Here is a 60,948-nt window from a genome sequence, read left to right as displayed (position 1 = left end):
ACCAACCTCTTGCGCTTGCGATGGGCTCATCCAGTGCCCTGCCCTGTCTTTCTCACAGGGACGTTGGGAGGAACCCGCGTGGAAGGGACAAACCACCGCAGAACGGCACGGAAAGGCAGTGCTCAGCATTCACCTTTTAAAAAATCCATTTGGCCTCCACCGGAGAGCTACTGAGGGCAAAGATTTTGGCGACACTGATAGGTTTGCACCATCGACTTAGTAGCTGCGTGGCTGAGCCGTTTCTTCCTGAGCCCGCTTCCTTCTTCGTAAAATGAAGGTATCGTCTCCTGCCTGACTGGTTGTTAGGACGAAATAAGCAGCGTTTGTGAAGGAAAGCACTCGGTAAACTAAGAAGCCGTATTACTACTATCTGGTGAACTCACCTCCGGGAGTCCGCCAAACCCAGCTCGCTTTTGGACCCGGAGAGAGCCGGCCGCGGTGGGAGTCGAGAGGGTGGTTCTTTTTTCGGGACGACTGTGCCTCGGAGGAAAATGGAGGAAGAAGGGCTTGCTCGCCCCCTCTGTCTTCCTATCCCCCAGCTGAGGGGGAAGGGGCGGGGGAGCTGGCATAACCTTTTTCTTTGGTGAGTCAGCCAAGAAGGCATTTCTAGAGCTCCAGTGATGTGTAAGTGGTGGTTTGGGTTTGGAGTTTTGAAAGCGGCTCCCTCCCTTTTAAGCAGCTTTAAGACACACACAAGCACACGCAACTGGGAAGCAAATGGGGGAAATGACAGAGGGCCAGCTGACTAGTATGAACTTGAGGCAATCAGCTTCCCGGGGCCTGTTTTCTCTTCTGTAAGGTGGGGACGATGCTACCTCCCTCGCAGGGTCATTGCATTCACGGTGTGTGGAAGTGCTGGGTTCAGCGCCCTGTCCCTGTCCGTTTCCTTTCGTTTCCTTTCCCTTCCTCGAGGACTGACTGTAATCACTGAGCCTAGAGCGAAAGCACTTGCCCTTCAGCTGCTCCAGGCTCTTCTCATGGCTGCCACTATTGAACAACCCCCTGCTACAGCCCATCCCTAGACAGGGAGGCAACAGGAGCAGTCCCGAGAAATCGTATCGCCCAAGATCACACCGCTTGCAATTTGTAAAAGCCGGGATCGAAACCCACCTCCTCTAGGTTACCTCTTAGGTATCAGAATGTGTGAGGAGGCTTCATGGAGCTGGGTCTTCTGGAAGGCCCATCTTTAAATAGACTCAGGCCAAGGGGGTAACCCCAACCTGGCCCATTTTGAGAAGGAACTCAGGGTGGAGTTTCGAGGGCAGGAAATAGGTCATCACTACAGGAAACCGGGCAGTAATTGGAAGAGAGCTAAAAATGAATGTTTGCTTCCCAAATCCTTGGGGAAACTTAATCTGTGCTCTAGCAGTTTCAGGAGCTTATGTTGTGAGGGTGAGGGGAGTCCTTCATGAAACGGTATACAAACAGAGTACTGGTGGTCTTCTGTCCTCTCTGACTGAACACGACCTCTTACTCATCGCCTGACAGCCCTCCACTCACCACCCCGTAAACAACGGGGACTTGAGTCTCCTGTTCAAACCTAAGCCAGACTGCAGAGGCTAGAATGGGAAGGCTGAGTCATCTTCCTCTTAAAGGAAAACCTAAGGGACGCCTGGGTGGCTCAGCCGGCTGGGCGTCTGCCTTTGGCTCAGGTCATGATCTCGCGGTCCTGGGATCGAGCCCCGCAACGGGGAGTCTGCTTGTCCCTCTCCCGCTGCCCCTCCCCCCTGCTTGTTCTCTCTCTCTCTAATAAAATCTTACAACAAAACCAAAAACCTAAGCATGCCTAAGCCACATAGAACAAAAGTGAGTTTTCTACACAGATCACGTTTCAACACATGGCTGCTTTTTTAGGGTATCAACCCAAGAGCTGAGGACTTCTACAGCAGAAAGTAGGTAGCCCTCCACGTCATCCGCGCCATCCTCCTCCCTCCACACCCAGCTATCCGGCATGGCTGCGAGCACCTTCCTAAGCGGCAAAATGACTGCCGTGGCCCAGCTCCCACTGCAGACCGTGCTGGGCCAGGATGGTCTTCCAATAGCCCACGTGGGAGCTGGGCTACAGCCTGAGCTGCTCTTCCCCCTAAGGGTTATGGCAAATAGTTCTGTGAGAGCCAAGGTCCCAGCCCCAGCGGCACACACAAGGGCGACTCTCACGGCACCTTATCTGTTTCTCTCCTTTTTCTCCTGGCCGAGGCAGACTAGGGAGAGGAGTGCTTTGGTTCATCTGTTTACAGCTCCAGTTGCTGAGAACAGTGCTGTGCGGCAGGGAGAAGTCCTGGCCTTCGCACTTGCCCCTGTAAGGCAGAGTGTTGGGCCATCGCACAGCTGCTCGTTCCGAGGGCGTGAAGGAGAAAGCAAAGCTCCAGCTCCTCTGGGCAGCTCTGATGGTAGAAAATGCACTGCCCACACCAAAGGGTCTCCCCATAAGCTCCCGGGTGCCCAGAGCTGACCCCCTCCCCCTCAAAAAAAAGCAGCTGATACCCAAATTCTTGCACAGGCTCATGTAACAGAACGGACTTTTATTATTACTATTTTTTTTTAAGAGAATTCATACAGCCACTGATTATACAGAGCCACTTCCCAGTACTTTTTTCTTTCCACTTAAGAAACTGGAATACACCACGAGGAGGAGGAGAATGCCAAAACAAGATTACCTGGGGTACAAATACACGCTTAACTGTTTGACACTTTATTGAATGCAAAGCAAGATTGAGCATCTTTGCCTTCGTTGCACACAGCTGAAGCAGCTCAGGGAGGGGAAGACGGCACCGCTTTCCTCAGCAGGGAAGATGTGACCCCTGTAGTCCCGTCTTGTTGTGGGAAGACTAACCCATGTTCTGTCGGTTGCCATAGCCCCTAGGATGGGTGTCCTTCCAGTCATCCCACTCCCGAGCTCTGCGCAGTGTTTGTTCATCATCCTCATCCTCCTCCTTTTGTTCCTGATCTTCCTGTTGCTGAGTACTTCTTTTGAGCTCTGCTGCAGTGGAAAAATGAGAAAGCAGGGGTGAGAAACTGAGGGAATGTCAGAGGCCTTGGCTCCACTCTGAACACAACCGCATACAATGAGAACAAGCAAGGCAGCTAGCTGCCTGCCCCGGAGCCAGCAGAGTTGCCGAGAATACTGCTGTTACTTAATACAGGACCTGTTAAATAATGGTTAAGGAACGATGATGCTCCGAGTGATCTTCACAAGAAAGCAAAAACAAACAAGCTGAATTCGCAGAATGAATTCCATTTTGGGAAAGAGGTCTTGCTAAAAAGGCCAAACACCGCCCCTTCCCCCCCACCCCGCCCCCGCCATCCACACACAACAAAAACACCAACTGCCCAACAGAACCCCAGCAAGCCAAAAAGACTCAAAAAATATTTATGATTTAATGATTTGTGGTATGTCAGGAAGGAGGGACTGCAGCTGACTTTCCCCCTCCATCCAGTTCCTTTATTACAGCTATACATTTCTGTGCGTGCGTGTGTGTGTGTGTGTGAGAGAGAGAGAGAGAGAGAGAGAGAAATTGTAAATCACCGGGCAGTTGAACCTACTAGAAAAGAGTATCTGTGCTATTTGACACTTGTTTGGAACAGGTCTGAAGTCCAAATGGTGCTTGTTATGCGGTGTACACCCAAAAGAAATTCAACCATTTGTCACCTCCCTCTTTTGCATTAATTTTGTTTTCCTTTTGTGACGTAAAGGAGCATTTCCTGGCTACCCTGAGTTTGCCCATGAGAAAGAGACTCATTACTATGATAAAAAATGAAACAAATGGGGATCTGATCTCTTCCAACAGCTTACAAGCTTTGTGTTTTTTTTTTTTTTAACAATTTTTATTGTAAAACAAAGGATACTGGAAACCACACACACACACACAAATATATATGTATAATTTTTAAGTTTTTATAAGGAAGCTAGACATTTGTAGTCTCCATCTGGGCCAAGAAATAGAGCTTTTGTACCCATCCCAAAGGCTTCTCCAGGAGCATCTTCCAAATGAGAACTGCTCCCCTTCTCCTCCCAAAACGTAACCACTATACCAACTTTTATAGTAGTAACTTCCTGAAGTTTATTATAGCTTTATGACCCAAGAGTGCATCCCTAGATGCCAGAGATGTCCGTTTGTACCTTTTTTTACTCAATGATTTTTTATTACAGAGTTGTGAAACCATCACCAATGAAAAACAATTTCCATTACCCCCAAAAGCTCCCTTGTGCCCACGTACTGTTGATTCCCATTTCTTCCCTCTCCCTAGCCCCTGGCTGCCAGCAAGCTACCTTCTGTCTCTTACAGATGTGCCTATTCTGGAAATTTCCTATTAATGGGATCAAACAATATATGGTCTTTGGCTCTGACTTTTTTCACTTAGCATAACGTTTTTAAGGTTAGTCTTGCTCATTTACAAATATTTTGATATCTTTTCTTTAAAGATCTTATTTATTTATTTGTCAGAGAGAGAGAGAGCACATAAGCAGGGGGAGCGGGAGAGGGAGAAGCAGATTCCCCGCTGAGCAGGGAGCCCGATACAGGACTCCAGCCCAGGACCCCGGGATCATGGCCTGAGCCAAAGGCAGACGCTTAACCCACTGAGCCACCCAGGCATCCCATTTTGATATCTTCTTAATCTACAGGCTCCAATCCCATCCCTTTCTTTCCTTACAAGTTATCTATCGAAGAAAACTGGAGCATTTGACCTGTTGAGTTTCCCCAAATCTGGATCTTGCTGACCGCATAGTCGTGCTGCAGTCCGACAGGGTCTTCTGTATTTCTGCCAACTGGCAAGTAGATACAGAGGCCTGATGTGACTCAGGGTTGATCCCTTCGGCATGACTCTAGCAGGGGCCGTGTTCCCTCATCAGGTGGCGCGTAACACCTGTGTCTCACGTGGTGCGATGTTAGCAGCTGATGATGCTTGATGCCTGGATTCACTGATTTTCTGGGGGTTTCAAAAAGTTGATACTCCTAATTTTAACGTTTCTTTTTTTATTAACTAAAATGCTTTTCCAAAGAGAGGCTTCCCCTCATCTACTACTATGTAGTTACCCAGGGGAAAAAAAAAGACAATATCGACACTTGATTCTTTCACTTTACCACTTGTCAAGGTAATCAATGGGTTCCTTATCCTCTGAAACTGAACAATTTTTGTTTTTAAATATAATTATGACTCATGGATTTGATGGGTTTTAACCAACTGCAATGATTTCTAAAAAATATGTTTAAAATAAGCTTTTAAATTTTAGAATAGTTTTAAATTTATAGAAAAATTGAGTAGTATGGAGTTCCTTTCTGTCTGTACCCTGTTTCCCCTATTATTAGCATCTTATACTACTTTTTCCCTGAGGTTTTACCTAATATCCTTTTTGGTTCCAGGATCCCATCCAGAATGGGACATTCTGGTCCTCTGTCTCTTTAGTCTCCTCTTGGCTGTGACAATTTCTCAGATATTCCTTGTTTTTGAGGACCTGGGCAGTCTGGGTGAGTACTCAGCAGGTATTGTGCAGAATGTCCCTTGATTTAGGGCTGCCTGATGTTTTTCTCATAATTAGACCCGGGGTTATGGGTTTTGGAAGAGTATCATAAAGGTTGAAGTGCCTTTCTTATCACATCAAATTAAGGCTACACACCGTCAACATCACTTCTCACTGCTGAGGTTAACCTAGATCATCCGACTAAGGCAGTGTTTGTGAGATTCCCAACTGTGAACTCCCCCCCCCCACCCACTTCCAAACTGTCATCTTTGGAAGCAAGTCACTAAACAGCCCACACTTAAGGAGGAGTTATGCTCCACGTCCTTGAGACGGGAATACATACACAAATTATTTAGAATTTTTCTGTAGGGGAGCTTGGTCTCTTCTCCATTTATTTCTTTGATCATTTCTTTCTTTCACTATAGACCCATGGAGATTTATTTGATTTTTTGTATTGTAATCCAATACTGTTATTTTCCTGCTAGAATTCTTCCAATTTGGGCCAGCAAGAGTTCTTTCAGCTGGGCTGTGTCCCCATTAACAGATTTTTTTTTTTTTTTAGTGCTTGTTTTCTAGTACTAAAAAATGCTTCAGGCTCATCTTGTATATTCTCTGCCCCAGCCTAGAAGCAGCCATTTCCCTAAGGGACCCCGTTTTGTTTTGTTTAAGTTAGAGAATGGTATTAGAAACCCAGATGTGGGCTCTGGAAGTGCTTGTTGCTACTGACAATCACCCTTTTTGAAGCCAAACTGTCTCTGGCCAGTGGAAACATTTTCAAATTGGCTTCCGAGTCCTACTGCTATGACCCTAGTTATCTTTGAAAATTTCTTCCCTGTCTTTATAACAAGATGTTCCCAGCTCATCTTGTCTTATTTCCTGCCCTGGACTTAGAATTAGCTATTTCTCTAAGACATCCTGGTTTCTTCTAATGGGAATGGTATTTCAAGACCACAAGCTGTGTGTGTGTGTGTGTGTGTGTGTGTTTACTTTTCAATACAATTTCTCATGAGTTCCTATTCAGCACTACAGGTGTTTTATTTCTAACTTAAACTTTTTTCATCTGTATTTTTCCACACTAAAAGTCTTACTTCTCAAGGACAGAGGATGATAGAATTAGAGTATCTCCTAACTGCTCACTTATATTATCTCACATTACACACTAACATTTCCACCAATATAATTACTGAAAACAGTTCTTTTTTTCTTGCATATGCTTTCCCCAATTCTCCATTTTTAAAAATAGTTGTACTGTATCTACATTACCTGAGCACTGAGCAGATAAACACTACATACGCTACTCTCTCCCCTTTTAGCCCCCCATTTAGTCTTAGTTCTGCAAGTGACTAGTGCTCGCCACCAGTCCTTAGTTGATGCCTTTCTCATCATTTTGGTTGTCTGAAGCTCATTCTCTAGCAAATTTCTTAGGAAGGGATCATGAGAACATTTCCTGAGCTCCTGTATGTTGATAAATGTCTGTACTTTTTATACTTAACAGTTTTACCAGGTATCATGTCCTTCGCTCCCATTCCTCCCCTTGAGTATCTTAAATATATGTTACTCCGTTTTATTCTGGCATAAAGCACTGGTGTCACAAAAGTTGGAGGGTGATCTAGTTTTCTTTCCTTTATAAATCATCTGCTGTTTATGCTGAAATGTCTGAGACATTTTTTTTTTCTTCTTTAAAGTCTAGTAATTTTACGACAGTGTGTCTTGTGGGTTGGTCTCCGGTACATGGTATGCTTTATCAAAGTAAACCTTTTTTTTTTTTTTTAATTCCAGGAAAGTTTCCTTAACATTAGTTTTTAGCATTTATTCTTTTTCCTTGCTTTGGTTTTCTTCTGTAGATAATCCTATTATCCAAAAGTCAGATCTTCTTTGCTATCTTTAATACTTGCCACTTTTTCTCAAGTTGTGTTTATCTTTACTGCTTTTTTATTTAAAACATTTTCCCTTTTCCCTTAGCCAGGCATTATCTGTAATGTTTACCCATTCTTGTTTTCTTCTGGTTTAGCTTTCACTTCCGAAATAATTCTTCTATCTCCCAAGTTGTCACCACATTTCTGTGTTTTATGAATCCTGCTTTATATTGTTTGTCCCTGTCTTACACAGTTTTCTTAATGCCTACCAATTAATTTTTAAACAGCATGTAGTTTTTAGCAGTAAACATATTAACTTCATCCAATTTTTAAAAAGAGTATCTATTGTATGGTGACTAACATAATAAAATAAAATAAAAAATACAAACAGTATATATTTTAGATTTGTTGTTTTTTGAGTGTGTCCTTCTGGAATGCTTTCGATTCCCCCTTCCCCCCCACCCCTTCATAATGATTTTGTGTGGGATGTGACCTTGATAATTTTGTGTTCAATTTTTCCACAGCATTATTGAGACATACTTCACAAACCATAAGATTCACCCATTTAAAGTGTACAGTTCAGCGGTTTTAGTATATTCAGAGCTGTGCAACCAGCACCACCATCTGTTGTTCATTCTTACGTGTAATAAGTTCTCCTGAACTTTTAGAAAGTATGGTTCAGGGCGGCTTTTCTAACTTCAGAGGCTCCCCTTCTGCTGTTTTTATGTCTGTTAAAGAAGTATGATGACTTGCTTCACTGGAGTTCTTGGCTCTGGTCCTCTTGTCCACTTTTATCTGAACCTCCCCTTTCCTCCTTCTTTATGGTCCCTGTTCTACTCAATGTCAATTCTATCCTTAGCAATTTCTCTTCAGTGTGGGACCCTGTTCCTGGAAGCAAGATCTGGTGGGTCTTTTTCAAGAGTTCATTAAAGATTGGACTTCTCCGTCTCTTTCGGACTCTGACCACAGGTCCCTTCTACTCACCTGGTTTTTATTGCAGGGCAAAACCCCTCCCATTTCAACTGCTGTCCTTACACTGGACTGCCACACGGTGGAGGGAATGCCTGTTTGCTGTTTTGGAATTCTGCTGTTTGTCAGGTCTTGCAGGTGGGTCTGTCAACGCTTTCTGCTTTCTCCTACACCTATGCCAACCACTTGTTGACCTTGTGGCTATGAGTGACTTGCCCTTATCTGTTTTTATTTTGAAGTTCATGGGGATACGCTGTCACCTACTTTGTTGAAAATGTTGCCCAGGAGGGGCGCCCGGGTGGCTCAGTCAGTTAAGCGTCTGCCTTCGGCTCAGGTCATGATCCCGGGGTTCCGTGATCCAGCCCCGAGTTGGGCTCCTTGCTCAGCAGGGAGCCTGCTTCTCCCCCTGCCTCTCCCCCTGCTGTGCTCTCTCTCTCAAATAAATAAATAAAAATCTTTAAAAAAAAGAAAAAAAGAAAACGTTGTCTATGAGTTTCTTTTTGTGTTATTACTGAAATATCCATGTAGACATATACACAAACGTAGCACAGCTCGATGAATTTCCGCATCTGAGCACAGCTATGTAATCAGTACTCAGATCAGACGCAAAACACTAACTCCACACAAGTCCCCCTCAGGTCCAATTCCATTCATGATGCCCCACTAAGGGTGAACACTATACTGGCCTTTAAGCAGCCGGTACAAGTTCCGCCCGTCTGCGCACTTTATACGAATGGAATCATATAGTATATATTCTTTTGTGTCTGGCTTTTCTCACTCATAATTACGTCTGCAAAATTTCTGCTCTATGTGCCACAGATAGCTCAAGAACCAGAGGTAGTTTAACCTTATTGCTAAATAGTATTTTTTTTTTTAAGATTTTTATTTATTTATTTGAGAGAGAGAATGAGAGAGAGCACATGAGAGGGGGGAGGGTCAGAGGGAGAAGCCGACTCCCCGCCGAGCAGGGAGCCCGATGCGGGACTCGATCCCGGGACTCCAGGATCATGACCTGAGCCGAAGGCAGTCGCTCAACCAACTGAGCCACCCAGGCGCCCGCTAAATAGTATTTTATTATGTGAACACACCCAGACTTCTTCATTCATTCTATTATGTACAGGCATTTGAGTAGGGTCCAGCTTGGGGTATTACACATGCTGCTGCCATGGACATTCTTGTACAAGCCTTCTGTGGATGTATGTTCTCATTACGCTTAGATATAAACCTAGGAGCACAGCTGCCAGGCCCCAAGGGCGCACCTAGGTGCGACCTGCGTGCATCACTACCCCCGACACCCCTAGAGTCTCTACACCTTTTATTGTTTCCCTTCTTCGCTTTACTTTGGGTTTATTCTGTTTTTGTTTTCCCCAACTTCTTAAGCTAGAACCTTAGGTAATTAACTCTACCTTTCTCTTTTTTCCTAAGATTAAGGACTGAAAGGTACACATTTCCCTGTCAGCACGGCTTCAGTTGTACGCCCCAAATTTTAATCTATTTTCATTGTCATTCAGTTAAAAATATTTTCTCATTTTCTTTGTGATGTCTTTTTTGACCAGTGAGTTGTTTAGAAGTATGTTGTTTAATTTAAAAATATTTTGGGAACAAGACGAAGACGGAACTGAAGCCGGGCACAGGCCGTGGACGCAGTCCCGCCGAGAGCTGAAGATGGCAGTGAACGTATATTCAACATCAGTCACCAGTGATAACCTAAGTCGACATGACATGCTGGCCTGGATCAATGAGTCTCTGCAGCTGACTCTGACGAAGATCGAACAGTTGTGCTCAGGGGCTGCCTACTGTCAGTTTATGGACATGCTGTTCCCTGGCTCCATTGCCTTGAAGAAAGTGAAATTCCAGGCTAAGCTAGAACATGAATACATCCAGAACTTCAAAATACTACAAGCAGGTTTTAAGAGAATGGGTGTTGACAAAATAATTCCTGTGGACAAATTAGTAAAAGGAAAGTTTCAGGACAATTTTGAATTTGTTCAGTGGTTCAAGAAGTTTTTTGATGCAAACTATGATGGAAAAGACTATGACCCCGTAGCTGCCAGACAAGGTCAAGAAACTGCAGCGGCTCCCTCCCTTGTTGCTCCAGCTCTGAACAAACCGAAGAAACCTCTCCGCTCTAGCAGTGCAGCTCCACAGAGGCCCATTGCAACACACAGAACTACTGCAACCCCTAAGGCTGGCCCGGGTGTGGTGCGAAAGAATCCTGGTGTGGGCAACGGGGATGACGAAGCAGCTGAATTGATGCAGCAGGTCAATGTATTGAAACTTACCGTCGAAGACTTGGAGAAAGAAAGAGATTTCTACTTTGGAAAGCTAAGGAACACGGAATTGATTTGCCAGGAGAACGAAGGGGAAAACAACCCAGTATTGCAGAGGATCGTGGACATTCTATATGCCACAGATGAAGGCCTTGTGATACCTAATGAAGGGGGCCCACAGGAGGAACAAGAAGTAGTATTAATGGCCTGGACCAGCAGAGCAACATCCGAATTCTTCACTCCAAATCATGTGCTTAACTGTAAAATACCCCCTTTTATTATTCTTAGAGGACTCACTGGTTTCTTTTCATGAGCAAACAGTACCTCTTCTTAAAGTGCACTTTGCAGAAGTTTCATCCCTTTTCCAATGAGTTTGAGTTAGGAGCTTTTACCCTGTAGCAGAGCAGTATTAACATCTAGTTGGGTCACCTAGGGAACAAAGAGGCTGACCATGGGGCTCACCGTGTGGACGCTGGTAACACTGATTGCTGGAGAAGGTGTTTTTATGTGATACTCTGAAGTGGAAACCTCAGTAGAGAAATGTAAAGACTGATTTGAATTTTAAGCTAATGTGAAATCTTGGCAGAGAACGTTTTAATAAATAAATGCCTTAAGAGTAAAAAAAAAAAAATATTTTGAAGACTTCCTAGGTATGTCGTTACTGATTGCTAATTTAAGTCCATTGGGGTCAGAGAACATATTTAGTGTGATTTCAACCTCTGAAACTTTCTGAGACTTCTTTGATGGCCCAGAATATCTGGTGAATGTGCCATGTGCATATGAAAAAAGGTGTATTTTGCGGTTGTCGGATATATTGTCCCATACATGTAGAACAGGTTAAGGTGGCTGCTGCTAGTGTTGTCCAGATCATCTACGTCCTCACTGATTTTCTGTCTAGTAATTCTTTCCATTAGAGCAAGAGAAGTATTACACTCTCCAACTATGACTGTAGATTTGCCTGTTTCTCCACTTACGTCTGTCACTTTTTAATTCATGTAATTTAAAAAAGCTTATTAGACACAAACATGTTTCTCACTGCTAGCTCTTCCAGATAAACTGCTCCTTTTATTGGTATGAAATGCCCTTGTTTATATCCAGTAACACCTTCTGTCTTGAAGTCTATCTGATGTTCCTCTGGCTACTACAGCTTTCTTATGCTGTCAGCTTGGTATATCCTTTTTCATCTTTTCACTTTCAACCAATCTGTGCCTTTATAATTAAAATGCATCTCTTGCAGACAGCATGCAGCTGAGCCTGACATCAATCTCTGATTTCTAATTTGGAGGTTTATTCCATTTACATTTAGGATAATTACTGATATGACTGGAATGGGATCTGCCATGCTGCTATTGGTTTTCTGTTCACCTCATCTGTTTTGTTTTGTTTTGTTTGCCTCTCTATTCATTCTTGCTTGCTTTCTTCTTTTATTTTCTCTATTGACTTTATAAGCTTTGTCTCTTTGCCTTACTTTTTAAAGTGGACTTTACTTTTTAAGAGTAGTTTTAGGTTCACAGTAAGACTGAATGGAATATACACAGTGTTGCCATATACTCCCTGCCCTCACAGAGGCATAGCTTCCCCCACTTCCAACATCCTGTACCAGAGTGGTACATTTGTTACAATCAATGAACCCACACTGACACATCAGTATTGTCCCAAGTCCACAGTAATTTACAACAGGGTTCTTTCTTGGTGGTGTACATCCTGTGGGTTTGGAAAAATGTATATAATGACATATATCTGCTGTTATATCATCATACAGAATAGTTTCACTGCCCTAAAAATCCTCTGTGCTCCACCTATTTGTCCCTCCTCCTCCTCTAAACCCCTGGCAGTCGCTGATCCATTTACTGTCTCTCCAAGTTTGCCGTTTCCAGAAAGTCCTATAGTTGGAATCATGTAGCATGTAGCTTCTCAGATCAGCTTCTTTCACTTAGTAATCTGTATTTAAGGTTTTTCCATGTCTTTTTATTCCGTGTCTTTTTATGGCTTGATAGCTTTTTTTTTTTTTTTTTTTTTTTAGCATTGAATACTATTCTATTGTCTGGACGTACCACACTTTATCCATTCAACCTACTGAGGGCATCTTGGTTGCTTCAAGTTTTGGCAATTATGAATAAAGCTGCCATAACCACCTGTGTGCAGGATTTTGTGTAGACCTCAGTTTTCAACTCATTTGGGTAAACATCAAGGAGCAGGACTGCTGGATTGTATGGTAAGAGAATGTTTAGTTTTGTAAGAAACTGTCTTCCAAAGTGGCTGTATCACTTGGCATCGCGATCAGCAGTGAATCAGAGTCCCTGTTGCTCCATTTCCATACCAGCATTTGGTGGTGTTGGCGTTTGGTATTCTGGCCATTCTTACATGGGCGTAGTGGTATCACTGTTGTTTTAATTTGCAATTCCCTAATGACATGTGATGTTGAGCTTCTTTTCATATGCTTATTTGCCCTCTGTAGATCTTCTCTGGATGAGGTGTCTATTCAGGTCTTCTGCCTATTTTTTAATTGCGGCTGTCTGTTTCCTTATTGTTGAGTTTTAAGAATTCTTTGTATGTTTTGGATAAGAGTCTTTTATCAGATGTGTCTTTGGTAAATATTTTCTGCCTGTCTGTGGCTTGTCTTCTTATTCTCTTGATGCATTATTTTTAAAAAAGATTTTATTTATTTATTTATTTATTGGGGGGGAGGGAGTGTGAGCAGGGGGAGGGGCAGAGGGAGAGGGAGGACCCCAAGCAGAGGGCATGAGCCTGACACAGGCCTTGATCTCATGATCCTGAAATCATGACCTGAGCAGAAATCAAGAGTTGGACACTCAACCGACTGAGCCACCCAGGCACCCCTTGAGGCATTATTTTTTAAGTGGTTGCTCTAGGTAATACAATATTCCTTCCTAACTTTCCAGTCTACTTAGAGTTAATATTGAACCATGTGGGAGGCAGCCTCAAAGATGGACCCCAACTATCTCAGCCTCCTGGTAGTCATGCTTTTATGGAGTCCCCTCCCATACTATGTGACCAACAGAATATGGCAGAAGTCAGGATGTTACTTCCAATGTTAGATTATAAGATACTGGGGCTTCTATCCTGATCATTCTCACTCAGATCATTCACTCTGGGTGAAAGGAAGCTCCTAGCTGTGAGCGACCCCATTGAGGGATCCACAAGGGGAGGCCTCTGCCAATAGCCACATGAATGAGCCAATGAGCTGGAAGCAGATCCTCCAGCCTCAGTCAAACTGTCAGAAGACTGCTGCCCCAGCTGACAGCTTGACTGCGACCTTAAGAGCTCCTAAGCCAGAATCACCCAGTGAAGTTGATCCTGGATTCCTCACCCTCAGAAAATATGTGACAATAAATGTTTATTAAGTTGCAACATCTTGCAGTAATTTGTTACACAGCAATAGATATTATGTACCACTTTCCATAAAACAAGAGAAGCTCCCCAAAAATGGTTCCATCTAGTCCATCGTTTTGGCTATGGCTGTCATATGTATTACATCTACATACAGTATAATCCCCATGGGACGATATTATAATTTTTGCCTGAAGAAGCTATACGTAGTTCATTCCCTTCAGCCTAAGGAACTTCCTTCAGAATTTCTTGTAACGCCAGTTTCCTGGTGAAGAATTCCTTCAGCTTTATCTGAAAATGTCTTAATTATGCCTTCATTTTTTTTTATGGATATTTTCACTGGGTATAAAAGTCTGGGGTGACAGGTCTTCTCCCCTCCCCCAACACTTATGAGATGTTGTTCCACTGTCTCTGGCTCCCACTGATTCTAATGGGAAGTCAGAAACAACTCATATCACTGTTCTTCTAAGTGTAATGTGTACTTTATCCCTGGCTGCTTTCAAGATTTTCTTCTTCTTTGGTTTTCAGCAGTTTGACTATGATGTGCCTATGCGTGGTTTTCTTTGCATTTAACTTGCTTGGGGCTTGATTATTCTGAATCTGCAAATTTGTGTTTCACTGATTTAGGGAACATTTCAGCCATCATTTCTTCAATTTTTTTTCCTGGCCCCTTCTCTTTCTCTCTCTCTTTTCCTACTGGTATTTCAATTGTACATATGATAGAACTTCTTACCTTATTCCACAGGTCACAGAGGCTCTGTTTCACTGTTTTCCAATTTTTTGTTTTTCAGACTGTCTAACTGGTACTGGTCTTTGAGTTAAATGACACTTTCTTCTGCCACTGCCAACTTGCTATTAAGCTCATCTAATGGGTTTCCAAACTTGAGATACTGTATTTTTCAGTTTCAGAATTTTTTATGTATAGTTCCTACTTTGCTGCTGCTATTCCTCTTTTTTCCTTGTTTCTTTTTTTGAGCAAGAAAATAAAATCTTTATTTTCAGTTATTACCCACCAATAAGACAAAGTTAGGTTCACAGTTCTAGCTCCTGACTCAAAGTGAACTAGGAGGCAAATTTACATCCATCAGATACAACTTTTTGAAGTTCAGGCTCTCTTGAGAGCTCGTAACATACCAGATATTGCTGGATTCTCTAGTGACAGACTGCCAGCAATGGCTGACACTAAGTAGAACTTGTGAAGTGTTTTTCATAGGAGGTGTTTTCTAATTGTTGCTAAAAATTAAGAGGTTTATAAACACGTTACATGTCCAGAAACAAGTTAAGATACTTGTAAGTCTACCCACAATGATTTAGGAATGTGTATGTTGTAATCTCAAGAGGGGTCAACAGTCCACATGGACTAAAATAATACTTGCCTCGGGGTAGCAGGTATGTTTGTAAATATAAAATTATATTACACACTACCTCCTGAGATTTCTTTGCATTCATTACAGGCATATTTTCCCCTCTACCCTTGAATATGCAAATAAGCTGCTTTAAAGTCCTTGTCTGCGAATTTCAACATCTGCATCATCTAGTGTTGGTCTCCATTGACTGCTTTTCCTCGTGAGTGTAAGTCACGTTTTCCTATTTTTCTTTCCCCCATATGTATAGTGGTTTCGGATTAAACCCCAGACTTTGTGAATTTTATGTTGTAGAGACTCTGAATTCTGTTTCTTTCCTCTAAAGAGTACTGATTTTTCATTTTAGCAGGCAGTTCATTTGTCTAGAACCAAAATTCCAAATTCTCTTTCCTCTGCATTGGGCAGCAGCTGAATCCTCCATTCAGTTATTTTAGCCCTAGCTAGGATGCTTGGAGTCCATCCCGGGCACACACAGCTTAGGTGTCAGCCTGAGATTTAGGTGAGGTGTATATAGAGAATCAGGGCTCCTCTTCCGTGGTTCTCTCCTTTATGGGATATCGTCTCATTTCTCTCATTTCTTAACCAGTAAGACTGTATGTTTCTAAGTTTCACCTACCCCCACATCACCATGACTGCAGATTCCCAATGGGTGAGAAGCTGTAAGAAATAGGCAACCCTTCCAAATGACCACTCTTCTCTTCTCTGTGCTAGAGTGGAAATAGCCCTGAATTGGGAATTTTAAGACCCGAATTCAAATCCTAGCCTGGCCACTTTCTAGCTTTGTTGACTTTGTGTAAGTCAGTTCTCAGACACCATTTCCTCATCCTAATACGGGGATAAGAATGCTTGCTTCACAGGGCTGTTAAGAGGATCAAATGCGATAATACACAAGATAAGGAAACAGAGGCTCAGAGGGGCTAGATGATGTCCTATCTGTTAAGTGGCAGGAATAATTGCTTACCCCAGGTTTGTCTGTCCTTTTTCTAATATACCATATTGCTTCCATCTTCATAATGGCCACCCTCTCCACCTTTTCCTTCCAAAGATGCCTCCAAGTATATACCATGATCTAATTGCCAAGTTGGGCACCAAGAATACAGTTAAGTCAAAGACCCTGCCCTCAAGAAATTCCAACCATTCCCTTCTTCTAAGTGTTGACTGCCCTCCAGCCTGTGTCTGCTCTTGGTCATTCTCTAGTTCCTTTGGGTAGTTGTTTTTTTTTTTTTTAAAGATTTTATTTATTTATTCATGAGAGACAGAGAGAGAGAGAGAGAGAGGCAGAGGGAGAAGCAGGCTCCCCGTGGAGCAGGGAGCCCAATGCGGGGCTCGATCCCAGGACCCTGGGATCATGACCTGAGCCGAAGGCAGACGCTTAACCGACTGAGCCACCCAGGCGCCCCTGGGTAGTTGTTTTAATTTCTTCAGTTTGTACCTGTTATCTGTGGGAGGGATTGGCCTTGGTACAACCTACTCTGCCATTACCAGAAGTGGAACTGCCCTCCATGGGACTTTGGCTTTTTGTAACTAGCTGCTTAGTCTGCTAAGCAGGACATCTGGAAGGATTCCAAAATCATGCAGCCGCTGCTTCCATCCTCCCAGAATCATCTGCTATTTATCTTAACAATAAATAAAACAAGAAATACCGGCTAGGGCGCCTGGGTGGCTCAGATGGTTAAGTGTCTGCCTTCGGCTCAGGTCATGATCCCAGGGTCCTGGGATCGAGTGCCGCATCAGGCTCCCTGCTCAGCGGGGAGCCTGCTTCTCCCTCTGCCTCTCTCTCTGTCTCTTATGAATAAATAAATAAAATCTTAAAAAAAAAAAAAGGGAATACCGCCTAGAATCTTTGTCCAGATTACTTCTGCTCCTAAAGGGCAACAGTACTTGGTCGGAATTTAATGCTAGTGAGCAAGGAACCAAGAATATAACTACTTTCCTCCTACCCCTTCATACCTGGTGGTGTCTTGGCTATGCCCTGATCTGGTAATGCTCCGTATTTCCGATGCTGATCGTACCAGTCATTCACCGTCATAGATGCCAGACTTGGATAACCAGCTCCAAATACTCTGCAAGAATCACATTACATTTAGAACACTAAACATAAATAGCACTACTAAAAAGCCTCTTCTCTTTAGTGACAAAACCTGTGTCTGTTTCATCCTTGTTCCCCTGCCCAGGTATCTTCTGAGGAGTTGTATAAACTCCTGTGAGGATATGTAAAAACAGGCATCCAGGAAGGTGCATTAAAGCCAAGAGCTTTCATGAGAAGATAAATAGCTCAGGATCATTGCCCAGAAGGCAATCCCAGAGGCCAATGTCCCACAAAGCAGTGATGACAACGTGGAAGGGGTCTTTATAGTTGGTGGGTCTAAAAAGTACACATAGGAAGGAGACTTTCCTGTCACCCTATGGAAAAGTATCTCAAGAACTCAGAATTAAATCCTAAGTAGGCAAATAATGTCCTTCTGAGAATTGTTGCTGAAGGCAATAATGGGAAACAATTGAAGTAGGCAATTCTCCAATAGATTCCTTTCCTCTTTCTGATTTATTTATTTTTGTTGGTTTTCTTTTGGGCCTATTCTTAAGCTTGAGTTTGTGAGAGAAATGTCTGATGGAGAGAGACATATAGAAAGTATTAGAGATAACATCCCTCTGATGAAAGAACAGCCACCACAGGAGAGGACGTGGCCTTTTAACAATGCCCATTCTGTCCATTACTCATGCACTGCAATTGAGCCATAAAAGCAGGGGGCCTACAAAGGCAACCCACTTTTTAGTACTACCTACTTGGCTTGGGCCACATTCCGAGTGAGTACGAAGGGTTTCATTGGAGGCCTGTCCTGACGAGGTGAACGAGAAGTTGATGCCTGGAAAGGAAATTAAGTTATCAGAAGTGCATTTTTGCCATTCTGCCTACCCCATTATGCAGGCTCTTAAGTTTTCAGGTGCTTGAAAAGCCCTGGATTCAAACTTTGCCTGCTCCCTATCTCTCAGTCTCTCAGAGATAGCAGCAGAATACTAATGGCAGAGGCTGTTGAGCTCTCCTGAGGAGGCCAGAGTACCCTGCTGAATGAAAAGGAGGAGAAAGCTCTCCCAGAAATCATCTCACCAAAAGTAAAAAATTTCCTTGGCTTTATAATCTTCCCCTCCAAAGAAGGAGATTCCAAAGGCTTTTTCCATGGTCCAGCTAAATCCCTTGAGCTGAATCTGAAGTCCCTTTCCTCAGCCTGGCCTTGAGTGCTAAAGCAGAATCATTAAGACCCTTCTTCTAAAACCCCCTTCCGATGTAACTATGCAATTAATTGTCAAGAACCCATCCAGGTTTTTAGAAGAGGGTGTTCCTAAAGGCAAGGGGGAAAGAATGTGTTGGTAGTTTTCATATAGTGGCGTATAGAAATGTTTGAAGGAACCCTGGCTATCCAGGGGCATGAGGAAACAAAAGTATGATCAGAGAAAAGGTGTTCACTTGGTTGTAGCTTCATCACTTCCAGAGCCAATCCCCATACCAAATAAGAGAACATTAAACAACAACAACAACGAACAGGGCAGGGGAGGACCCAGAAGAGTCCAGCCTCAAAATGTCCAAAAGCCATTCACCTAGATATGCTCTAGGGGCCTTATGGCCTTAGAATACTAATTGCTTATTCTTGGATCCTTTAACAGGAGGAGCAAGGTTGATGTTACCAGGAGGCCTAAGCTCCTGGGCTAATTAGTACAAATCAAATTAGGAAGAGGTCTCTCTGAGGACTTAAATAAATGCCTGTGGAGAGCTGATAAATTCAACTCAATCCATGTTTGTATCCTGAACCAAAAAGTAAGTGGCAGCAGAGCCCAATCTTCTGAAGCAGCAGCTCCAAAACAGGGTGATGATTTTCAAAGACAGCCAAAGCTGTGTCACACCAGGTTTTCTTTATCAGTATACCCAACATTTTGTGTATGGAAAAGTCCTTCTGTGTCTCATACTTGGGGGATCTAAGGGTGTGAGAGTGCATCACTGTGTAAGGTTAAATTCGGATTCCTCCTCCCAACCTAAATATATTCCCGATCGTTCCTTTTATCTTCTTCCTTCTACTCTGTTCTCTCCCTCCTCCAGTGCCACTTTCTCTCTCTGTTCCCATCCCTTTCCTCTTTCTCCTTTGGTTATTATAGTCAAGCACAGATTTTAAAGGCCCACCTTCCTATGCATTCCTTCAGCACTCAGGACGTCTCACAGCCCAAACCAATTTAGGTCACAAAATTACACATGGCTAGAAGTGTGTTACAGGTCAGAGAGCACTGGGGAACACTACTGCAAGCTAGAGAGAAGGCTACCCTGGTGAACCTTCAGCCTTCCTCCACTAAGCTTAATGAGGACAATGATTTTAGGGAGACTTAAAACTTAAAAAGGATTTTAGTTTGATCGTTCTCCTGTAGAACATTCCAATCTCTTGACAGTAGCTTCTTGAGCTATATGATAGGCAGCGACCAGGCTTACCTCTGTTGAGGAGTCTTTTTCTCTCAGGATCTTCATCTCCTGGTCAATGCTCTCAATCTCTTCCAAGCTGATACCAATCCACCTTCGAAGGTGAAGGAGGTAATATTCACGAACACGCTCATCATCTGCTTGACCACTTTCCACAGCAGATTTCAGTGCAGACAACCTATGCTCCAATTCCTTCTTCCGCTTGTATCTGTTCCACAGAAAAGCATTGCCCATGAAGTTAAAAATAAAGAGGTATTCCTTCAAAGAAGGCCACAATAAGAGTTTACCTTTGCCAAGTGACCAGGCGGTAAGTATGCCGGTTTCCATTTTGGCAAAAATACAGATTCTATACTCCTGAACTCATCACCAAGGCTGCAAGTCCTCAAGAGTGCCAAGGCAAGGAAGGGATCAGCTGGGGCTGCGAAAAACCTTCTGAAGCCAGAAAAATACAGAAGTAACCTGATCTGAGCAACTCCTCCCATCATCTTTAGAGATGGGAGTCCTGCAATAATTTTAGTATGTCAACCCTTACTAAGTTGGATACTTAGTATCAATGTCCATTGGGGAACTGCCACTTCAAAGAGTCACAGAATCTTAGGGGTTGTTTACCTGCCACCGACACAGGGATTCCTTGGGAAATAGCCTAAAAAAAAGTGGTCATCTCTTCTTCCTCTTCTGGGCAAAACAATCTTAGCTCTTCTGGCTCATCCTTTTACTAAGGGAATCATATTGTTTGAACCAAGGAAACACTCTCTTTTATCGTATTTTTCTCAAGGACAAGGTGCTATATACTATGTGCTTTTATTTGTACGATCATATTTTTTTTAAAGTAAGCTTTACACCCAACATGGGGCTTGAACTCATGACCCTGAGATCAAGAGTCACATGCTCTACTGACCGAGCCAGCCAGGTGTCCCCTGGCTCATCCCAATATAAAGACTCACAACCATCCTGCCTGCCTTTTCCAGGATGCATTCATTCATCTGAAAAGTATTTACTAAGTACCTATTATGGGACAGGCACTGTTCTCAGTGCTGGACACAAAGCGGTGTAGACAAGAAAGTCCTTGCTCTCCTGAAGCTCTCGTTCTAGTGGAAACCAACAAAAAGAGACGATGAATCGGGTGGTGGTAAGCCATGAAGAAGCAAAAAGCAAGGTAAAGTGGACAGAATGATGGCACAGAAGCAGAAGTGCTATTATATACAAGGTGATCAGGAGGAGGCGACGTTGGAGCAAAGACTTCAATCAGGAAGCAAGCCATGCCAATATCTGAAAGAGGGTTCTCAGGGGGAAAAAAAGAAATGTGATGGTCCTGGAGTGGGAGAGAGCTTGGCTTGAAGTGTTTGAGAAATAGAAAGTAGGCCAGTGTGGCTGGCATGGAGCAAAGAAGAATGACAGTAAATGAGGTAAGAGAGGTAGCCAGGGATACAATTTGTAGAACCCTGTAGGCTGTAAGACCCCAAATATCAAATACCATGATATTTTGAGACAGGAAAGCCACTGGAAGCTTTTGAATAGAATACTTGATATGAATAGAGTGACATGAAAACTTTTTTTATATGGGCCACTCTGGCTGTTGTGTGGAGTGCAGACTGGGGGGGAGGGGAGGCAAGGATGGAAGCAGAGAAATCAATTAAGAGGGTATTGCTACAATCTAGATGAGAGACAGTGACTTGAAATAGGGAGGTGGTGAGATGTGGATGTATTTAAAATATAAAACAGATGTATTGGATGTAAGGGCTTGAGAGAGAGAGAGAGAGGAGGAGAGAGAGAGAGGAGTCAAGGAAAAGTTCCACAATTTCCAAGAGAAGTCTTTTGAAATACCTATGACTGGAACCCCACTCTAGATCTCCAGAATCAGATGCTCCTCTGCAGGTGTTCACTAGAATCTGGAGTTCTTTTTTTTTTTTTTTTTTTTTAAGATTTTATTTATTTATTTGACAGAGAGAGAGCACAAGCAGGGGGAGCTGCAGGCAGAGGGAGAGGGAGAGGCAGACTCCCCGCCGAGCAGGAAGCCCGACGCGATGCTCGAACCCAGAACCCCGGGATCATGACCTGAGCTGAAGGCAGACGCTTACCCGGCTGAGCCACCCAGGCGCCCTCGAATCTGGAGTTCTTAACCTGAGGTCCACGGACAGAGTCTGGGGGGAGGGGGACCTTGAATTCCCTGAAATTTTATGCAGAATTCGACTTTTTTTTTGGCCTGGGAGAGGTCTGTAGTTTTTATCAGATTACCAGCAAGGTCTATGACCCATGAAAAGTCAAGAACCACTGCTCTGGAGACATTCTTTATTATACCAACTTTTTAGGCTCTTCTGATCCTTTGACCCAACACGTGAAACAGTTTATATGGTGTTACAAATAACCGTCACAACACCATCATCAGTAGTCTCTGAGCAAAACACCACAAAGATAAACTCCTAGCTCACAGATGCTATTATAGATATCACTTGAGAATGTTTAATTCTGGTCCCACTCCTACCCCAGCCCTCTTTCCTGGCTGTACCTACAGCAGGAAAGAAACCCTACCAGGGCCTTAGACTGTATAAAATCCAAGGTAAATTCTGGGTCAGTCTACCGGTCCTTTGAATAAGGTCCTTGTGCTTCCTTTCCCATTCTCTGCACGCTCGCGGTCTAACCCCATTCATGGACTGCTTCTTCACTTCCTCGCTCCTGTCATCTTTGAAACTTTAGCTCCTCCACTCCTGCTTTTTTTTAGGCCAGTGTTTTTTAAACCTTTTGGTCTTAGCCGAGGAACCCTTTCTTCTTAATGAGAACTTATTTGGAACTCCAATAAGTAATAAACAGATCAAAATCCACCTTGGTTAAATCAGAGGAGGGCTCCCAACATCGCTCCTACCCAGGCATTGGGGTGGATTCTTAGAGCTCCAAGGAACAGATTGAAAACCACTGTCCTAGACCTTTCATTACTGTTCTCGATTTCCCATGGTGAGCCATTACATGAAAACACTCCCTACCACCTTAGAATCGCCAACGCCTGTCACCCTTCTGACTCTGGACAACTTGACCCATTCCCTTTTTCTGTTCTCAAGCTGCTGCAGAGAGCTAACGAATTATAAATTTGTGTCAAATGAGTCAACAACAGATTCAAATGGTCAAACTTTGGCCGAGCAGTCGGGTCACTCATGCTCAGCTCTCCTTCTCTTCATCTTTTGTGGATTCCACGCCACCATCACACTCACCAGATGGCCAACCGACAAGAGAATTCAATGTCCCTCTTTACCTTAAAATCTCTGTAGTTTCACCCTTCCTCATCTTTAAGGAGCTAACGCTGTCTTTACCAGGGCAAGGTCTTTACCATTCCACTTTTGCTATCGATCCTGTCCCTACCCACATCTTGCCAGGCCTCACTCTGTCAATCAGCGGGCCATCAGCAAGCAGTTACAACTTTTCACTCTACTGGTGCCTTTCCCCTATCCTAGAGAACACCTTCCCTCAATCCATGTTCTATCCTTTCAAATGATCACTCTTCTCTTTTCTGTGCTATAGTGGAGAGAACTGGGAATTTGAAGACCCAAGTTAAAATCCTAGCCTGGACACTTGTGAGGTGTGTAACTTTGGAGAAGTAAAATTCTCATAACCCATTTCCTTAGGTCTAAAATAGAGATAAGAAGATCTGCTTCCTGGGGTTAAGAGGATCACATGGAACAATACACATGAAAGTACTTCATAAGCAGCAACAGAATGCAGATACTGTCAGGGGATGGGAAGGAGGAGGCCAGGAAGGGCTAGGCGATGCCCCATATCTATTAAGTGGAGGAAACAGGATTGGCCACTCCAGGTCCATCTGACTCCAAAGTCCAGGCTTTATGTGCAACACCATATTGCTTCCATTTTTCTGATGAACACTACCTGGTCCTCCCAAGATGCTTCAAGTACCTACCATGATCCACTTACTGGGCTGGGTCCCAAGATACGACGATACAATTAGGATAGTAAAGATGCAATGAGTCCAGGTCTCTGACCTTTAGGAGTTTCAAGTCTAGAGAATGACAGTTACACTGTGATAAGTAACACAAACTAAGTGCTACCGTATCTGGGAGAGGGCTTGACAGGGAGAAATTTCAAAGAGTGTAAGACATTTGCTCTCTCTCTTCTCCAGGCTTTTATAAGCACCTTGTTGAGTCTCTGAGCTCTGATTGCTCTTCCCTTCCTCTTTCTTCTCCCTTAACTTGCCCCAAGCTTTTATCCTTGGCTTTTTTTCTCTCTACATATTTTTCCTCAGCAATCCATATCCACCAAAGCTCCTAAAGATTTAGCACTAGCCACCAGTCTCCTAAGTTTTAGTTACATTTCCATCTGTCTATGGATATGTACCCAATTGTGACTTCAGAATCTAAGTTCAGTAAGGAGAATACCAGACTCATTGCTTACCCAGCTTCTACTTCTCTGTTTCTGTCACAAGAATGGAGGTGCAGTTACTCCACCAGACTCACGCTCTCATAGATGGGAATCAGAGTAGAGAGGATATGTGAAGAAGATGTCCATTGACAGATGAATGGATAAAGAAGAGGTGGTATATATATACAATGGAATATTATGCAGCCATCAAAAGGAATGAAACCTTGCCATTTGCAACGACGTGGATGGAACTGGAGGGTATTATGCTGAGCGAAATAAGTCAATCAGAGAAAGATGTGTATCATATGACCTCACTGATATGAGGAATTCTTAATCTCAGGAAACAAACTGAGGGTTGCTGGAGTGGTGGGGGGTGGGAGGGATGGGGTGGCTGGGTGATAGACATTGGGGAGGGTATGTGCTATGGTGAGCACTGTGAATTGTGTAAGACTGATGAATCACAGACCTGTACCCCTGAAACAAATAGTACGTTGTATGTTAAAAAAAAAAAAAAAAGGGAAGAAGATAGCAGGAGGGGAAGAATGAAGGGAGGGAAATCGGAGGGGGAGACGAACCATGAGAGACTATGGACTCTGAAAAACAAACTGAGCGTTCTAGAGGGGAGGGGGGGTAGGGGGATGGGTTAGCCTGGTGATGGGTATTAAGGAGGGCACGTTCTGCATGGAGCACTGGGTGTTATATGCAAACAATGACTCATGGAACACTACATCAAACACTAATGATGTATGGTGCTTAACAAAATGATGCCCCCCCCCCCAAAGAAATGGGTTTTGAGAGAGGATATACCATTTAGGTGCTTTACGTAGGATGGCCTCAGTACGTAAAGTCGTGACGTGGGGGAGGAGGGAGGACTTACAGAAAATCATAAAGGATCTCAACAATGCGTTTTCTTTTTTCTTTTTAATTCTTATGTTAATCCCCATACATTACATCATTAGTTTTAGATGTAGTGTTCCATGATTCATTGTTTGTGCATAACACCCAACAATGCGTTTTCTAATCATATCAATGCTTCTTGCAAAAGTAGTACCTTTGACAGCTGTCACTTCATTTTTATCTCTTTTCCCAGCTGAAGTACTATTATAACATGGTAATTTGTCTTTCTGCCTCTCTCTTCCCTTTCAGGATTCTACACACATCACTTCCTTCTGCAGATCTCTGACCATAGTACTCTCTGCTTCTGCCAAACGACTCTTCTGCATGCCCTGTACATACCTCAAGTTACCCTGCCATGGGCTGTTGCTCGTTATTCCTCCTGCTTGTCAACAATCAATGTTTCTCAAGCACCTCCTATGTGCCAGGCCCTGTGCTAGGCATACCACAGTGAACAAGACAGAAACAGCTCCTGCCCTCAAGGAGTATACATTCCAGGAGAAGAGAGAGACAAAGCTCAGGAAGACAGAAAAATGAAGAGCACTTCATGCAAAGAGAACATGTACCAAGACTGTAGAAGGAGGGAGCTGCGTCTGTGCAAAGGACTGAAAGAAGGCAACTGTGGCTAGAATCTAGTGAACAAGGTAAGACTGAAGAGAAGCAGGTGCCAGATTGTGCAGGGCCTTGGAGTTGGCGGTCTGGCCCTCCCAGGTGAAGTGCTAGTGGCCCACACTGAGGTAGGACAGTGGAGGTCCAGAGAAACAGGACATCAGATTCATTCTGTAGCTAGAACTGGCAGGCCTTGCTGCTGGACCGGATGTGGAGAGTCAGAAGGGAGGAACCGAGGCTGACTCCTAGCTTCTGGCTTAAACACCCTGGTGAATGGTGGTGCCACTCACTGAGATGGTGAAGACCTGGGTGTGGGGGCACACTGGGGGTTAAAAAGCCAAGGGTTCAGTTTAGGCCATGTTAAGTTTGAGACGTCTGTGAAACATCCATACAGGGTGTTAGAAGGATGAGTCTGAGGGTCAGGAAAGGTCTGGGCTAGTGATGTAAATGTGGGATCCATTAGCATAAAGATAACACTATTATCTTGTCTGGCAGACATTTAAAAAAAAAAACGTTCAAAGACCAAGCTTTCTAGCCAAAGAAATGCAAATAAAAACAATGAGATACCTTTTCTGGTTTTCCCAATTGGCTTTTCTAAGTGTTAACATCTAAGACCAGGGCAGTGGGATATATTCTAAAACTCTGTTGCTGTGGATAGCAATGTTGCTACCATCAAGAGTCTTAAAATATTCAAACCCTTTGATCTAGTCACTGGTCCTTCTAGAAATCTATCCTACGGAAACAGTGACAGATGCAGTTAATGATGTCTGTTCATAATACTACTTAGAAGAGCAAAAACAAAAACAAAAGAAGACCCCAACCTATACATAGTCTAAGTAGTTGACAGTAAAAGATTAGTCTGAATAATGATGGTACAACTGTGGGATGGAAAATTATGCAACCATTAAATAGCATGGTTTCAAGAGACATGGGGAAATGTTCACAATATAATGTTAGGTTTGAAAAGGATAAAAAAACTATATATATACAGTATTACTCCAAACTTATTAACTATAATAACTATGTATCTGGAAGGAAATACACCAGGAAGTTAACAAAGATCATCTCCGAGTGCTAGGATTGAGGCCTTTTTAATTTTAAAAATACTGTTTTTCCAACTTTCTACAATGGCTATTATTACTTTTACATTCAGGAAAATCTGTGATTTCTGTTTTTAAGTACAATTCAAGGCTCATCTCACATGCATTAGATGCTGAAACCTCGTCCTCATCCCTCCTGCTCACTCCCTGGTCTTTCTCTACAACCCTGTATCTCTATGGCATTTACAGTCCTCTATTGGGGTGTACTATAATCATCTGGATACCAAACTCACTGTTTAAACTACCTGTTACAGGGGCACCTGGGTGGCTCAGTCGTTAAGCGTCTGCCTTCGGCTCAGGTCATGATCCCAGGGTCCTGGGATCGAGCCCCGCATCGGGCTCCCTGCTCGGCGGGAAGCCTGCTTCTCCCTCTCCCACTCCCCCTGCTTGGGTTCCCTCTCTCGCTGTCTCTCTCTGTCAAAAAATAAATAAAATCTTAAACTACCTGTTACAAGCCAGTGGGCTGCTCCCATCTTACAAAAGACAGGATGCTGAATTCCACTTCCTATCAGCCTATCCCATTTCCTCAAAAATTATTCACTGTCACAAACTAACCCTGAACCATACTTCATTATTCTTTTACAGACCATTACCACCTGAAATTCCATTATTATTTACCAGCTTACTGTCTGTCTCCTCCACCAAAATAAAAGCTTCATGAGGGCATGGATTTCATCTGGTTCTCCATTACTTAGAACAGTTCCTGGCCCACAAGAAAGGCTCAATACATATTTGCCATATGAATGAATCGATTTTCGGCTCTTTAGCCCAGACCTCTCCCCTGAGCCACACACTACCAGATCCATCTATGTGGATGACTCCTAGACACCTTAAATGCAACATGGCTCAATACTGAATTCATATGCTCTCCTATCCCGATTTGTTCTTCCTCTTCTATTCCCCATCTTAATGAGTTCCACAAGCCATGCGCCTATGACAGACACATGGACATCTTCCTTGTTGCCTCCATCTACCCCACCTCCCAGAACTAACTGATCACCAGGTTTTCTGCAGACTCAACCCTTCTAAATAAATATATCCCCCTCATCTCTTCTGCCATTGCCGTAGTGAGGCCTTGTCACTTGTGACCTAACTCCGTCACACTGCTTCCTAACTGCTGTCACCGTGTGCTAGTCAAAATGCAAACATGACAACGCTTCTCTTTACAAAACCCCCAAACCAAAAACCTCCAGTGGAACCCAGTCACCAACCAACGTTTAGGTTCTTTAGCATGGCCTACTAGTAAATGACATTCATATAGTATTAACTATGTGCCAGATGCTGTGCTGTTTTATGTGCTCTATCTTTTTTCTGTTTCTTAATCCTACAAGACAGGTACCCTTATTACTTGCACGTGATTTCACACATGAGGAATCCTGAGGCTCAGAGAGGTGAAATGAGTTGCCCAAAGTCCACTGGCTTATACGTAAAGCTGGGTCTCAAACCCAGGCCTCTGCCTCCACAACCTGTAGTCAGCAGCGAAGACAGAACAATAGCTGACTGTGAGTACTTACTGCATCCGCCACTGTGCTAAGTGCTTTTCGCGTATTTCTCTTTTCATCTTCAAAACTACTTTATGAAGAAAGACCTATTATTATCCAATTTTTACAGCCGGGGAAATTAAGGCACCAAGAGATTAAGCAACTTACCTAAAGTGAGAGTGATTAAATGGTGGAACTGGGATTCAAGTCCCTCCCCAAGTTCTTAGCAGGAGGGCTGTTCCTTCACCTTCCTCACATCCCAAGCTCTCCTTGGTCCGGACCCCACAACATTCTTCAGCATCATTCCTTCTCCTTCTCCACCCACCCCCCTTCATGTTCCAGCCTCATCTAATCGCTTACTTGTTTCCCCACCCCAGCACTGTGCTCTTCAATGCCCCTGTGGCTTCACTAACACTACCAGCTCTGCTGGCTAATGCCCTCCTTTCCTCTTCCTCCAAATAATATTCCTATTCACCCTTAAACAACTCGCCACAGGAGCCATCTATTCCAGGGAGCCTTCTCCTCTCTCCTGCTCCCTCTTTGGTCAGGTTTCCTTTCTGTCTGCTCTCACAGTACCCGTGCATTTCTTTATCACATCATTTTATATTGCTACTTTGCTTCTATACCTCTTTTCCTCACCAGACTATATCCTCCTCCAAGGTGGAGACCACCCATACTTATTTTAGCTCCCCCACTCAGTTTGTATCTCCAGTGCCTACAGTAGCTCTTAGACACTGTGAGCACCCATTCCATGTTTTTTTTTTAAGACTGAGAGTAAGCAACTTGTTCAAGGTCACACGATGGAGCTGTGCTAGGACTAAGATTAGTTCAGGATGTTACACACCTGATCCATTACTCTGTTTGAACAAAACTTCTCACTCAGGGGATCATCAATGGATTATAGCTACAAGATGTCGTGCCGTTCTGAGATATCTACCCCACTGTACATATGAATAATGCTATGCTGCGATGTGGGAAAAAACTGGGAGACACTATGCTAAACTACATTCTGTTGTTGGCAACCACAGGGGAGCAGGGGTGTGAAGGTTAGGTATGACCGTCTCAACAAAAGCAGGGGCTTCTTGAAAAACTCAAGAGGGTTGACTCTCATCAGGTCCTAATGCTCAATAGGAACCAAAAGAGTGACAGACACCACTGTTCCCCTCCCTGCCCCCCAAAACATGCACCCCGCCCCAACAGCACTGCCATTGGGCAGTCCTCAAATTATAGCTATTGACCCACCTCTCTATTTTAGCCTGTCTTTGAGATGCCATATCAGCGAGGCTAGGATAGGCCATGGAGGAACCAGCAGTGTTATCAGTTGAGTTGTCCTTGGCTTTGGGCAGCTCAAACTCTGCCACATGATAGTACTGGCACTGAATTAAGTAGTTTAAAAAGTGTTCTCGAGCCCACTGCAAATGATCTAGACGCTTGCTGGGGTTGACTTGTTTCATGGTGAGCGCTCCTTGAAATGCTGGCACCATCAGGTACTTCAGGTCGGTGGAAGCAATCTCTTCCAAATCTTCATTTCGGCTGGAAAGAGCAAAGAGGAGGCTGTGAAGCCTGGACGGGCATTCGCCCTCACTTCCTGGGGGAGGGGAGAGGGGGGGCTGCGGTGGGTGTGTGGAGGGAGAAGGCGGGAGGAGTGAAAGTGGCTGGCCGCTCACACCCAGTGCCTATGCAAACAGCCAACACTAGGGAGCCCAGACGTGGGATATCAACCATCTCGAAGGCAGGTGGAGAATGTAAACAATGTACATAAGATCGCAGTGGGAGGTAGGAATAAAAGGTTCCTAGGCCTTCCGAAAGGGTCTCCTCCACCCGGGCTCAATGGCTCCACCCCTGGTAACCATTATTACCTCCATTCTCAACCGTTAGTACCCTGGCCCCCATTACCTGAACAATTCGAGTTGCGATAACATTTCGGCAGCCTTCTTAAGGAGGTCTAGTCCCTTGACCACCTTTTCCTGGATCACTCGGGAACCGGTGGGTTCAGTCGCTACTTCCACTTCGTCTAGAAGCTGTTTGCTGGTTTCGAACAGCTCGGGGAGCCGCGGCAGCAGTAACTCGTCTTCAGCTGTTGCCATCTTGGGGGAGGGAGGAAGGCGGAAGACCTCACTTCCGGGGTCAAAGGTAAACTTGGTAAAGGCGAGCGCGGCGAGCGGGATCGAAACCGGAAGGAGCGCCGTATTGGTCCCGTCGCTCCATGGTTACCAAAGCGGCAAAGGACTTCCGGGAGCCGCTGCTCGCCGACCCTGGCAACCGGTTCCACAGACTCAGTTTGGCTGGCTGCTGCCTGTCGCCAAGTAGTAGGCGTCCGCTGCAAGCAAGCGAGCAAGCAGGCACAGCCCGGCGTGCTGTTTTATTGCGGGTCGCTCCTCGTCGCCGACGCCGGGCTGGGAAGTTCCGTGGGCTCTGAGCTTAGCCCCCGGCGGGACCAGCTTGAATTCGGAGCGGGCGCGGGCACGCCGAGGGAGCCGGCCAGGCGCGCGCCTTAGCTCGCGAGGCGCCCCCTCGGTTGAGGGGCCGGGGCCGCCAGAGGCTCCCAGCCGCCACGCCGCTCCCCGGCTGCGGGCCTCTGCGCGCGCGAGTGCGAAGTGCCCGTGGCGCCCCCCTCCGGCTGCCGGCCATCCAGCCGCTACGGCCCCGGCTCCTCCCAGACAGTCCTCGCCCGCCCTCTTCCCCTTCACGTCATCCCTCCTGCACGCTCGCACATCCTGCACCCCTGCGTCCTTTCGGCCTGGCTCCCACGCACGCCCACCCCTCCGTCAAACACCCCTGCGACCTGCTCTTACACACACACACACACACACACACACACACCCGGCTCCCACACACGCCCGCCCCTCCGTCAAACACCCCTGGGGCCCGTCCTACACACACACACACCCCTCCGTCAAACACCCGGCTCCCACGCACGCCCACCGTCTGTCAAACACCCCTGCGGCCCGCTCCTACACACACACACACACACACCCCTCCATCAAACACCCGGCTCCCAGACATGCCCACCCCTCCGTCAAACACCTGCGGCCCGCTCCTACACACACACACACACACACACACACACACACCTGGCTCCCACACACGCCCACCCCTCCGTCAAACACCCCTCGGCCCGCTCCTACACACACACACCCCTCCGTGAAAAACCCAGCTCCCACACACGCCCACCCCTCCGTCAAACACCCCTGGGACCCGCTCCCACACACACACACACACACACACACACACACACGGCTCCCACAAAAGCCCACCCCTCCATCAAACACCCCTGCGGCCCACTCCTACACACACGCCCACCCCTCCGTCAAACACCCCTCGGCCCGCTCCTATACACACACACCCCTCTGTGAAACACCCGGCTCCCACACATGCCCACCCCTCCGTCAAACACCCCTCGGCCCGCTCCCACACACACACACACACACCCACACCTGGCTCCCACACACACCCCCCTGGTAACCTGCAATTCTAGTCACTCCACAGCCAACTTCCTCTCCAAAGTTCCTTTGTGAAACCTTCCTTGAGCCCCCTCCCCCGCCAAGCCACTGAAAATGTTCACTTTTTGTGGCTCTCTGTCAGAGCACCTATGACAATGTATCACAGCTAGTGATCTACCAAGCTATCTATCTCCCTTACCTGAATGAATCTGATTAATTTTTACACCCCTCCAGCTAACCCAGTGCCTGGGTCTTATCTAGTGCTGGGTGTCCTAAGAATGGAAAGATAAGTGATCAGTTGGGAAGCAGCCCAAAGGTGCAGGACTGCGCTGGTCAATAGGGTAGCCTCTAGCCACATGGGGCTATTTGAGCCCCTGGATGTGGCTATTTTGAGGTGAGATGTGCTGTAAGTGTAAAATACACACCCAATTTCGAACACGTGATGAAAAAAGAATATAAAATATCTAAATTTTTACACTGATGTGTTAACGTGCTAGTATTTTATATATGTTGGGTTAAAGATATCATTACAATTAATTTCACTTGTGTCTTTTCACTTTTTTTAACGTGCGCCCTAGAAAACGTAAAATTACATATCGGGTTCGCATTATCTTTCTACTGGGCAGCGCCGATGTAAAAATATAATTCCAAGAGTTTGACAGACGGACGGGGTGTCATTGCTTTGAACGAGTCAACAGAAATATATACTGATTAACTTAGGACACACCCCAAGTTGTCCTAGGGGATTTATGTAGAGCAGAATGCACACTGCCTAACCTGGAAAATCAGCTTTTAAACTCAATGTACTTTAAACCAACTATAGTTGAGAAGAAAAAAAATTCATGTACAAACAACTAGAGGGCAATATAGGACAGTACAGAACTAAGGGATCTGTTGTATTGCATAGGCTGTCGGAAAGCTAAGCAATGAGAAGTCATTCCACGCTAGAGAGTGCTTACTTCAGAAAGCTTCTTGGACATGACATGCGGTCAGAATTTCAAAGCTGGAAGGGGACCGCAAAAGGCAGAGGAAAAAACCGAGACCAGAAAGGTGAAGTGACTTGCTCAACCAGTTGTGACAAAGCCAGCGGCTTCTAAGTTCCATTGTTTTTAACCCGTCAATCTTAGATGGAGTAGGACTTAAAAAGATGGAGAGGACCTTTTAAGTGGGACGCAAGGAGGCCCCAAGCTAAAACAGTGCTTTGCCGGAGAGAGAGGAGAGTAGGGCGTTAAGTGTCGGTTGGAAGAGCTTCCCAGGTGATGCTAGTAAACCTCGCCGGGCAAGCCCCCAGCTGTAGAAGCTGAGGAAGAAAGGGGGCTCTGGCGAACTGCCTGTTTGATTTGTCTGGCACCTCTAATTACTCTAGTAAACCGAACTTCCAGGGGCAGCCTCGGCCAGGAATACAAAGAAGTCGGTGTGGGGGAGCCTTGGAAACTCAGTAATTGTGAGACGAGGGGCGCCTGGGTGGCTCAGTCGGTTAAGCGTCTGCCTTCGGCTCGGGTGGGTCGTGATCCTGGGCTCCCGGGATCGAGCCCCACGTCTGGCTCCCGGCTCACCGGGGAGTCTGCTTCTCCCTCTCCCTCTCCCCTCTGCTCCTCCCCCGCTCCTTTTCTCCCTCCCTCCCTCCCTCCCTCCCTCTCTCTCTCTCTCACTCGCACTCTCTCTCAAATAAGCAAAATCTTTAAAAAAATTGTGAGACTAAAGATAATCTGTTTCTGTGCATTTGCTGTTGCCTAAGAGAAAAGAATGTTATATATTCTCAGAATTTGAATTTGCTCCTAAACTTTGTATGCCCTTCTTCTATGGCTTTCAAAATGACAGTCTTCATGGGAGTTGCCAACTGCCTTCAGAGTACGTATTCAGATTGTCATGTTAGGTATTGCATCACATCCTATTTTGAGATGATAGCAGCTTAAAAAGTGGTTAGAAAAAAAAGTAATAATGAGTTGCTTACTGCATTTCTATGTGTAAACACTTTATCTCATTAAAAAAATCCTAGTTGAGGGAAGCCAGAAGAGCCCTTGGAAATCATGTAAACATAATGGTACTTAACCTTTTTGTAATAGCAGAACGCGTTTGCCAAACCAGATTTGAGACAGGCCCATAATTTCTAAAAGAGCTGCTGCTTTTTGAAGTGGATATGCAGAGGCCTTCCAACTCAGCCTCTGGCCCACCTTTCCCCCAACCTGCTCAGTGGCACCAAGGTACCTCTGAGGGACCCGAGGGGCTCTAAATAACACGGTAGAGAAAACACCGATCTAGCACGGCCCCCTCCTTTAGCAGATAAAGAAACCGAGACGCTGAGAAGTTAGGTGACTTGCCCAGGGTCACACAGCTAAGACACTTAACCGAGCAACAGCATACTGAGTGAGTTGGGATGAGGAGAAACCAGAGTCCAGGAGAATAGCAGAAAGCAGTTTACGTAATCTATACACGACTGTAGAAATGAGACGACTTTACAAGCATTCTGTGATGTGACTCCCTGATAGACATGATGGATGTTCATTTGTCATGTTTGGATCTTAACACAGATTTGTTATCTTGGAAAAACAATTGTGTGATTCATGAGAGAAACGTTAAAGTGGACCTTTTCCTGCCTGTCTGAATTGATGTGCTTGGGAGCTTAGACCTTCTTTAGTCTGCTTTAGAGGATCAGTTGATGTTTTGTCCCGAGCGAGTAATACTCTCCAGCTATTTGTACCTGAAATGCCGGCAACAGCACTAAATGAGATCACCTTGTATAGAGGGTAAAGCCAAGAGCAGGCTGTAGCTCGCCAAACATTATTTGTGGAATCATTACTTTATCCTTAGCGTTCAAACTATCTTCACCGAGTTTTTTTGTTCGTTTGTTTGTTTTTGTTTTTTTAAGTAATCTCTATGCCCAACATCGGGCTCGAGCTCACGACCTCTACCAACTGAGCCAGCCAGGCGCCCCTTCACCGAGGATTTCTGAGATCTGAATTTGTCTGACTAGTGGCCAGAAGTTTATTAAGCTGTGAAAGGAAAAACTCCAATACAACAAAGATTCTATTAAATGAAAGATTTCAATTCCTACTTCCATATCCAAATGTTAGGAATGTGGTTCAGCACTTAAAAAATTCTCTGGAGACTGGGAGTTGAGTCCCACCTCTGCTACTGAGTAGCTATGTGACCTTGCAGAAGCCCCTTCCTTCCCTCTTTCCACATTCATTGTGTGCTACTAGGGACATTAAGCACTGAGAATTCAAAGGACAAGAGACAGGGCTTGAGCCCTTAAGGGGCCCATAGTTCAAAGAAAGAGACCCTGTAAACAGATAACTAAATCATGATTTGGTAAGAATGGAGGGACTAGCTTTGGCCCCGAGGGAGACATTCCCTTTGATGAGGCAGCAAAAGGCAAGTGGAGGGCAAAGCACAAGTTGACATGCCGCAACCCCCCCACCACTTCCGGGTGGGATATATATGACATTCCTTGGGCACTTCTGGCTGCCCTAAAACTAAGGGAAAGGAAAACAAATGGTTAACTGATAAAGATCACAGTCCCGCAGGACAAGAGTCTCCATTAATTTGCTGTCTTAGTGATATACAAGGAAAAAGCATTCTTTTTTTTTTTTTTTAAGATTTTATTTATTTATTTGAGAGAGAGAGAATGAGAGAGAGAGAGCATGAGAGAGGGGAGGGTCAGAAGGAGAAGCAGACTCCCTGATGAGCAGGGAGCCCAATGTGGGACTTGATCCAGGGACTCGGAACCCCAGGATCATGACCTGAGCCAAAGGCAGTTGCTCAACCAACTGAGCCACCCAGGCGCCGCAAGGAAAAGAGCATTCTTATGGAGAGCCTTACTTTCAGAGACCCAGAACTCAATTTGCTGGAGCCCTAACATCACCCTCCCCTCCACCAGCGATGTGGGAAACAAAGGCAGAGGGGAATGTAAACAAAATTACATTTCTTTATGACCTGCAGCCCATTGACAAATACTTGAGATAAAAAGTCCTTTTGGAAACTTCCCTTTTTCCTTACCTCCCCCAACTCTCAAGTATATAATCGGTTGCCCCTCACACTTGCAATGCAGCTTTCTGCCCATGGGTCCTGTCCCCGCTCTTTAATAAAATCACCTTTTTTGCACCAAAGACGGCTCAAGAATTTTGTCTTGGCCATCGGCTCTGGACCCCAACGCTACTCAAAACCACACCACGTCCAAGGTCAGACTCTACCTGACTTAAAAGATCCTTTCTGATCTGATGCTGACATTATTTTCAGTCTCTTCCTCCATGGACCTTAAGCTCCACCTTTAGCAAACTCCCTCCTCGTTTTCCAAACCTATCCTGCTCCTTCAGGCCTTCCCGCATGGATGTGGGCTGTGCCTTCTGCCTGGAATGTCCCTCTCTCCCTTGACTGTCTGGCAGATTTCTATTCATTACTCATGACTTAGCTCAAGGATCCCTTCTTTCAGGAAGCATTTCCTGATCTTTTGCCTGTAGGTGAGTCACCCTCTTAGCTCTTACAGCACTCTGTTCATCTCCTTATGATAGACAGTACGGGGCAATGGTTTTCTCTGCCCACAGCTGTCTCTCACTAGACTGAGAGCTCCTTGAGACCAGGGAGTGTCTTATTCGTCTTTGTTTACCTCACTATAGCACTTTGCTAAGAGAATCATGTTCCGTAATAATAATAATACCTAACCTTCTCTGACCGCTCACTCCTGCCAGGTGACTATGCAAAGTACTTCATGTGCATTTTCTGTTAATCCTTGCAACTTCCAGAACAAACAGATGTTGTTACAACCTTGTTTTACAGAAGAGGAAACTGGGACTCAGAGAAGCTAAAGTAACTGGCCCAGTAGTGTTTGCTTATACTGGGATTTGAACCCATCTCACTGAATTTAGATCCGATGCCAGAGCTCAAGCTCTTAACCACTACAGAAGAGGGGGGATTTTACAGACCCAGCGAAGAACAAAGGAGGACTTGAACATGTCAAAGGTCTGTGTTAAAAGTAAAAGGAAGTAAGATTGAATCAGTAGGCCGGTCCACGTTATGGAGAATGTATAGTCAGCCCGGGGAGTGTAGATTTGGCATAAACAATAAGGAGGCATCTGGCTCAATGCAATATTTATTGAGGACCTGTTATGTGCCAGCCACGGTGCTAGCTGCCGGGAAATAAATATGCATAGTCTTTGCTCCCGAGGCTCTAATGGCTAAGGTGAAGGAGAGAGAGAGATAACAAATGATTTCAGTGTAATGTGGTGAATGCGGTTACAGTGACACAGGGAGGGTATGATGGAAACACCAAGGAAGGGAGCCTAGCGGGGGGTGGTTCACAGAAGGACTCTCAAAGGAGATGATGCTGAAACTGAGTCTTGAATGGTGACAGCATGTTTAAGGGAGCTTGAGCTATTTTGACATGATTGAAACTTAACAGTCAGAAGCAACAACAGGTAGGTGATGAACTCATTCACCACGTATTTACTGAATGCCTGCTATACGCAAGACACTGTTCTAAGGCCCTGGAATGAACAGGACAGACAAAAACCCCTGCACTCGTGGATCATGCAAGGCAAGCAGGGGCTACTGCATGCCTATTTGTATAACAAACTTATTTCCCAAGAACTAAGGCAAACGGTGTCTTAACTGAGCTCCACAGTTAAGACATAGCTCGGAGAGGGGCTATAGTAGATATAGTTGTCCAGCCTTGCCCAGAGTATGGAGGCATAAGGGTGATGTGAGAGATGAATTTAGGTGGTACGTGGAAGAACACTGGAAACATTTCAATAGGTCTACGTGAACCCCTAGTAGCCCTCTAGCATTGGAAAAGCTTCACTTCCCGCCGTTCCCTAGGTGACTCCACTCCTCCCCCATCTGTCGCCATGGAGATTGAGAGGCTTCATTTCTCCAATTCCCCTACCTCTGCCGCCCCTAAGTGAGACTCGGAAAGCCCCCTCCCCATGTCTGTGGAAAGAACTCCATACTCCCCAACCTTTCTTCCAAATCACATCCCGCTTCTCGGGCTGTCACCATAGAAACTGAAAGTCTCATCTCCCCTTTCCCAGTCATCTCCATGGTGACCCTCAGCCCTACCCCCAGCATAGTACCAGGATCAATCTCTACTAGAGGTCTAGAACTCAGGGAAGACTGGAAGGAAGGTGAGGGTGACTCCTTGCTGTGGCTGCAGCCTTTGTCTCAAGGTCTCTCCTGGCTTTGAAGGCATGGTGACTCCTCTTTCAAAAAAAGGGGCTTTGGGCAACTACAGTTTATAGAGTACCAATTATGTGCCAGGCACTGGGCTAGGTACTCGAACTCATAACCAGCCATTTTACAGAGTTTCAGGAAGAGAAGCTCACAGAGATGAGGGCACTTGGCCTGTTGCGCCCACTGAGCCCCTTATCATCCTCACTGAAACTGGGGACCAAAAGGATTTTTATTTCCACCATTCTCTTTTGCTATATGGCCTTGGACAAGTACCTTCCTCTCTCTGAGCCTCATTTTTCCCATCTGTAAAATAAGAATGTTGGACCCACTGTCATCTTGAATACCCCCCTTATTAACATCAGATCATAGTAGTTCTGATCTTCTCATTGATTTTTCAGGTATGAATGCTGGTAAATCTTATAAGGTGTTCTTGTTGTTTTTAAACTGGCATAGTGGAGGTCCCCGAAACTTTTTTGATCAAACACTCCAAGTTTTTGTTTAGAATCTCTCAAGATCTCTTCTAGGGTTTTTGTTTGTTTCGAAATTTCTATTTTGAAGTAATTCACAGGAAGTAGCAGGGAGATCTTGTGCATCCTTCACCCCACTCTGCCAGTGTTGGCATCTTGAGTTACTGTAGTCCACTATCAAAACCAGTCAGCTGACGTAGACAGTCCACAGAGCTTTTTCAGATTTCTTCAGTTTTACATGAACTAATGGGGGGTGTGTGCGTAGTTTTGTGCGGTTTTGTCACATGTGGAGGTTCACGTATCACAGCCCCAGTCAGGGCACAGAACTGTTCCATCGTCACAAGGAGTCCTCATGTTGCCCTCTTAGAACCACACTTGCCTACTTCCCTCCCCTCATCTCTAACCCCTGGCAGCCATATGTCTGTTTTCCATCTCTAGAATTTTGTCACTTCCAGAAAGTTATACAAATGGAATCATATAGTACGCAGCCCTTTGGAATTGGCTTTTTTTTTTCCCCACTCAGCACAAGTTGTTGCCTGTTCATTCCTTTTCATTGCTGAGTAGTATTCCACGGGTGTAGCAGTTTGTTTAACCATTCACCTGATGAAGGACATCTCGGTTGTTTCCGGTTTGGGGCTATTCTAAACAAAGCTGCTGTGAATGTTGATTGTGTGTGTGTGTGAATAAGAGAGGTCTTTCACAGAGCATAAGTTTTGAATTTTGATGAGGCCCAATCTATCGATTTTTCTTTTTATGAATTGTGCTTTTGGTGTCAAGCCTGAAAATTCTTTGCCTAGCCCCAGGTCCCAAAGATGTTCTCCTATTTTTTTCCTGAGAGTTTTATAATTTTATGTTTTACATTTAAGTCATGCACTTTATGTTTGAAGTCATCCACAAGTGATCCATTTTGAGTTCTATTTTGTATAAGGTGGGACGTTTAGGTCAAAGTTTCTTTTTTTGCCTATGGTTGTCCCATTGCTCCAGCACCATTTGTTGGAAGGACTATCCTTCCTCTACTGAATTGCTCTTATACCTCTGTCAAAACTCACTTGGGGAGATTTGTATGGGGCTATTTCTGGGATCTCATTCCTGTTCTGGTCTATGTGTCTATCCTAGTAGTACTGTAGAGCATAGGCTTTTGAGACAGAATGCCTAGTGCCACTTGCTAGCTTGGGTGATCCCGAGCAAGTTACTCTCCCAATGGCTTCCCACCTCACTCAGAATATAAAACAGGCCTTCAGAGCCCCCGCACGATCTAACCCCTCCCTACCTCTCTGTGCTTATCTCCTGTTACCCCTCCCCTCATTCACTCTGCTCCAGCCACACTGGCCTCCTGACTGCTTCTCCATCATGTCACACATACTCCTACCTTAGGGTCTTTCCCAGCCTGTTTCCTTATCCTAGAATCTTCTTCCCACAGACATTCCAACGGCTAACTCCCTCACCTCCTTTGGGTCTTTTCTCAGGTTCACCTTCTCGGCGAGGCTTTATTTAAAATGGCAAAAGCTCTGCCTCTCCCCTTTCCCTGCTTCTCCTCCACAGCATTCGTCGCCCTCTAACATAGCGCATCATCTACTTCTTTGGTTTTTGTCTGTCTCCCGCCATTAGAATATGAGCTCAATGACCGCAGGCGTTTTTGTTTTGTTCACTGCTGTGTTCCCGGTGTCTCGACTGTGCCTGGTGTGATATACCTTTGTTGAATGAAGAAATGAGTGGAAGGATGGATGGATGAATGAGTGACTGAATGAAGGCTGTGACCCAGGGCCCAGCTCACTTGAGCAGCCTCTCAGCCCCTTGGCTTGTGCCAAGGCGGGACCCTAGCCCCATCCACTTGCCTCTTTCAGGCTGACCACCAGGTGGCAGTTGGAGCCTGAACTCCGGCCTCATTTGCTCCTCCCGATCACTTCACCCTGCCACCTGTCAGTTTTGCCCAGGACTGGTTGACCTTCTCTGTCTAGACATGGCCAGGGGATATTCTGTGGGCTACTGAAGTAAGTGGCATCAGTACCTGAAGATGTGCATCTTTTTTTTATTGGAAAGTACTACTTTCTGGGACACCTGGGTGGCTCAGCCGGTTAGGTGTCTGACTCTTGATTTTGGCTCAGGTGATGGTCTCAGGGGTGTGAGATCTGGGCATGGAGCCTAAGATTCTCTCTCTCTCTCTCTGTACCTGCCCCTCAAAAAATAGGAGAAAGGTACTAGTTTCTTTCCTGTCTCACCTTGCTCTCTGTCTCAGATGGAAGAAGTCACAGATTCTGGCCATTAAGCTGCCCCAAGTTCACTTCTGTAGCCTCTAGGATATCAGGGCACATGGACCTAAAGGAATTTCATCTCTGCTTCTGCCCAGCCTCAGCAAGCCTCTCCTAGTATTACTACACCCCTTGAAGGGGTAAAGACTAGATACTTTAGTGCCAGGGTTAAGCCTTTTGAGTCAGCCTGGGTTTGGATCTCCCCTGTGCTGCTTATTAATCCTATATCTTGGGTGATGTTGGGTAACTGATCTAGATTCCTCAAGCCTTAGTTTTCTTAGCTGTAAAATGGGGACAATAATGGTAGTGTGAAGATTCAATGGGATAATATATGTACAATGTTAGCAGAGTGCCTGGTGTAGAATAAAGCTCAAGAGGAAAAAATCAGGGCCTGGGGTGGGGATAAACAAGACCAGACATGACAAGAACTGGCTCAGGGATATGAAGAAGGTGCCACCTAGGTGACTAGGAGTCTGAAACCAAGAAAAGGTACAAGGTCAAGGAAGGTTTCAAAAGAGAGATCACATTTCAGCTGCAGCTTATAGGAAAGCCAAACTGGAAAGAGCATTCCTTGAAGAAAGAATGGTATGTGCAAACAAAGAGAGGTATGAAACCGCGTGGGCATATTCCAGGAACTGTAATTAGTTAAGTATGACTGAAAGGCATGTTTCATTTCATTTCACTTCACTTCATTTCATTTCATTTTTTGGAAGATTTTTATTTATTTACTTGAGAGAGAGTGAGAATGAGAGAGATTACAGAGGGAGAAGGAGAAGCAGACTTGCAGCTGAGCAGGGAGTCCAATGTGGGGCTCGATCCCAGGACCCTGGGATCATAACCTGAGCCAAAGGCCGAGGTTTAACCGACTGAGCCACCCAGGCTCCCCTGAAATGCATGTTTCTTGTGGGGGAGTGACAAGAAATAAGGACAGATCAGCAGGGGTCAGATCACAAAGGACCTCACATGCCAGCTGAAGGAGGCTGCCCTTGATCTGTTGGGCGGTGGGGAGTCATCAAAGAGCTTAAAGCGAGGAAGGAGCTGGCTATAATTGCGGGCTTATTTGTCCAGCTGCTGTGAAGGAGGGCAGGTGAGAGGTGAGCTGGGCTCCAGCTAGAGAAGTTGTAGTGGAGATGGAGACCAAGGGATAAAGTCCAGGGATTTGTTTTCGGAGGAAGAAAATCGGCAACCAAGTCTTTCTAAGAGCTTGCCTGAAAAAGGAAAGAGAGCCAGAGCCAGAAAAGGAAGTCATAGTACAGTTTTTGTGTTTCAGTACCCGTGAGACTTGAGGCTCTTCTATCCCCCACAGGGCTTGGCACTAATGAATCGGGTGAATGGGTGGAGGGCACCCAGCACAGATACCTGCCAAGTGGTAGGGGCCTATGCCCGATCCAACCTGGCTACCATCTGCGGACTTTCCTCTCATCTCTGAGCCAGAACCCCATGATACAGGGGCTCAGAGGCTGGCTAATTTCCTCAGAGCTTACCTTTCTCTTCCACTGAAGGGGTTTCCCTGTAATGGTCCCCTAGAACTGAGGAAAACATAGGCCAGTCAGGGCAGGGAGCCCATGTTGTTCATTTCCTGGCACCTCAAGATGTTAGAAAGACCTGGCAACTCTCCTCTATTTCCTTTTCACTTTTGAAGGCCTTCGTTCCCCTCCCCAACTTCTCTGCCTTACGTTTCCCCCAGGGAGAACTGTTGGTTCTTGCTCTTCTCATCCTGTATCAGCATTTCCCACCTGGCATGGGCCTATTTATAAGTACCCAAGGTCCAGCCAAGCTCATGGTTTGGAGGAAAACTGAAGGAGCCAAACACAGCAAGGCCCAAGCAGAACTCAGCCTGCTCCCGGCCTTTCTGTCTCTGAAGCCCATGGGTAGCAGCCCCAAGGCTGCTACCTTCCCCAAGCTGGGGACTTTTGCCTTTCTGGCCCAGTCTGGGGTGAAAATATGGGAGTCTGTGGTGTTTAGGAAAGGGACAAAGGAATGGCTATAGATGGGTACTTTGGGTTAAGTGTTTTATAGATGTCATTGCATTTTATCTCCACACCAAGTCTATGAGAGAGGCATTAGTATCCTTATTTTACAGATGAGGAAACTGAGACTCAGGGAAATGACAGAATTTGCCTAAGATTATGAGACTAGTTAATGGTAAAGTCAAGAATTACTCATATGTTTTTACCTCGAAACTCATTTTTACCCAGCAGTATATTTGTGGGGCAGGATGGACAATGGGGGTTCATTGGGGGGTGGGAAAAGGGCCTCCCAGGTTGACCCTTTTCCCGGGAGAAGGGGCTAGAAATAGGGTTCTCCTGTCCTGGATGGGTACCCCATCTCCAAGAAAGTAGTGAGGGGTAAGCAGTGTCTACCCAAGGAATCCAGAAATGGATACATCGTTGCCCCTCTCCTTTCTTTACCACCCCCCCGGAGCCCCCCCACCATGAGCTCCTGAACAGAGGGTGAGAGGGCCCACTCAGGTTTGTTGTTCCCTTAGGCAGCCTCTTCCTCTCACAGAGCCTTTTGTCATTGCAGCTATAAAATGAGAGCGTTGTCAGAGAGAAATGGTCTCTAAGGTCTCTTCCAGCTCTAACACTCAAGGACCGCATTGATTGTATTGTACTGTAGGATCCCCTGATTCATTCCTGGATAGAAACAAATTTCCTGTTGCCATAGAGAACAAGGGCCTTTTGAACTAGAAAAAGATACACTCAAGGAGGCAAGATAAATAGTGGAAAGGGCACGGGCTTTTAGTCAGCCAGACTTGGGTTAAAATCCCGTACACTGGGAAGGTCACTTTGCTTCTCTGAGCGTCTTTCATCATCTCTAAAGCAGGAACCACCACCCCTACTTCTCGGAGTGAGGTCATGTGTGTGACAGGGCCACGGAGGCGCTCAGATGAATGGGGCCCAGCTCTTGTTCCCTGACTCCACCTCGCTCACTCTCTAGTTCACAGGATACTCTTTTCTCTCCCCCACCCATGGATGGCCAGGCCTTTGATTCCTGCCGGGCTTCCTCGGCTTCCAAACTTTTCTGGCAGGGCTCCCATGGAGGGTGGAACAGCTCAACTTCTCACAACCTTCTGAAAGCCCTAGGGGTGGGGATGGTGCAACTGAGGCCAGACGGAGACTCAGACCTTCAGGGCAACCAGCTGGAGATTCTGGCCTCAGAAGCCCTTCACTGGCTTTCATTGGTCCAGCTCCCCCATCCCGGCATCCAACCTCCTGGGCCATAACCCTCTGGCCCATGACAAAGCATTCCAGTTCTCATGTCACCTTCCCATTCTGGACCTCTCAGCCAACTGCCTCAACAGTGACGTGACTGCTTACGAGGTGGCCAAACTGTTCATTCAAGAGCCTGAATTTCTCAGACAGCACATGACTGGCCTGGCCCAGGGCACTCTTTGCGGTTGCACATCCACCTGAGCAGCAACTCCATTCTGAAAATGTGCCGGCCTGCTCCTGCGGTAGGAGCTCACGTTGGCTGGGAACTCTCCTCATTGCATCTCTGCCTCCCAAGCCTGTGGCAGCACCCCTTGAGCCCCAGTGGCCTGCAGTTACCTGCAGCCGAGGAGGGGGATGGGGCCTACCAGTTTCAGGTATCAGGCCTGAATCATCACTGACTGAGTTCCTTTCCATTTCTCCCTCTCCCACACCATCTCCTCTATCTTAAAACTCCCCGATAACCACCTGGCTTCTAGACTTAAATCCCCTGCCCCAGCTTTGGGAGGTTGCCAGGTAGCACCGAGAGATGACCAGGTGGGAATCGGAGTGTGGCTATGACATAACATCCAACTTGAATGGCATCATCTTGGCACATCCCATTTGTCCAAAGTAAGCAGACTTCCCCAAACACTTTCTTGGTAAGCTTCCTGCCCTTCGTCTCCTCAGCTTGGCCTGGAACTATCTCCAGAATGTAACAACCCACTGCCTCATGGCATCCCCAGTTCCGAGGCCAGTCCCTAGCTCTCTACTGTCCTTCTGTCCTTGACATCTCTGGATATCCAGGGGAGTATGATTCAGTATTTGCTATGCTGGTTCTCCGAGATTATGCCCAAGCTGTAAGCTGTGGACTTAGGGGACCAGGAGTTGCACCTGCGTTGGAGGCATGGTGCCACGGGGGGACAGCCCCTCAAAAGGCAACCCCCTCAGCCCTTTGTGGCAGCTTTCCTAGCAAAGCATTTGGGCCTCCAGAGGAACAAGCTCAACGTCTTACGTTCAGGAGTCTGCTCCTGCCACCCTTCATTCCCTGGATCTCTCTGGCAATGCAGGGCTGACCTTAACCACAGGGACCTTTCAGGCCCTGCAGTTCTCCTCAGGGAAGCTTTCTCTGTAGCGCAATGAAATGAAAGTGTCCCAGGTATGGCCTCCTTGCCTGAGCCAGGAGTTCAGTCCCTTGGCTTCTCTGACCACAAACTGATCAGCTGTCCCAAGGGCCTTCGTTGCTCTCCCTTGGCCAGTCTGGACCTTCACCACCATAGACTGCAGGCCCTGAAAGGGGTGACCCCAAGGGTCTAAACCCCCCAAAAGCTTAGACCAGTGTGTGGTCATCTTCTCCACTGCTGGATGCTTTGCTTAGGGCCAGTGTGAGGTGCCAGACTTATGAGTAACTTGGCAGTAAGAAGGGCTCTTGGGCCAGACTAACGGGTGCCCTAGTTCACCTTTGTATAAGGCATGAGGGCCTGTGGGCTACATGGACTTGGCTGGTGGTGACTGGCCTGTTAGCCATCTGCTGTGGTTTGACCGTCCTGAGAAAGAGCCATTGTTTGGCTCTTGGTCTGGAGTTCCAAAGCAGCAATGTCAGCCCAAGGCCTGAGTAGGAAGCTGGGAGGAAGACTGTGGGTGGGATTCTTTTGCAAGGCAAGGCCCCAAACCCCTCGGGGGCAGACAAGAGAAGAGGATGAGGAAAGATGTGAAGGAGGATGAGCACAAGCAGGCCTGCAAGTGCACCCTGTGTACAGAGGTGGACACATGGCAGCTAGAGCGTGGGTCCCCAGAGGGCTTTACAGAGGTCTTGTTTGGGTCTTTAAGCCAGTGTGTAGCCAGAAAATGAAGATGTGCAGCCTCTGAGAACTACAAGAGACCTTTTGGCACATCTTCCCCTTCCCCCTACCCGAATGCGTATGCAGCCTCTGTGTAGACATCTCCCTCCCTTTCCTGGAAGCCCGTTCTGACTTCTAAGACAGGGTTTTTTTTTTGTTTGTTTTGTTTTTTTTTTCCTTATATGGAGTCCAGATTGGTTTCCACTCTTGGGTTCCAGCTCTGCCCTCTGGGGCCACATACAAATATATTTGTTCTCTCAGACTCTGACAGAAGTCTAAAGACAAGAGACCCATGGTCCCTTGGATCCTCTCTTCTCCAGGCTAGACAGCCCTGGCTCTTCCAATCAATCCTATGGTACTAAAATGTCACCAAATGTAACCTCTCTGGGTCTCAGTTTGCTCATCTGTGTCTCAGTTTGCTCATCTGTAAAATGGGGATTAAACCAGGTAAGACATGCGAAAAGCTTAGACCAGCGTGTGGCATATTGTAAGCACTCAGTAAATGTGGGTTATTGTTATTAAACTTGTATTTCTACTGGCCATTTGTAATGACGTGGATGGAGCTAGAGTGTATTATGCTAGGTGAAATAAGTCAGTCAGAGAAAGACAAATATATAATCTGACTCATATGTGGAATTTAAGAAAGAAAACAGATGAACATATGAGAAGGGGGGAAAGGGAGAGAGGGAAACAAGTCATAAGAGACTCTTAACAATAGAGAACAAGCTGAGGTCGGTGGGCGGTGGGCTAGATGGGTGAAGTGTAGTAAGGAGGGCGCTTTTTGGGATGAGCACTGGGCATTGTATGTAAGTGATGAATCACTGAATTCTATTCCAGAAACCAATGTTGCACTGGATTTTGAGTAAAATTTAAATTCAACATTTTTAAAAAAAACTTGTATTTCTAGATTTGATCACTCTTTGAAGTCAAAAGACTGTGTCTTACTAGTCTTTGTACACCCAGTGCTTTGTCCAGTGTCAGGCACACAGGAGGCATTTAATTTATGTTGGCTATGAGACAGTGACATGGTCTCTAGTCCCTGTTCCATTCTACTCAATCTCCCCTGAACATATTCTAGCTTGTAACCCTTACTGTAGGAAGCCTAGAACTGAATACTGTCTAGTCATTTCAGGTTCAAGTAAATCACAGGTGTAAAATCTCAGGATCCCAGAATCTCACATCAGGGACAGACCTTAAAAGTCATTTATCTAGGGCACCTGGGTGGCTCACTCAGTTAAGCGTCTGCCTTCGGCTCGGGTCATGATCCCGGGGTCCTGGGATCGAGCCCCGCATCGGGCTCCTTGCTCAGCAGGGAGTCTGCTTTTCCCTCTGCCCCTCCCCCTGCTCATGCTTGTGTTCTCTCCCCCCCCTCGCAAAAATAAATAAAATCTTTTAAAAAAAGTTATTTATCTACCCCACGGGGTCCACCTTCATCCCCCAACTCATCCATCTGATGCTACAGGCCCCAACAAATTGTCATCCATCTCATAAATACTCCAGTGAGCCAGGTTCTGGGAGGACAGCAGTTCCTCTGGGGGCTGGAGCCCTGTGACCTCAACACACACCAGAAGAAGAGTTAATGGTTTGGTTTAGCATCCTAACTATAGGGGCGCCTGGGTGGCTCAGTTGGTTAAGTGACTGCCTTCAGCTCAGGTCATGATCCTGGAGTCCCAGGATCAAGTCCTGCACTGGGCTCCCTGCTTCTCCCTCTGACATTCTCCCCTCTCATGCTTTCTCTCTCTCTCTCAAATAAATAAATAAAATCTTAAAAAAAAATAAAAGCCTAGCATCTTGACTGAGGCAGACATCTGTGCTCTGGGCCACTTCCTTTCCCTTGATTTCTAAGTGAAATTACCTTTTTATTTATTTTTTTTAAGATTTTATTTTTTTGACACACAGAGAGAAAGAGAGACAGAGAGAGAGAGAGAGCAAGCGCACAAGCAGGGGGAACAGCAGAGGGAGAAGGAGAAGCAGGCTCCCTACTGAGCAGGGAGCCCGATGCGGGGCTCGATCCTAGGACCCCGGGATCATGATGTGGGCTGAAGGCAGACGTTTAACGGACTGAACCACCCAGGTGCCCCTGAAATTACCTTTTTAAATGTGTGTTTGTCACAGGGACAAAATGGGCGTTTCTGTGTCTGGCTGGGCATGTGGAGTGAGCAGGGATGAGAAGGAGTGAGAGAGAGGAGTGGTGAGTGGGCGTGGCAGAGAGAGGGAGACAGAAGACAGACAGAGAGAAACCAAAAGAGACACACGTACACACACAGAAACAGAGAGAGCAGGAGAGGGGAAGACACACACACACACACACATGCACACACAGAGAAAGATGGAGAAGGGAGATAGAGACTGAGACACATATACACAGAGACAGAAAGAGTAAGTGAGAGAAAAAGAGAGAGAGAGAGAGACCCCTAAGCCAGCAAGAGTAAGTGAGCATGAGATTCAGGCTGTCTGTGTGTGGAACCTGGAACCCTTTCCCGCCCAAATATGGCCCTGAAGGCTTTTGGGGAAACATAATCAGCTACCTAGATTTTCCAGCAAGACAAACTCTGAAGGCCAGTCAGTGGCAGATCCTATAACTAGCAAGATTCTTGTCTCCCTCCTATCAGCTGCCCCCTGAATGTGGTTCCCTCGGGCCCTGGTCAGTAGACTGGGCATCAGTGAGAGCGGCCAGATAGGCCTTTCTGCAGCTACCCCATGGCAAGAATATATATGCAGGCATGTCTGGAGATGCTAGCCTGCAAAAAGTATGTCCGTTTCCCAGACCAGAGGATGCTCTGGCACTTAGACCCACCGACCAGACAAAAATCCCCTGTGCTTGAAGTCTGGGAGAGCTTGGACTCCCCACCACACATTGTCCCTACAACCACCCGGTTTGGCCTATGGCTCCCTGAGCTTTCATTCCCAAGGAACCCATATGAAGCCCCTGGACAAGGGTGGGGCAGGAATGAGCTATGCATGAAAGGAATCTAAGGCCAGGCCTATGCTCACAGAGGGGTACCAGAAAGAAACAGCCAAAGGGCCGTTGAGGCATAAAAGGCATGTGATAAACCGAGTGAATGGGTAGCCAAGGCAGAATGAATAATCAACAACCCCATCGACATTATGTACAAGTGTAAGGATAAATGCATACCTGACAGCAGAGTGGGAACAGGAGAATAGGCAGGGCAGAGCCAGCAAATTGGCCACTCTTCTAACTAATCAGGAAAGGCTCTCTGGATAAGGTGGGATTTCAGATTGCTGAGCAGGTCTGCCCTCTCTGTAATGTGATTAAAATTGGTTGAGAAATTTGTGCTATATTTCAAGTGAGTGCTGTGCTTAAAATGTAATTGCATTTGGCCGCATATTTGACATTCTTGAAATTAGAGCAGCTTGCATGCAATAAGGAAATTTGTCTAGAATGGAATTTGATTTTTAAGCCAATGCACAGAAGAGCAGTTGCAATCTGAGCCTCCGATGGATGTTCCTTCAGGGTTGGCTCTCTCTTTGCACTTCTCGTTCATTCTGGGACTCTTCTCCAGCACTCGGCAGGAGGGAAGCTTCTTGACCTCTGACTTCAGAAACCACATTTCTCCTGGCAGTCGGAGTCTGAGCTATCGTGACTCCCTGATCCAGGCCTCTCTTACGCATCTAGCAGCCTCAGACTGTATTGCAGGCTGAGACCATTAGGGACTCTGTTTTTGTCACCCAGGACTGAAGACCTCGTCCTGGGATCTGAAACACCCCACATCTGGTTCTACGTTCATCCTGCTTTGCTCTTCTTTGTCAGAACCCAAAAGAGCTATTGTGATTGTTGGCCGATGCTCTCTCTCCACCGTGGTGGAGGCTGAATGGCTGCTCAAGATTCTGTCACCTCCTCAATAGGGATGGTGAAGAGGAAGGAGAGCAAAAGAGGGGGAAAAAAAGATGTCACATCTCAGGGTGTCCCAAACTCTTTTCAGACTAAACTCTGGCCGGTCAGCTGTGCCCTTGTCATCGGGAGTTATAGAGGAACAACCTGCCTGTGTGGCCTAGACTCTTAAGGCTGAGAAGGACTGCGGGCATCATCTAGTCAGTCAACAAATATTGGAGCACATGCCATGTGCCAGGTGCTGGGGTTATAGAGTTGAACAAAATAGGCTTTGTCCTTCCCTCAGGAGCTTCCGGTGCAGCGGGGTAACAGTCTTGGTACAGAAATGTACAATCATGTCACTACTTATAGGTGCAAAGTATTCAAGCAAAGTACAGATATTTGGCCTAGGTCAGTAGTCTGGAAGGCTTCCCTGCAGAACTCATATTTAAGGTCGAGGCCAATAGGAGAAGTTAGCTGGGAGAAAGGGCAATGGGGATTTGTGAGGGCTCACCACAGGAAGGAGCAAAGTTCAGATTACTTCAAGGACTGACTAGGTTCTCATAGAAAAACTGCACCTCAGGTCAGCTGTCTTGCAAATGCCTGTATTTAGTCACAAGACCAGGTTGCGACAAGCCTGGTGTAGACAACCCCCGCTCCCCCACCCACTTCAAGCAAGCCCATGGCCCAGGAGCATCAGCTATGTATTTGATAGGCAGTACACCGTCAGGCGGGCAGGTGGGTGGAGAGCAGCTGTACTTAATCTTTTTCTAATCTTGCTTTTCTTTCTTGGGCATGGCATCTAGAAGCCTCCAGGTTGTCACCACTCCAAGGGATAGGGCTGGCCTCTGTGTATCTCAACTTTCTTTAGCAAACATATTCTGCCAAGCCAAGGGAAAGGAAGGAACACTCACTGAGCACATGCTCTGTGTTAAGTATTTTTACAAATACCGCATTCAGAGGCTGCTGGGAAGATGGCAGAGTTGGAGGACCCTGGGCTCACCTCTTGCTGCATGGCTGCCTAGAGAGCACCCATGTCGGCATAAATAACCCAGAAAACAGCCCAAAAACTGGCAGAACAAACTCTCCACAGCCCGGCATAGACAAGACGTCACAGCGAAGCAGATCCACGCCCTCTGATTGCTCTTGGCAAGATCCCATCAAAGCGGTGCCACAAGCTTGGCAGTGTGCGTGCAGCCCAGACAAGGGTCAGCACCACTCCAAAGTGAGTCCTGCTCCAGGGAGAGGGGAAGATAACCACACACCAGTCTGACTGTGACCCCACAGTGGGCTGGGGGCAGGCAGCTGGTCTGACTGCAGGTCCCACTCACCAACAAAAGCTTCTCAGGGGACAACACGGAAAGTGCTTGCAGTTTGGTGTTACTTCATCTCTGGTAAGCACCTGCTCTGACTCAACTCAAGCCCAAGGCAGCCCTGGACCAGCCCACCAACGCCACAGGTACCAGAATCTGCCTACAACAGGCAGAGAGCCATCGCAGGCTGGACTGAAGGCAAACACAGCTCTGCCATGATGGTAGGACACCCCTGCAGCAACACACAGAGGAGACACCGCCCGAAGCACCATTTTCTGCAGGACCTCTTCTTCATAAAGAAGCTGACTTTCCTAACAGAGAAACAAACACAGCAATAGACAGAATGAGGAGACAGAGGAATATGTCCCAAATGAAAGAGTGGAACAAAATCAGAGCAGGAGACCTAAGAGAAATGGAGATAAGTAATATGTCTGATAGAGAATTTAAAGTAAGGCTCATAAAGATACTCACTGAACTTGAGAAAAAAGTGCAGAACCTCCATGAGACCCTCCACCAAGAGATAGGAGATGTAAAAAAGAACCAATTAGAGCTATTGGACTTACTAAATGGAAATAAAAATAGACCACCTGGAATAAATAGCAAACAAGAGGAAGTAGAAGAACGGATCAGCCACCTGGAGGACAGAGTAATGGGAAGTAATCCAGCTGAGCAGATGAGAAGGGGAAAAATACGCAAAATGAGAAAAGACCCAGGGAACTCAGTGGCACTGTCAAGCATAACAGTCGCATGATAGGGATCCCAGAAGGAGAAGAGCGAGAAAAGGGGGCAGAAGATTTGTCTGAAGAAATAATAGCTAAAAACTTCCTGAATCTGGGGAAGGAAAGAGAAATCCAGATCCAGGAGGCACAGAGAGCCCCCAACAAAACCAACCCAAAGAGGTCTGCACCAAGACACAGAGTAAATAAGATGGCCAAAAGTAGTGAGAAAGAGAGAATTTTAAAAGCAGCAAGAGAAAGGAAAGCAGTGACACAAAGGCAAACCCCATACGGCTATCAGTGGGTTTTTCAGCAGAAACTCTGCAGGCCAGAAGGGAGCGGCATGATAATTTCCACTGCTAGGAGGAAAAAATCTACAGCCAAGAATACTCTATCCAGCAAGGCTTTCATTTAGAATAGAAGGAGAGATAGTTGCCCAGAAAAACAAAAGTTAAAAGCAAAACCCGCCACATCCCTGTCACACATGATGTCATCGGCCTGTGGGTCCCAAATTCACAGTCCAGCCACCCTCCTGTCCGAGTCAGCATGCACAGCCTGCCACCTGCTCGATGCCAAGTCAACACACCTTCACCTCAGATTGCCAAGGGCTCAAACTGGCACTCTTCCCCTCAAATACCAACCCCTGTGCTCAAGTTTGTGCACAAAAGTGGGCAATAATTATAACAGCAGAATGAAGCAACCCAAACAATGACACTACTTCTGTGGAATATAGAATGGATAAAAGGAGTGTGCTAGGCTGAGAACATCTCCAACAAACACATCAAAGAACAATATATATGGCATGATTCTTGTTAGTAAAAACAAAACAAAACAAAACCTGGGAAGAATAAAACAAGATGAAATCAGAGAAGGAGACAAACCATAAGAAACCCTTAAGCATGGGAAAGAAACTGAGGGTTGCTGGAAGGGAGGCGGGTGGGGAGGATGGGGTAACTGGGTGATGGGCATGAAGGACGGCATGTGATGTAATGAGCACTGGGTGTTTTATGCAACTGATGAATCACTGACCTCTACCTCTGAAACTAATACTACACTATATGTTAATTAATTGAATTTAAATTAAAAAAAAGAACGCCCCCCCCCCTCCAAACAGATACCTCATTCAATCCTCACAGTACACTTAAGAGGTAGGTACCTCTTTGGTTTTGTGGATGGGGAAACTGAGGCACAGAGCAGGGAAGTAACTTGCCCAAGGTCACAGAGCTAGAAAGTGGGGGAGCAGGAATTCCAACCTAATGGGGTTGATTCTCAGAGCAAGCTTTTCCTGCAGTTCAACACAGCCTCTGCGACAGCTGTGATGTTTCTACCAAGCAGCAGTTTATCTGGGAGCAGACCCCACTGGGTCTTGTTCGTGTCCATCCTGGGGCCCAACTTCATGTCCAGCTGGGGCTACCATCACCATTCTCATCACACCTGTGAAGGACCAGCTGGCAGAGACCTTGGCTCCTCTAAATTCTAATCAGACTTGATCCAGCACAGAGGGGCTTGTAAGAGACAGGCTTGTAAGATTATCATTTGATGCCTCTCGGGGATGAGACTCCCTCCACGTGTCCAGAGCATAGTGTGAAAGGGCTAATGCTCTGGAGCCTTGCAAGCAGCTCCGCCATCCCCCAGGGGAGGCAACTGGTTCTCAGAGCCCTTTCACTTCCTTGGGATCCTGGGTGTTTCCCGCTTCTGGCTCGTCTGACTCTGTGCTCAGGTTGTGTGCAACGATGGACTGTCCACTTTTGAAAGTTAGGACAATTCCTCTTGGGGAGGTATTTGTGCTTCCATTATGAAAGAGGGCTAGAAGGTGTGAGAAAAGGAAGGACAACATCCTGTCTCTTCTGTAGAAATGAGCTGGGTTTTACTCTCCAATGCCACCTCCCAAGGGTTCCAAGGGGGGTGAGGTGGGCTTTCCTATCAGTGCTTATAAACCTGGGCTTAGGTCTGTTTCCCTACTGGATGGGCTTCTTGTGGAAGAATGGTGTTTTCGCTGAGCACTATGATTCTAGCACCTGACAGCCTGACAGTAGATACTGGGCCCTGAAATAAAGGGCTTATGCTTACTGAAGACGGACTTATACCCAAGAACTGAGCCCAAGAACCGTACTTTCCCGGGCAGGTAAAATTCTTGTTTGGAGGAGAAAGTTCACTTGGAAAAATAAATGCCAACTCGAAAATCTGCTTAAGGACTAGAGAACACACTGAGGTGTTGCCAAGTTAGGAGGGGACAGGGGCAAGCTGGACTAAAGGATGTACTCTAAGATCTCTTCCAACTGGGAGAGTCAAGGATGTCACAAAAATCAGAGCAAAGGCAAATGTTCACAGCAAGCCTTTTCTCTGGCTTGAGTGACACAGCTTGAGAAACCACCTTTCCCTTCTGAAGTGAGTTTCTCTCCCCAAACCTAGGGACGGAGTACTGGGCTTGGGACTGGATTTCTAGAATTAGGACATATTCTCCGTGGCAAAATATGTGTTCCCGTCACCAAATCTCCATAGCGTTACAACCACTCTCTTTTCCAATCTACCCTTTTTCTGGAAGGGAGAACTAATGTGTAGGATTCTCCTGTGGCCCAGAGGCTTTACACAATTCACCTCTTACCCTGCTGACCTGGGGTTTGTCCTGTAGTCTACTGGCCAAAAATGACTAGAGCAAACCTTCTGTTTAACATGTATGTATAAGGCGGGGGTGGGGGGGTAAGGCTTGAAATAGAGATGTCCATTGCTAATTGTGTTGAATGAAGATAAATGAGCTCTTTTTTTCAAAGGGAGAAATCTGAGGAAAGGGCCAAGGAAGCCTTCACTTGGGCAAAGTGGTGGTGGTGGTGGGGGGGGGCGCTCTAGGTCACGGGAGTCCAGAGGCACCTGAAAAGCAAATGGTTTATCCTTTTGTTCTCCTCTCAGAACCCCTGGGGCCTCTACCAAACTTAGATCAAAATGAGGAGCTTCTCACAAAGAATTAAACACACACACACACACACACACACACGGAGTGGATGCAGACTCATAGACCTCCCAGACTGGTGGCTGCTAGGTGTCTACCTCTGCATTTGGTGTTACGCTGGGTCTTAATCTGAACAGCTTAGAATTCATCGCGTCAGTGGCTTCCCTTGCCCATTTATATTAATCCTGATAAGCATTTGAGTTTGCAACCCTTATTACAACTCTGCCATAGAACATAGGACCACAGCAATAACCTGGATATCTGTATAAGGATTTAGATCCATGGACCAGCAGCATCAGCAGCACCTGGAAGCTTGCTAGAAATGCAGAATCTCAGGCTCCTGAATCAGAATCTGCAGTTTAACAAGATCCTCAGGTGATTAGATTCACAATAAAGTTTGAGAAGCACTTGTTTAGTAGCCCATGGGCAACCATTGTGGGAACTTGGTCAGAGTTCTTGGGCCTCTGGATTACCTGCCAGGTTTCCTGTTGTGTCACCTCCCATCAGTGATTCTATACCCTAAATCCTGAAGGGCCTATGAGTTTGTTTCGGGGACAGCAAGAAAGCAGGGACGTAGAGAAATGTATCTGACTTTGTAGGCAGTCTGGGAAGGGAGAGGTAATGGTAGCTGGAAGGGAGAGATACGCATGGACCTAATTCCTGGGGCCTATGGGATACTCAGATTGCTCCCCAACATCCATTCCCTAGTATGTTAAATGTGACCTGGTTACCAGATATTAAAGGAGGGCTAAGGGCACCTGGGTGGCTCAGTCGGTTAGGCGTCTGCCTTCGGCTAGCGTTGTGATCCCGGGGTCCTGGGATTGAGCCTCGCACAAGCAGGGAGCCTGTTTCTCCCTCTCCCTTGCCTGCCACTCCCCCTGCTTGTGCTCTCTCTCTCTCTCTCTGCCAGGTAAATAAATAAACTCTTAAAAAAATATATAAGTAGGGCTAAGAAAGCCAAGGGTTATGGAAATGAAACCAAGCTGCTAAAAACTAACACAGAACAATCTGTTCTATGCTATAAAGTTCAACTAGCCACTTAAATGTTCTCTGGTATAAAGCTGTCATCCAACCGCAGCTTGCACTCTGCCAGTGACAGGGAGCTCTTTACCTCCCAAGGTATCTATTCTGATTCATGGCTGATCAGTACTATTAGAAAGTTAATTTCTTGTGTGAGCTGAAATATGCTTCCCTATGGTTTCTATCCATTTATGGGTCCTAGCTCTGCCCCCACCCCACCCATCTACTCTTGCTATCTTGTAACAGCCTTTTAGAGGTACAGAAACGACCCTGCCTTCAGTCTCCTCCAAGCTGAACAGCTCCAGCTCCTTCAACTGTTTCTCATGGGACCTGGGTTCCAGCTCTCTCCCCAGCTCATCTGTGCTCCCCTTAACAAGCAGGATCAAGTGCAAAGGTGCATAAAGAGAGAACAAGAGGCTAAGCACTGGCCTGAACCCATGGCTGGAGACAGGGCTCCAAGTACCTGCCCAAGAGGCTCAGTTTGGAATGTAAGGGCAGGCCTCTCTGCAGATGAGTAATAAAGGACTTCTGTTCGCTGAGCATATTTTTAGAACCTGGGCTTCCCATCCGAGGCAAAACAAGGCAGGGTCTAAACAGTGGTTCCCATCCACCTGGGGAGGGCAGAGCAGCAGTTTTATCTCCACCTCCCCACCACTCCCACCAACCCCACTTTGTCTTCCATCACTAACTTCATCGGGGGTAGCTCTAGTGCACCTTGTCAGGCCCCTAGTAAGTGGGTATAGCCCTCACTTTGCCACTTCCCTTTTTGCCTTGTGAGCTCTCCTCTGGTCACAAGACTGTCTTTTCTGCTCCCCAGGTAGGTTATTTTCCCAAATCTGCTCAAATATTCCATCGCCTAACCTACTTTTCATAGGTTACACTGTTTGTGCCTTTGGGCCCTCCAACTATGGTGACTAATAAACACAGCAATACTAATAGCTAATATTTATTGAGTGTTGAGTGTTTATTATGTTTTGAGCCACTTTACACACGTTAGTGCATTTAACCCTCACAGCAACATGATGAAGTGGGTACTATCTATTATTAGCCCCATTTTCCAGATGAGGAAACTGAGGCACAGAGAGGTCAACTAGCTTGCCAAAGGTAGCATGGGAAATAAATAGCAGTATTTAGAATCTAGCTCCAAAGCCCACGTGCTTAGCCACTGTCACCTTTGAGGCAAATTTCCCCAGTGTGTCCACAGACCACCTGTAACAGAATCACTTGGAGAGCTTATTTAATTCCTGAGGAAATTCCTGAGGAAATTCCTGAGGAAAACTACCCCTTCATGCTCTGTATTGCAGGGTGGACCCATCTTCCTTTCATCTCCTGAGGCCTGTGGGTCTCATAAACCAGTAGGTTTCTCAAACTCGGGTCATCGGAACTGCCTTCATAGTTTGTTAAAAAAGCAGACACTGGGGCTCTACCTCCGGAGTCTGACTCAGTAGGCCTGGGGTGGGATCCAGAAATGAGCAATTACCATCATTTTAACTCATAAACACTGAGTAATCCTCACTTCAAGTTTTCTCCAGCTTTCTTTATACACTTCTGGCCTCCTTATGGTTCAGCAAAGGTCCTCACCATGTCTTTTACCTGATGTGGGATCTCTCAGCTCTCCACTGCACAGACCTCTCCTTTCTTCAGATCTTAGAAGGCACATTTCCCTTGGGCAAAAGTGTACATGTATGGATTCTTGATCCACCCTCTGCTGGCCTCCTGGACGAGGATCAAGCACTTTTGCTCTTTCCCCTTCTCTCCCTCTGGCTTCTCTTCTCAAGTCATAAATGCACTCAACACTGCCCACAAGAACGAAAAACCCAAACTTGCTGTTTTCTGCATGAATTACTGTTCTGTCTTTCCATTCACCATAAATTTCTTGAAAGAGTAGTTTATAATCTCCCTGGACAAGTTACTTAACCACTCTGTACATCAGTTTCTTCATCTGTGAGAACTCTAATTGTACATACCTCGTAGGACTAGGGAGGATTAAATTTATTATTATACATAAAGTTCCTAGAGCAATTCTTGGCACATGGCTAAGTGTTCATTTTAGCCAGTATACATGGTAATTCTTATTTTATTATTATTATTCACAGTATCCAACAACCTTGTCTCAATCCTCCTCCTGAAATTCTGTAACCTTCGATTCTGTTTGACTTCCCCCTCTTTTTTGTTTTTAATATTATTTATTGAAGAATAACACACATATGGAAAAGTGCCCATTTCATAAGGACACAACTCTATGAGGTTTTCCATAGGATTATATCTGTATGTACTCAGATCAATAAATAGAGCAGCATCATTACCCCTAGAAGCCTCCCTTTGTAAAAATTTATTTTTTTAACATATTACAGTTTTTATGTAATACCTAAAAATTTAGGGCAATTAATTTTACCGTAAATTACCTATTTGCTTGTATGGTCTTATTTTACAAACTACTTTGGAGCTTCATTTTTCTATTAAGTTCTGAAAATATAAAACTATTTTTAGGAAAACACTGAATTTAAAAATTTTTTAATTTGAATTATTCGTTATAATGATTTTCAGTGCCTTAAGGAAGATTTTAACTTTTAATCATGTTAGCTGTTGTGTATAGAGTAAGCATACTACATCACTGAAATGTTTAAAATTTGAACATTATAGCAAGCCTGTTTGGGGAAATTTTTATTCACTGAAAAAACATCATGACTGATTGTTTTCCATTAAAACAAAAAGAAAGCATTTGAAAATTAAGATTTTTTTTCTTATTTAAAGAAAGATATTTTGTTTGCAGAAAAAAATACTACAACATCATTTTAATGAGTCTCTCACGGTATCTAGGAATCTTTACTCTGATTTGTTGTTAATGAAATACAATGTAAAATAAAATGTAATAATATGCTCGGTGGCAGTAATCTGGAGAAATTCAATTCACCTATAATTCCACTGGGAGGAAATCTCTGTTAATATTTGGTGTCTATTCTTGCCAAGGTTATTCTATGCAAGGTTATTCTATGCCAAGGTTATTCTTATGGTTCCATGGAACTATAAGAGCTGCTCCCCAGTCCTATCTGCCTATCATCCTCCCTGCTTTGTTTGGTCTCTGGGGACTTCCCTTCTATCTTCAAAGATGAGTGAGGGGAATACACCAAGGCTAAAAAACTTGACCTGACTCAAAGTAAAGAAAAAACAAAAACAAAGCAACAAAGCAAAACAGAAAGTTCTTAAATTTCAAAGCTTCTGCTTTTTGTATGTGTGTGTGTGTGTGTGTCACCAGGGTTTAGTGGGTCTGCTTTTAGACAAGGCTTTGTAGTTGGCCTCAGGTCTCTACACCAGTAGAAGCAGAAGAAAGAAACAGAAACTGCTTTGCAAACTATACAAAACTCAAAATCCATTGTGGGTCCGAATTCAGAAAAAAAAATTATATTGCTTTTAAAATGCTGATTTAGATTTTATTATCTCTGAAAATTGGTGCTTTCCTTGAAAGGGGTGGGATGTGCGTACGACAAAGAGAGAGGCTATGAACTCTGATCAAATAGTTTATCCACTGGGGCACCTGGGTGGCTCAGTCGGTTAAGCGACTGCCTTTGGCTCAGGTCATGATCCTGGAGTTCCGGGATCAAGTCCCGCATCGGGCTCCCTGCTCAGCGGGGAGTCTGCTTCTCCCTCTGACCCTCCTCCCTCTCGTGCTCTCTGTCTTTCATTCTCTCTCGCAAAAAAAAAAAAAGGGGGGGGGCACCTGGGTGGCTCAGATGGTTAAGCGTCTGCCTTCGGCTCAGGTCATGATCCCAGGGTCCTGGGATCGAGTCCCGTATCGGGCTTCCCGCTCCTTGGGAGCCTGCTTCTCCCTCTGTTTCTCTCTGTCTCTCATGAATAAATAAAAAAAAAAAATAGTTTATCCACTGGAGAATTAATAGGGGGAAGAAGAGGCAGAGCACATTACATCTGCAGAAAGGGTGCCAGAGCACCCCCTGCATTATCCTGCCGGAGCTCCAGTCTCATTATTATCAACTGAATAATTCCGAGTTTGGTGACAGTATTGTTGAGAGTTACTGTTGGGTGCTGTTGACATATGCTTGGCTTGCTACTGACATTATTTCATTTTAATTAATTATTTAAAAATTGAAACTATATTTATATTTTGAATAAGCAATGCATTCATACCCTATTCTCAGTGCTGAGGTTGTCTCCTTGGCGTTTCTCGTGTATCCATTCTAAGCTAGTCTGTGCTCACTCATGCTCACACGTGCCTCCTTTTAGTTTGGCTTGGAGGTACAAAAAGCTTTCGTGTACAAAGGTTGTATACATGAAACTGGGGACGCTGTACTATGTTGGCAGTTTAAGGGATTTTTAAGGGCCAATCTCAGTGCACCATTTCCTCAATTACTCCAGCCAAAAACCAGAGAATCACCCCTGATCCTGCCTTCCCCCTCATTGTCCACATAAAACAAATGTTAATTCCATTCCCAGTGTTCATCACTGGTCCCTTCTTCTCTCCCTGCTGTCACAGCCCTAGGCCAGGCTGAATGGATGAAAAGAGGGCCTCTCAAATCACCTTCTTGCCTCCAGTCTCTCTCCTTGCAATCCATTTTATCCCCCAAATGCCACCCGATTTCTCATCCCTAAAGCATAGTTTTGATGTGTCATTCTGTCTGAAAAAACAATCAGTGGGTTCTACTGCCTCTAGAACAACATTCTAACTCCTCTGTAGGGAAGATGTTTTTCCTCCAAGGGTAGAGCAAGTTGCAGAAATTTTCTCTCTTCTCAGGTGTGGCTGGTCGCTGAGTCTGGGTCCTATAGGAAGGCAGCTCATGAAGTTGCTACATAAGCTGGTCTTCAGGATCAGAAAGCAGATACTCCCAGAACCAACCCCGCCCCCCCCCCCCCCCCCACAGTCATGCTGGCATTCCCAGGGAAAGAACAAACGAACTCAATCAGGCTGCCACGGTCCAGAGTCCAGAATTCCCACTTACTACTTGGAAAGGCCACTCCCTAAGGGCTAGAATACCCTGAGTAGTCCCCTTCTTGGTTTCGAAGTAGCCGAGAAACCCAGCTAAAGTGGCTACGTGAACATGGGAAAACAGATGTTGCTATCCATTTCCGTCCTACTTTCTTTCAAACAAAATCCTGATTGAGACTTTGCAAGAACTCTCCTCTAATTCCATAAGGCCTTACTAGCCTCTTCCTAAGAACTGATTCAATTTGGTGGCTTCACCTGAGGCCACCTCGTAACTGCGGCCCCCAGCCCCTACCCCCAGCGGTCGGTTGCAAGATGGCCCAGGGCTCTAGACCTTCTCACAGCGTCAAAAAGAGCTACAAAGGGCATGCGCTCACCAAATCCTGGGTGTCACTCTGATTGGATGAACCCAAGCCACAGATTTAGCTTGAGCCAATCATTGTGGCCTGGGAGGAGCGGTGCTTTGATTGGCGGCCCGGAAGGGGGAGGGCCCTGGCGATGACCCTCCTCTTTACCCCAAGAAGGTGACAGAAGGATGACACCCCAAAAGGAAGGTGGGGACTTTTGCAGGGATGGGGGAAAACAGATGCTGGAGATGTGAACAACTGTTCTTTACTCACATCTCGCCCAGTGTCATCTTTGTGTGTTTGCC

The 60,948-nt window shown here is 45.7% G+C and overlaps 2 protein-coding genes across 3 annotated transcripts; one reads left to right on the top strand and one right to left on the bottom strand.

The window, feature by feature from the left end:
* Positions 1-2,489: 2,489 nt before the first annotated feature.
* Positions 2,490-30,730, bottom strand: IGBP1 (immunoglobulin binding protein 1). Of its 2 annotated transcripts, none has more exons than XM_035028694.1 (6): positions 30,073-30,730; positions 29,419-29,709; positions 19,743-19,938; positions 18,056-18,135; positions 17,222-17,334; positions 2,490-2,977 (listed from the first exon to the last, which is right to left on the bottom strand). In XM_035028694.1, exons 1-6 carry the CDS (start codon positions 30,261-30,263, stop codon positions 2,829-2,831), a joined length of 1,020 nt encoding a protein of 339 aa, XP_034884585.1. In that variant the 5' UTR covers positions 30,264-30,730; the 3' UTR covers positions 2,490-2,828. The 2 variants fall into 2 exon arrangements, with proteins under 2 accessions (XP_034884585.1, XP_034884584.1); XM_035028693.1 differs by having other exon boundaries at positions 2,490-2,980; positions 30,073-30,723.
* Positions 9,890-10,955, top strand: LOC118025879 (microtubule-associated protein RP/EB family member 1-like). Its single transcript, XM_035028610.1, has 2 exons — positions 9,890-10,749; positions 10,845-10,955. Exons 1-2 carry the CDS (start codon positions 9,952-9,954, stop codon positions 10,953-10,955), a joined length of 909 nt encoding a protein of 302 aa, XP_034884501.1. The 5' UTR covers positions 9,890-9,951.
* Positions 30,731-60,948: the final 30,218 nt, after the last annotated feature.

The sequence above is a fragment of the Mirounga leonina genome, unplaced genomic scaffold (assembly GCF_011800145.1).
Source record: "Mirounga leonina isolate KUSES-001 unplaced genomic scaffold, KU_Mleo_1.0 Mir_204, whole genome shotgun sequence".
Lineage (NCBI taxonomy): Eukaryota > Metazoa > Chordata > Mammalia > Carnivora > Phocidae > Mirounga > Mirounga leonina.
The sequence above is the reverse complement of the archived record's forward strand: the minus strand, read 5'-3'. Positions and strand labels throughout refer to the sequence as shown.

What these genes read in the sequence shown, in the direction of transcription:
- IGBP1 (XM_035028693.1), bottom strand. Translation starts at nt 30,263, where the DNA reads ATGGCAACAGCTGAAGACGAGTTACTGCTGCCGCGGCTCCCCGAGCTG. An exon ending in TCGCAACTCGAATTGTTCAG is followed by an intron (nt 29,710 to 30,072) that starts GTAATGGGGGCC and finishes TGCTCTTTCCAG; the next exon opens with CCGAAATGAAGATTTGGAAG. An exon ending in CGGAATGTGGCCCAAGCCAA is followed by an intron (nt 17,335 to 18,055) that starts GTAGGTAGTACT and finishes TGATTCTTGCAG; the next exon opens with AGTATTTGGAGCTGGTTATC.
- LOC118025879 (XM_035028610.1), top strand. Translation starts at nt 9,952, where the DNA reads ATGGCAGTGAACGTATATTCAACATCAGTCACCAGTGATAACCTAAGT. An exon ending in GCCCACAGGAGGAACAAGAA is followed by an intron (nt 10,750 to 10,844) that starts GTAGTATTAATG and finishes TATTATTCTTAG; the next exon opens with AGGACTCACTGGTTTCTTTT.